We start from the raw sequence: 72,089 nt of genomic DNA on the forward strand, positions 1-72,089 counted from the left end.
TGGGAATCCAAAATGGGGTGACTTGTGGGGCTCTCACCAGGTTCTGTTAATCAGAATCCTTTGCAAACCTCAAAATGTGGCTAAAAATACACTTTTTCCTCAGATTTCGGTGACATAAGATTCTGGAATCTGAGAGGAGCCACAAATTTCCTTACACCCATCATTCCATCAAGTCTCCCGATAAAAATGGTACCTCACTTGTGTGGATAGGCCTAGTGGCCGTGACAGCAAATGCCCCAAAACTCAAAGTGAACACATCACATTTTCTCAAAGAAAACAGAGGTGTTTCTTGCAAAGTACCTACCTGTGGATTTTGGCCTCTAGCTCAGCCGCCACCTAGAGAAACCTACCATACCTGTGCATTTTTTAAAACTAGAGACCTAGGGGAATCCAAGATGGGGTGACTTGTGGGGCTCCCACCATGTTCTGTTACCCAGAATCCTTTGCAAACCTCAAAATGTGGATTAAAAAAACACTTTTTCCTCACATTTCGGTGACAGAAAGTTCTGGAATCTGAGAGGAGCCACAAATTTCCTACCACCCAGCGTTCCCCCAAGTGTCCCGATAAAAATGGTACCTCACTTGTGTGAGTAGGCCTAGTGCCCGCAACAGGAAATGCCCCAAAACACAAAGTGGATACATCACATTTTCTCAAAGAAAACAGAGGTGTTTTTTGCAAAGTGCCTACTTGTGGATTTTGGCCTCTAGCTCAGCCGCCACCTAGGGAAACCTACTAAACCTGTGCATTTTTTAAAAACTAGAGACCTAGGGGAATCCAAAATGGGGTGACTTGTGGGGCTCTCACCAGGTTCTGTTAATCAGAATCCTTTGCAAACCTCAAAATGTGGCTAAAAATACACTTTTTCCTCAGATTTTGGTGACATAAGATTCTGGAATCTGAGAGGAGCCACAAATTTCCTACCACCCAGCGTTCCCCCAAGTGTCCCGATAAAAATGGTACCTCACTTGTGTGAGTAGGCCTAGTGCCCGCAACAGGAAATGCCCCAAAACACAAAGTGGATACATCACATTTTCTCAAAGAAAACAGAGGTGTTTTTTGCAAAGTGCCTACCTGTGGATTTTGGCCTCTAGCTCAGCCGCCACCTAGGGAAACCTACCAAACCTGTACATTTTTTAAAACTAGAGACCTAGGGGAATCCAAAATGGGGTGACTTGTGGGACTCTCACCAGGTTCTGTTACCCAGAATCCTTTGCAAACCTCAAAATGTGGCTAAAAATACACTTTTTCCTCAGATTTCAGTGACAGAAAATTCTGGAATCTGAGAGGAGCCACAAATTTCCTTACACCCAGCATTCCCCCAAGTCTCCCGATAAAAATGGTACCTCACTTGTGTGGATAGGCCTAGTGGCCGTGACAGCAAATGCCCCAAAACACAAAGTGGACACATCACATTTTCTCAAAGAAAACAGAGGTGTTTTTTGCAAAGTGCCAACCTGTAGATTTTGGCCTCTAGCTCAGCCGTCACCTAGGGAAACCTACCAAACCTGTGCATTTTTGAAAAACTAGAGACCTAGGGGAATCCAAAATGGGGTGACTTGTGGGGCTCTCACCAGGTTCTGTTACCCAGAATCCTTTGCAAACCTCAAAATGTGGCTAAAAATACACTTTTTCCTCACATTTCGGTGACAGAAAGTTCTGGAATCTGAGAGGAGCCACAAATTTCCTACCACCCAGTGTTCCCCCAAGTGTCCCGATAAAAATGGTACCTCACTTGTGTGAGTAGGCCTAGTGCCCGCAACAGGAAATGCCCCAAAACACAAAGTGGATAAATCACATTTTCTCAAAGAAAACAGAGGTGTTTTTTGCAAAGTGCCTACCTGTGGATTTTGGCCTCTAGCTCAGCCGCCACCTAGGGAAACCTACCAAACCTGTACATTTTTTATAACTAGAGACCTAGGGGAATCCAAAATGGGGTGACTTGTGGGACTCTCACCAGGTTCTGTTACCCAGAATCCTTTGCAAACCTCAAAATGCGGCTAAAAATACACTTTTTCATCAGATTTCAGTGACAGAAAATTCTGGAGTCTGAGAGGAGCCACAAATTTCCTTACACCCAGCATTCCCCCAAGTCTCCCGATAAAAATGGTACCTCACTTGTGTGAGTAGACCTAGTGCCCGCAACAGGAAATGCCCCAAAAAACAAAGTGGATACATCACATTTTCTCAAAGAAAACAGAGATGTTTTTTGCAAAGTGCCTACCAGTGGATTTTGGCCTCTAGCACAGCCGCTGCCTAGGGAAACCTACCAAACCTGTGCATTTTTTAAAACTAGAGACCTAGGGGAATCCAAGATGGGGTGACTTGTGGGGCTCCCACCATGTTCTGTTACCCAGAATCCTTTGCAAACCTCAAAATGTGGATTAAAAAAACCCTTTTTCCTCACATGTCGGTGACAGAAAGTTCTGGAATCTGAGAGGAGCCACAAATTTCCTACCACCCAGCGTTCCCCCAAGTCTCCCGATAAAAATGGTACCTCACTTGTGTGAGTAGGTCTAGTGCCCGCAACAGGAAATGCCCCAAAACACAAAGTGGATACAACACATTTTCTCAAAGAAAAGAGAGGTGTTTTTTGCAAAGTGCCTACCTGTGGATTTTGGCCTCTAGCTCAGCCGCCACCTAGGGAAACCTACCAAACCTGTGCACTTTTTAAAACTAGAGACCTAGGGGAATCCAAAATGGGGTGACTTGTGGGGCTCTCTCACCAGGTTCTGTTACCCAGAATCCTTTGCAAACCTCAAAATGTGGCTAAAAATACACTTTTTCCTCAGATTTCAGTGACAGAAAATTCTGGAATCTGAGAGGAGCCACAAATTTCGTTACACCCAGCGTTCCACCAAGTCTCCTGATATAAATGGTACCTCACTTGTGTGGGTAGGCCTAGTGCCCGCGACAGGAAATACCCCAAAACACAAAGTAGACACATCACAATTTCTCAAAGAAAACAGAGGTGTTTTTTGCAAAGTGCCAACCTGTAGATTTTGGCCTCTAGCTCAGCCGTCACCTAGGGAAACCTACCAAACCTGTGCATTTTTGAAAAACTAGAGACCTAGGGGAATCCAAAATGGGGTGACTTGTGGGGCTCTCACCAGGTTCTGTTACCCAGAATCCTTTGCAAACCTCAAAATGTGGCTAAAAATACACTTTTCCTCACATTTCGGTGACAGAAAGTTCTGGAATCTGAGAGGAGCCACAAATTTCCTACCACCGAGTGTTCCCCCAAGTGTCCCGATAAAAATGGTACCTCACTTGTGTGAGTAGGCCTAGTGCCCGCAACAGGAAATGCCCCAAAACACAAAGTGGATACATCACATTTTCTCAAAGAAAACAGAGGTGTTTTTTGCAAAGTGCCTACCTGTGGATTTTGGCCTCTAGCTCAGCCGCCACCTAGGGAAACCTACCAAACCTGAGCATTTTTTAAAACTAGACACCTAGGGGAATCCAAAATGGGGTGACTTGTGGGGCTCTCACCAGGTTCTGTTACCCAGAATCCTTTGCAAACCTCAAAATGTGGCTAAAAATACACTTTTTCCTCAGATTTCGGTGACATAAAATTGTGGAATCGGAGAGGAGCCACAAATGTCCTTACACCCAGCATTCCCCCAAGTCTCCCGATAAAAATGGTACCTCACTTGTGTGGATAGGCCTAGTGGCCGTGACAGCAAATGCCCCAAAACACAAAGTGGACACATCACATTTTCTCAAAGAAAACAGAGGTGTTTCTTGCAAAGTACCTACCTGTGGATTTTGGCCTCTAGCTCAGCCGCCACCTAGAGAAACCTACCATACCTGTGCATTTTTTAAAACTAGAGAACTAGGGGAATCCAAGATGGGGTGACTTGTGGGGCTCTCACCATGTTCTGTTACTCAGAATCCTTTGCAAACCTCAAAATGTGGATTAAAAAAACACTTTTTCCTCACATTTCGGTGACAGAAAGTTCTGGAATCTGAGAGGAGCCACAAATTTCCTACCACCCAGCGTTCCCCCAAGTCTCCCGATAAAAATGGTACCTCACTTGTGTGAGTAGGCCTAGTGCCCGCAACAGGAAATGCCCCAAAACACAAAGTGGATACATCACATTTTCTCAAAGAAAACAGAGGTGTTTTTTGCAAAGTGCCTACCTGTGGATTTTGGCCTCTACCTCAGCCGCCACCTAGGGAAACCTACCAAACCTGTGCATTTTTTAAAACTAGAGACCTAGGGGAATCCAAAATGGGGTGACTTGTGGGGCTCTCACCAGGTTCTGTTACCCAGAATCCTTTGCAAACCTCAAAATGTGGATAAAAATACACCTTTTCCTCAGATTTCAGTGACAGAAAATTCTGGAATCTGAGAGGAGCCACAAATTTTGTTACACCTAGCATTCCACCAAGTCTCCCGATAAAAATGGTACCTCACTTGTGTGGGTAGGCCTAGTGCCCGCGATAGGAAATGCCCCAAAACACAAAGTGGACACATCACAATTTCTCAAAGAAAACAGAGGTGTTTTTTGCAAAGTGCCAACCTGTAGATTTTGGCCTCTAGCTCAGCCGCCACCTAGGGAAACCTACCAAACCTGTGCACTTTTTAAAACTAGAGACCTAGGGGAATCCAAAATTGGGTGACTTGTGGGGCTCTCACAAGGTTCTGTTACACAGAATCCTTTGCAAACCTCAAAATGAGGATAAAAATACACTTTTTCCTCAGATTTCAGTGACAGAAAATTCTGGAAACTGAGAGGAGCCACAAATTTCGTTACACCCAGCGTTCCACCAAGTCTCCCGATATAAATGGTACCTCACTTGTGTGGGTAGGCCTAGTGCCCGCAACAGGAAATGCCCCAAAACACAAAGTGGACACATCACAATTTCTCAAAGAAAACAGAGGTGTTTTTTGCAAAGTGCCAACCTGTAGATTTTGGCCTCTAGCTCAGCCGCCACCTAGGGAAACCTACCAAACCTGTGCATTTTTGAAAAACTAGAGACCTAGGGGAATCCAAAATGGGGTGACTTGTGGGGCTCTCACCAGGTTCTGTTATCCAGAATCCTTTGCAAACCTCAAAATGTGGCTAAAAATACACTTTTTCCTCAGATTTCGGTGACATAAAATTCTGGAATCTGTGAGGAGCCACAAATTTCCTTACCCCCAGCATTCCCTCAAGTCTCCCGATAAAAAGGGTACCTCACTTGTGTGGATAGGCCTAGTGGCCATGACAGCAAATGACCCAAAACACAAAGTGGACACATCACATTTTCTCAAAGAAAACAGAGGTGTTTCTTGCAAAGTACCTACCTGTGAATTTTGGCCTCTAGCTCAGCCGCCACCTAGAGAAACCTACCAAACCTGTGCATTTTTTAAAACTAGAGACCTAGGGGAATCCAAGATGGGGTGACTTGTGGGGCTCTCACCATGTTCTGTTACCCAGAATCCTTTGCAAACCTCAAAATGTGGATTAAAAAAACACTTTTTCCTCACATTTCGGTGACAGAAAGTTCTGGAATCTGAGAGGAGCCACAAATTTCCTACCACCCAGCGTTGACCCAAGTCTCCCGATAAAAATTGTACCTCACTTGTGTGAGTAGGCCTAGTGCCTGCAAAAGGAAATGCCCCAAAACACAAAGTGGATACATCACATTTTCTCAAAGAAAACAGAGGTGTTTTTTGCAAAGTGCCTACTTGTGGATTTTGGCCTCTAGCTCAGCCGCCACCTAGGGAAACCTACTAAACCTGTGCATTTTTTAAAAACTAGAGACCTATGGGAATCCAAAATGGGGTGACTTGTGGGGCTCTCACCAGGTTCTGTTAATCAGAATCCTTTGCAAACCTCAAAATGTGGCTAAAAATACACTTTTTCCTCAGATTTCGGTGACATAAGATTCTGGAATCTGAGAGGAGCCACAAATTTCCTTACACCCATCATTCCATCAAGTCTCCCGATAAAAATGGTACCTCACTTGTGTGGATAGGCCTAGTGGCCGTGACAGCAAATGCCCCAAAACACAAAGTGGACACATCACATTTTCTCAAAGAAAACAGAGGTGTTTCTTGCAAAGTACCTACCTGTGGATTTTGGCCTCTAGCTCAGCCGCCACCTAGAGAAACCTACCATACCTGTGCATTTTTTAAAACTAGAGACCTAGGGGAATCCAAGATGGGGTGACTTGTGGGGCTACCACCATGTTCTGTTACCCAGAATCCTTTGCAAACCTCAAAATGTGGATTAAAAAAACACTTTTTCCTCACATTTCGGTGACAGAAAGTTCTGGAATCTGAGAGGAGCCACAAATTTCCTACCACCCAGCGTTCCCCCAAGTGTCCCGATAAAAATGGTACCTCACTTGTGTGAGTAGGCCTAGTGCCCGCAACAGGAAATGCCCCAAAACACAAAGTGGATACATCACATTTTCTCAAAGAAAACAGAGGTGTTTTTTGCAAAGTGCCTACCTGTGGATTTTGGCCTCTAGCTCAGCCGCCACCTAGGGAAACCTACCAAACCTGTACATTTTTTAAAACTAGAGACCTAGGGGAATCCAAAATGGGGTGACTTGTGGGACTCTCACCAGGTTCTGTTACCCAGAATCCTTTGCAAACCTCAAAATGTGGCTAAAAATACACTTTTTCCTCAGATTTCAGTGACAGAAAATTCTGGAATCTGAGAGGAGCCACAAATTTCCTTACACCCAGCATTCCCCCAAGTCTCCCGATAAAAATGGTACCTCACTTGTGTGGATAGGCCTAGTGGCCGTGACAGCAAATGCCCCAAAACACAAAGTGGACACATCACATTTTCTCAAAGAAAACAGAGGTGTTTTTTGCAAAGTGCCAACCTGTAGATTTTGGCCTCTAGCTCAGCCGTCACCTAGGGAAACCTACCAAACCTGTGCATTTTTGAAAAACTAGAGACCTAGGGGAATCCAAAATGGGGTGACTTGTGGGGCTCTCACCAGGTTCTGTTACCCAGAATCCTTTGCAAACCTCAAAATGTGGCTAAAAATACACTTTTTCCTCACATTTCGGTGACAGAAAGTTCTGGAATCTGAGAGGAGCCACAAATTTCCTACCACCCAGTGTTCCCCCAAGTGTCCCGATAAAAATGGTACCTCACTTGTGTGAGTAGGCCTAGTGCCCGCAACAGGAAATGCCCCAAAACACAAAGTGGATAAATCACATTTTCTCAAAGAAAACAGAGGTGTTTTTTGCAAAGTGCCTACCTGTGGATTTTGGCCTCTAGCTCAGCCGCCACCTAGGGAAACCTACCAAACCTGTAAATTTTTTATAACTAGAGACCTAGGGGAATCCAAAATGGGGTGACTTGTGGGACTCTCACCAGGTTCTGTTACCCAGAATCCTTTGCAAACCTCAAAATGCGGCTAAAAATACACTTTTTCATCAGATTTCAGTGACAGAAAATTCTGGAGTCTGAGAGGAGCCACAAATTTCCTTACACCCAGCATTCCCCCAAGTCTCCCGATAAAAATGGTACCTCACTTGTGTGAGTAGACCTAGTGCCCGCAACAGGAAATGCCCCAAAACACAAAGTGGATACATCACATTTTCTCAAAGAAAACAGAGATGTTTTTTGCAAAGTGCCTACCAGTGGATTTTGGCCTCTAGCACAGCCGCTGCCTAGGGAAACCTACCAAACCTGTGCATTTTTTAAAACTAGAGACCTAGGGGAATCCAAGATGGGGTGACTTGTGGGGCTCCCACCATGTTCTGTTACCCAGAATCCTTTGCAAACCTCAAAATGTGGATTAAAAAAACCCTTTTTCCTCACATGTCGGTGACAGAAAGTTCTGGAATCTGAGCGGAGCCACAAATTTCCTACCACCCAGCGTTCCCCCAAGTCTCCCGATAAAAATGGTACCTCACTTGTGTGAGTAGGTCTAGTGCCCGCAACAGGAAATGCCCCAAAACACAAAGTGGATACAACACATTTTCTCAAAGAAAAGAGAGGTGTTTTTTGCAAAGTGCCTACCTGTGGATTTTGGCCTCTAGCTCAGCCGCCACCTAGGGAAACCTACCAAACCTGTGCACTTTTTAAAACTAGAGACCTAGGGGAATCCAAAATGGGGTGACTTGTGGGGCTCTCACCAGGTTCTGTTACCCAGAATCCTTTGCAAACCTCAAAATGTGGCTAAAAATACACTTTTTCCTCAGATTTCAGTGACAGAAAATTCTGGAATCTGAGAGGAGCCACAAATTTCGTTACACCCAGCGTTCCACCAAGTCTCCTGATATAAATGGTACCTCACTTGTGTGGGTAGGCCTAGTGCCCGCGACAGGAAATACCCCAAAACACAAAGTAGACACATCACAATTTCTCAAAGAAAACAGAGGTGTTTTTTGCAAAGTGCCAACCTGTAGATTTTGGCCTCTAGCTCAGCCGTCACCTAGGGAAACCTACCAAACCTGTGCATTTTTGAAAAACTAGAGACCTAGGGGAATCCAAAATGGGGTGAATTGTGGGGCTCTCACCAGGTTCTGTTACCCAGAATCCTTTGCAAACCTCAAAATGTGGCTAAAAATACACTTTTTCCTCACATTTCGGTGACAGAAAGTTTTGGAATCTGAGAGGAGCCACAAATTTCCTACCACCCAGTGTTCCCCCAAGTGTCCCGATAAAAATGGCACCTCACTTGTGTGAGTAGGCCTATTGCCCGCAACAGGAAATGCCCCAAAACACAAAGTGGATACATCACATTTTCTCAAAAAAAACAGAGGTGTTTTTTGCAAAGTGCCTACCTGTGGATTTTGGCCTCTAGCTCAGCCGCCACCTAGGGAAACCTACCAAACCTGTAAATTTTTTTAAACTAGAGACCTAGGGGAATCCAAAATGGGGTGACTTGTGGGACTCTCACCAGGTTCTGTTACCCAGAATCCTTTGCAAACCTCAAAATGTGGCTAAAAATACACTTTTTCATCAGATTTCAGTGACAGAAAATTCTGGAATCTGAGAGGAGCCACAAATTTCCTTACACCCAGCATTCCCCCAAGTCTCCCGATAAAAATGGTACCTCACTTGTGTGAGTAGACCTAGTGCCCGCAACAGGAAATGCCCCAAAACACAAAGTGGATACATCACATTTTCTCAAAGAAAACAGAGATGTTTTTTGCAAAGTGCCTACCAGTGGATTTTGGCCTCTAGCACAGCCGCTGCCTAGGGAAACCTACCAAACCTGTGCATTTTTTAAAACTAGAGACCTAGGGGAATCCAAGATGGGGTGACTTGTGGGGCTCCCACCATGTTCTGTTACCCAGAATCCTTTGCAAACCTCAAAATGTGGATTAAAAAAACCCTTTTTCCTCACATGTCGGTGACAGAAAGTTCTGGAATCTGAGAGGAGCCACAAATTTCCTACCACCCAGCGTTCCCCCAAGTCTCCCGATAAAAATGGTACCTCACTTGTGTGAGTAGGTCTAGTGCCCGCAACAGGAAATGCCCCAAAACACAAAGTGGATACAACACATTTTCTCAAAGAAAAGAGAGGTGTTTTTTGCAAAGTGCCTACCTGTGGATTTTGGCCTCTAGCTCAGCCGCCACCTAGGGAAACCTACCAAACCTGTGCACTTTTTAAAACTAGAGACCTAGGGGAATCCAAAATGGGGTGACTTGTGGGGCTCTCACCAGGTTCTGTTACCCAGAATCCTTTGCAAACCTCAAAATGTGGCTAAAAATACACTTTTTCCTCAGATTTCAGTGACAGAAAATTCTGGAATCTGAGAGGAGCCACAAATTTCGTTACACCCAGCGTTCCACCAAGTCTCCTGATATAAATGGTACCTCACTTGTGTGGGTAGGCCTAGTGCCCGCGACAGGAAATACCCCAAAACACAAAGTAGACACATCACAATTTCTCAAAGAAAACAGAGGTGTTTTTTGCAAAGTGCCAACCTGTAGATTTTGGCCTCTAGCTCAGCCGTCACCTAGGGAAACCTACCAAACCTGTGCATTTTTGAAAAACTAGAGACCTAGGGGAATCCAAAATGGGGTGACTTGTGGGGCTCTCACCAGGTTCTGTTACCCAGAATCCTTTGCAAACCTCAAAATGTGGCTAAAAATACACTTTTCCTCACATTTCGGTTACAGAAAGTTCTGGAATCTGAGAGGAGCCACAAATTTCCTACCACCGAGTGTTCCCCCAAGTGTCCCGATAAAAATGGTACCTCACTTGTGTGAGTAGGCCTAGTGCCCGCAACAGGAAATGCCCCAAAACACAAAGTGGATACATCACATTTTCTCAAAGAAAACAGAGGTGTTTTTTGCAAAGTGCCTACCTGTGGATTTTGGCCTCTAGCTCAGCCGCCACCTAGGGAAACCTACCAAACCTGTGCATTTTTTAAAACTAGACACCTAGGGGAATCCAAAATGGGGTGACTTGTGGGGCTCTCACCAGGTTCTGTTACCCAGAATCCTTTGCAAACCTCAAAATGTGGCTAAAAATACACTTTTTCCTCAGTTTTCGGTGACATAAAATTGTGGAATCGGAGAGGAGCCACAAATGTCCTTACACCCAGCATTCCCCCAAGTCTCCCGATAAAAATGGTACCTCACTTGTGTGGATAGGCCTAGTGGCCGTGACAGCAAATGCCCCAAAACACAAAGTGGACACATCACATTTTCTCAAAGAAAACAGAGGTGTTTCTTGCAAAGTACCTACCTGTGGATTTTGGCCTCTAGCTCAGCCGCCACCTAGAGAAACCTACCATACCTGTGCATTTTTTAAAACTAGAGAACTAGGGGAATCCAAGATGGGGTGACTTGTGGGGCTCTCACCATGTTCTGTTACTCAGAATCCTTTGCAAACCTCAAAATGTGGATTAAAAAAACACTTTTTCCTCACATTTCGGTGACAGAAAGTTCTGGAATCTGAGAGGAGCCACAAATTTCCTACCACCCAGCGTTCCCCCAAGTCTCCCGATAAAAATGGTACCTCACTTGTGTGAGTAGGCCTAGTGCCCGCAATAGGAAATGCCCCAAAACACAAAGTGGATACATCACATTTTCTCAAAGAAAACAGAGGTGTTTTTTGCAAAGTGCCTACCTGTGGATTTTGGCCTCTACCTCAGCCGCCACCTAGGGAAACCTACCAAACCTGTGCATTTTTTAAAACTAGAGACCTAGGGGAATCCAAAATGGGGTGACTTGTGGGGCTCTCACCAGGTTCTGTTACCCAGAATCCTTTGCAAACCTCAAAATGTGGATAAAAATACACCTTTTCCTCAGATTTCAGTGACAGAAAATTCTGGAATCTGAGAGGAGCCACAAATTTTGTTACACCTAGCATTCCACCAAGTCTCCCGATAAAAATGGTACCTCACTTGTGTGGGTAGGCCTAGTGCCCGCGATAGGAAATGCCCCAAAACACAAAGTAGACACATCACAATTTCTCAAAGAAAACAGAGGTGTTTTTTGCAAAGTGCCAACCTGTAGATTTTGGCCTCTAGCTCAGCCGTCACCTAGGGAAACCTACCAAACCTGTGCATTTTTGAAAAACTAGAGACCTAGGGGAATCCAAAATGGGGTGACTTGTGGGGCTCTCACCAGGTTCTGTTACCCAGAATCCTTTGCAAACCTCAAAATGTGGCTAAAAATACACTTTTTCCTCACATTTCGGTGACAGAAAGTTCTGGAATCTGAGAGGAGCCACAAATTTCCTACCACCGAGTGTTCCCCCAAGTGTCCCGATAAAAATGGTACCTCACTTGTGTGAGTAGGCCTAGTGCCCGCAACAGGAAATGCCCCAAAACACAAAGTGGATACATCACATTTTCTCAAAGAAAACAGAGGTGTTTTTTGCAAAGTGCCTACCTGTGGATTTTGGCCTCTAGCTCAGCCGCCACCTAGGGAAACCTACCAAACCTGTGCATTTTTTAAAACTAGACACCTAGGGGAATCCAAAATGGGGTGACTTGTGGGGCTCTCACCAGGTTCTGTTACCCAGAATCCTTTGCAAACCTCAAAATGTGGCTAAAAATACACTTTTTCCTCAGATTTCGGTGACATAAAATTGTGGAATCGGAGAGGAGCCACAAATGTCCTTACACCCAGCATTCCCCCAAGTCTCCCGATAAAAATGGTACCTCACTTGTGTGGATAGGCCTAGTGGCCGTGACAGCAAATGCCCCAAAACACAAAGTGGACACATCACATTTTCTCAAAGAAAACAGAGGTGTTTCTTGCAAAGTACCTACCTGTGGATTTTGGCCTCTAGCTCAGCCGCCACCTAGAGAAACCTACCATACCTGTGCATTTTTTAAAACTAGAGAACTAGGGGAATCCAAGATGGGGTGACTTGTGGGGCTCTCACCATGTTCTGTTACTCAGAATCCTTTGCAAACCTCAAAATGTGGATTAAAAAAACACTTTTTCCTCACATTTCGGTGACAGAAAGTTCTGGAATCTGAGAGGAGCCACAAATTTCCTACCACCCAGCGTTCCCCCAAGTCTCCCGATAAAAATGGTACCTCACTTGTGTGAGTAGGCCTAGTGCCCGCAACAGGAAATGCCCCAAAACACAAAGTGGATACATCACATTTTCTCAAAGAAAACAGAGGTGTTTTTTGCATAGTGCCTACTTGTGGATTTTGGCCTCTAGCTCAGCCGCCACCTAGGGAAACCTACTAAACCTGTGCATTTTTTAAAAACTAGAGACCTAGGGGAATCCAAAATGGGGTGACTTGTGGGGCTCTCACCAGGTTCTCTTCCCAGAATCCTTTGCAAACCTCAAAATGTGCCTAAAAATACACTTTTTCCTCAGATTTCGGTGACATAAAATTGTGGAATCTGAGAGGAGCCACAAATGTCCTTACACCCAGCATTCCCCCAAGTTTCCCGATAAAAATGGTACCTCACTTGTGTGGATAGGCCTAGTGGCCGTGACAGCAAATGCCCCAAAACACAAAGTGGACACATCACATTTTCTCAAAGAAAACAGAGGTGTTTCTTGCAAAGTACCTACCTGTGGATTTTGGCCTCTAGCTCAGCCGCCACCTAGAGAAACCTACCATACCTGTGCATTTTTTAAAACTAGAGACCTAGGGAATCCAAGATGGGGTGACTTGTGGGGCTCTCACCATGTTCTGTTACTCAGAATCCTTTGCAAACCTCAAAATGTGGATTAAAAAAACACTTTTTCCTCACATTTCAGTGACAGAAAGTTCTGGAATCTGAGAGGAGCCACAAATTTCCTACCACCCAGCGTTCCCCCAAGTCTCCCGATAAAAATGGTACCTCACTTGTGTGAGTAGGCCTAGTGCCCGCAACAGGAAATGCCCCAAAACACAAAGTGGATACATCACATTTTCTCAAAGAAAACAGAGGTGTTTTTTGCAAAGTGCCTACCTGTGGATTTTGGCCTCTAGCTCAGCCGCCACCTAGGGAAACCTACCAAACCTGTGCATTTTTTAAAACTAGAGACCTAGGGGAATCCAAAATGGGGTGACTTATGGGGCTCTCACCAGGTTCTGTTACCCAGAATCCTTTGCAAACCTCAAAATGTGGATTAAAAAAACACTTTTTCCTCAGATTTCAGTGACAGAAAATTCTGGAATCTGAGAGGAGCCACAAATTTTGTTACACCCAGCATTCCACCAAGTCTCCCGATAAAAATGGTACCTCACTTGTGTGGGTAGGCCTAGTGCCCGCGACAGGAAATGCCCCAAAACACAAAGTGGACACATCACATTTTCTCAAAGAAAACAGAGGTGTTTCTTGCAAAGTACCTACCTGTGGATTTTGGCCTCTAGCTCAGCCGCCACCTATAGAAACCTACCAAACCTGTGCATTTTTTTAAACTAGAGACCTAGGGGAATCCAGGATGGGGTGACTTGTGGGGCTCTCACCATGTTCTGTTACCCAGAATCCTTTGCAAACCTCTAAATGTGGATTAAAAAAACACTTTTTCCTCAAATTTCCGTGACTGAAAGTTCTGGAATCTGAGAGGAGCCACAAATTTCCTACCACCCAGCGTTCCCCCAAGTCTCCCGATAACAATGGTACCTCACTTGTGTGAGTAGGCCTAGTGCCCGCAACGGGAAATGCCCCAAAACACAAAGTGGATACATCACATTTTCTCAAAGAAAACAGAGGTGTTTTTTGCAAAGTGCCTACCTGTGGATTTTGGCCTCTAGCTCAGCCGCCACCTAGGGAAACCTACCAAACCTGTGCATTTTTTAAAAACTAGAGACCTAGGGGAATCCAAAATGGGGTGACTTGTGGGGCTCTCACAAGGTTCTGTTACACAGAATCCTTTGCAAACCTCAAAATGAGGATAAAAATACACTTTTTTCTCAGATTTCAGTGACAGAAAATTCTGGAATCTGAGAGGAGCCACAAATTTTGTTACACCCAGCATTCCACCAAGTCTCCCGATAAAAATGGTACCTCACTTGTGTGGGTAGGCCTAGTGCCCGCGACAGGAAATGCCCCAAAACACAAAGTGGACACATCACATTTTCTCAAAGAAAACAGAGGTGTTTCTTGCAAAGTACCTACCTGTGGATTTTGGCCTCTAGCTCAGCCGCCACCTATAGAAACCTACCAAACCTGTGCATTTTTTAAAACTAGAGACCTAGGGGAATCCAGGATGGGGTGACTTGTGGGGCTCTCACCATGTTCTGTTACCCAGAATCCTTTGCAAACCTCTAAATGTGGATTAAAAAAACACTTTTTCCTCATATTTCGGTGACTGAAAGTTCTGGAATCTGAGAGGAGCCACAAATTTCCTACCACCCAGCGTTCCCCCAAGTCTCCCGATAACAATGGTACCTCACTTGTGTGAGTAGGCCTAGTGCCCGCAACAGGAAATGCCCCAAAACACAAAGTGGATACATCACATTTTCTCAAAGAAAACAGAGGTGTTTTTTGCAAAGTGCCTACCTGTGGATTTTGGCCTCTAGCTCAGCCGCCACCTAGGGAAACCTACCAAACCTGTGCATTTTTTAAAAACTAGGGACCTAGGGGAATCCAAAATGGGGTGACTTGTGGGGCTCTCACAAGGTTCTGTTACACAGAATCCTTTGCAAACCTCAAAATGAGGATAAAAATACACTTTTTCCTCAGATTTCAGTGACAGAAAATTCTGGAATCTGAGAGGAGCCACAAATTTCGTTACACCCAGCGTTCCACCAAGTCTCCCGATATAAATGGTACCTCACTTGTGTGGGTAGGCCTAGTACCCGCGACATGAAATGCCCCAAAACACAAAGTGGACACATCACAATTTCTCAAAGAAAACAGAGGTGTTTTTTGCAAAGTGCCAACCTGTAGATTTTGGCCTCTAGCTCAGCTGCCACCTAGGGAAACATTCCAAACCTGTGCATTTTAGAAAAACTAGAGACCTAGGGAATCCAAAATGGGGTGACTTGTGGGGCTCTCACCAGGTTCTGTTACCCAGAATCCTTTGCAAACCTCAAAATGTGGCTAAAAATACACTTTTTCCTCAGATTTCGGTGACATAAAATTCTGGAATCTGTGAGGAGCCACAAATTTCCTTACACCCAGCATTCCCCCAAGTCTCCCGATAAAAATGGTACCTCACTTGTGTGGATAGGCCTAGTGGCCATGACAGCAAATGACCCAAATCACAAAGTGGACACATCACATTTTCTCAAAGAAAACAGAGGTGTTTCTTGCAAAGTGCCTACCTGTGGATTTTGGCCTCTAGCTCAGCCGCCACCTAGGGAAACCTACCAAACCTGTGCATTTTTTAAAAACTAGAGACCTAGGGGAATCCAAAATGGGGTGACTTGTGGGGCTCTCACAAGGTTCTGTTACACAGAATCCTTTGCAAACCTCAAAATGAGGATAAAAATACACTTTTTTCTCAGATTTCAGTGACAGAAAATTCTGGAATCTGAGAGGAGCCACAAATTTTGTTACACCCAGCATTCCACCAAGTCTCCCGATAAAAATGGTACCTCACTTGTGTGGGTAGGCCTAGTGCCCGCAACAGGAAATGCCCCAAAACACAAAGTGGATAGAACACATTTTCTCAAAGAAAAGAGAGGTGTTTTTTGCAAAGTGCCTACCTGTGGATTTTGGCCTCTAGCTCAGCCGCCACCTAGGGAAACCTACCAAACCTGTGCACTTTTTAAAACTAGAGACCTAGGGGAATCCAAAATTGGGTGACTTGTGGGGCTCTCACAAGGTTCTGTTACACAGAATCCTTTGCAAACCTCAAAATGAGGATAAAAATACACTTTTTCCTCAGATTTCAGTGACAGAAAATTCTGGAAACTGAGAGGAGCCACAAATTTCGTTACACCCAGCGTTCCACCAAGTCTCCCGATATAAATGGTACCTCACTTGTGTGGGTAGGCCTAGTGCCCGCAACAGGAAATGCCCCAAAACACAAAGTGGACACATCACAATTTCTCAAAGAAAACAGAGGTGTTTTTTGCAAAGTGCCAACCTGTAGATTTTGGCCTCTAGCTCAGCCGCCACCTAGGGAAACCTACCAAACCTGTGCATTTTTGAAAAACTAGAGACCTAGGGGAATCCAAAATGGGGTGACTTGTGGGGCTCTCACCAGGTTCTGTTATCCAGAATCCTTTGCAAACCTCAAAATGTGGCTAAAAATACACTTTTTCCTCAGATTTCGGTGACATAAAATTCTGGAATCTGTGAGGAGCCACAGATTTCCTTACCCCCAGCATTCCCTCAAGTCTCCCGATAAAAAGGGTACCTCACTTGTGTGGATAGGCCTAGTGGCCATGACAGCAAATGACCCAAAACACAAAGTGGACACATCACATTTTCTCAAAGAAAACAGAGGTGTTTCTTGCAAAGTACCTACCTGTGGATTTTGGCCTCTAGCTCAGCCGCCACCTAGAGAAACCTACCATACCTGTGCATTTTTTAAAACTAGAGACCTAGGGGAATCCAAGATGGGGTGACTTGTGGGGCTCTCACCATGTTCTGTTACCCAGAATCCTTTGCAAACCTCAAAATGTGGATTAAAAAAACACTTTTTCCTCACAGGTCGGTGACAGAAAGTTCTGGAATCTGAGAGGAGCCACAAATTTCGTTACACCCAGCGTTCCACCAAGTCTCCCGATATAAATGGTACCTTACTTGTGTGAGTAGGCCTAGTGCCCGCAACAGGAAATGCCCCAAAACACAAAGTGGACACATCACAATTTCTCAAAGAAAACAGAGGTGTTTTTTGCAAAGTGCCAACCTGTAGATTTTGGCCTCTAGCTCAGCCGCCACCTAGGGAAACCTACCAAACCTGTGCATTTTTGAAAAACTAGAGACCTAGGGGAATCCAAAATGGGGTGACTTGTGGGGCTCTCACCAGGTTCTGTTATCCAGAATCCTTTGCAAACCTCAAAATGTGGCTAAAAATACACTTTTTCCTCAGATTTCGGTGACATAAAATTCTGGAATCTGTGAGGAGCCACAAATTTCCTTACCCCCAGCATTCCCTCAAGTCTCCCGATAAAAAGGGTACCTCACTTGTGTGGATAGGCCTAGTGGCCCTGACAGCAAATGACCCAAAACACAAAGTGGACACATCACATTTTCTCAAAGAAAACAGAGGTGTTTCTTGCAAAGTACCTACCTGTGAATTTTGGCCTCTAGCTCAGCCGCCACCTAGAGAAACCTACCAAACCTGTGCATTTTTTAAAACTAGAGACCTAGGGGAATCCAAGATGGGGTGACTTGTGGGGCTCTCACCATGTTCTGTTACCCAGAATCCTTTGCAAACCTCAAAATGTGGATTAAAAAAACACTTTTTCCTCACATTTCGGTGACAGAAAGTTCTGGAATCTGAGAGGAGCCACAAATTTCCTACCACCCAGCGTTGACCCAAGTCTCCCGATAAAAATTGTACCTCACTTGTGTGAGTAGGCCTAGTGCCTGCAACAGGAAATGCCCCAAAACACAAAGTGGATACATCACATTTTCTCAAAGAAAACAGAGGTGTTTTTTGCAAAGTGCCTACTTGTGGATTTTGGCCTCTAGCTCAGCCGCCACCTAGGGAAACCTACTAAACCTGTGCATTTTTTAAAAACTAGAGACCTATGGGAATCCAAAATGGGGTGACTTGTGGGGCTCTCACCAGGTTCTGTTAATCAGAATCCTTTGCAAACCTCAAAATGTGGCTAAAAATACACTTTTTCCTCAGATTTCGGTGACATAAGATTCTGGAATCTGAGAGGAGCCACAAATTTCCTTACACCCATCATTCCATCAAGTCTCCCGATAAAAATGGTACCTCACTTGTGTGGATAGGCCTAGTGGCCGTGACAGCAAATGCCCCAAAACTCAAAGTGAACACATCACATTTTCTCAAAGAAAACAGAGGTGTTTCTTGCAAAGTACCTACCTGTGGATTTTGGCCTCTAGCTCAGCCGCCACCTAGAGAAACCTACCATACCTGTGCATTTTTTAAAACTAGAGACCTAGGGGAATCCAAGATGGGGTGACTTGTGGGGCTCCCACCATGTTCTGTTACCCAGAATCCTTTGCAAACCTCAAAATGTGGATTAAAAAAACACTTTTTCCTCACATTTCGGTGACAGAAAGTTCTGGAATCTGAGAGGAGCCACAAATTTCCTACCACCCAGCGTTCCCCCAAGTGTCCCGATAAAAATGGTACCTCACTTGTGTGAGTAGGCCTAGTGCCCGCAACAGGAAATGCCCCAAAACACAAAGTGGATACATCACATTTTCTCAAAGAAAACAGAGGTGTTTTTTGCAAAGTGCCTACTTGTGGATTTTGGCCTCTAGCTCAGCCGCCACCTAGGGAAACCTACTAAACCTGTGCATTTTTTAAAAACTAGAGACCTAGGGGAATCCAAAATGGGGTGACTTGTGGGGCTCTCACCAGGTTCTGTTAATCAGAATCCTTTGCAAACCTCAAAATGTGGCTAAAAATACACTTTTTCCTCAGATTTTGGTGACATAAGATTCTGGAATCTGAGAGGAGCCACAAATTTCCTACCACCCAGCGTTCCCCCAAGTGTCCCGATAAAAATGGTACCTCACTTGTGTGAGTAGGCCTAGTGCCCGCAACAGGAAATGCCCCAAAACACAAAGTGGATACATCACATTTTCTCAAAGAAAACAGAGGTGTTTTTTGCAAAGTGCCTACCTGTGGATTTTGGCCTCTAGCTCAGCCGCCACCTAGGGAAACCTACCAAACCTGTACATTTTTTAAAACTAGAGACCTAGGGGAATCCAAAATGGGGTGACTTGTGGGACTCTCACCAGGTTCTGTTACCCAGAATCCTTTGCAAACCTCAAAATGTGGCTAAAAATACACTTTTTCCTCAGATTTCAGTGACAGAAAATTCTGGAATCTGAGAGGAGCCACAAATTTCCTTACACCCAGCATTCCCCCAAGTCTCCCGATAAAAATGGTACCTCACTTGTGTGGATAGGCCTAGTGGCCGTGACAGCAAATGCCCCAAAACACAAAGTGGACACATCACATTTTCTCAAAGAAAACAGAGGTGTTTTTTGCAAAGTGCCAACCTGTAGATTTTGGCCTCTAGCTCAGCCGTCACCTAGGGAAACCTACCAAACCTGTGCATTTTTGAAAAACTAGAGACCTAGGGGAATCCAAAATGGGGTGACTTGTGGGGCTCTCACCAGGTTCTGTTACCCAGAATCCTTTGCAAACCTCAAAATGTGGCTAAAAATACACTTTTTCCTCACATTTCGGTGACAGAAAGTTCTGGAATCTGAGAGGAGCCACAAATTTCCTACCACCCAGTGTTCCCCCAAGTGTCCCGATAAAAATGGTACCTCACTTGTGTGAGTAGGCCTAGTGCCCGCAACAGGAAATGCCCCAAAACACAAAGTGGATAAATCACATTTTCTCAAAGAAAACAGAGGTGTTTTTTGCAAAGTGCCTACCTGTGGATTTTGGCCTCTAGCTCAGCCGCCACCTAGGGAAACCTACCAAACCTGTACATTTTTTATAACTAGAGACCTAGGGGAATCCAAAATGGGGTGACTTGTGGGACTCTCACCAGGTTCTGTTACCCAGAATCCTTTGCAAACCTCAAAATGCGGCTAAAAATACACTTTTTCATCAGATTTCAGTGACAGAAAATTCTGGAGTCTGAGAGGAGCCACAAATTTCCTTACACCCAGCATTCCCCCAAGTCTCCCGATAAAAATGGTACCTCACTTGTGTGAGTAGACCTAGTGCCCGCAACAGGAAATGCCCCAAAAAACAAAGTGGATACATCACATTTTCTCAAAGAAAACAGAGATGTTTTTTGCAAAGTGCCTACCAGTGGATTTTGGCCTCTAGCACAGCCGCTGCCTAGGGAAACCTACCAAACCTGTGCATTTTTTAAAACTAGAGACCTAGGGGAATCCAAGATGGGGTGACTTGTGGGGCTCCCACCATGTTCTGTTACCCAGAATCCTTTGCAAACCTCAAAATGTGGATTAAAAAAACCCTTTTTCCTCACATGTCGGTGACAGAAAGTTCTGGAATCTGAGAGGAGCCACAAATTTCCTACCACCCAGCGTTCCCCCAAGTCTCCCGATAAAAATGGTACCTCACTTGTGTGAGTAGGTCTAGTGCCCGCAACAGGAAATGCCCCAAAACACAAAGTGGATACAACACATTTTCTCAAAGAAAAGAGAGGTGTTTTTTGCAAAGTGCCTACCTGTGGATTTTGGCCTCTAGCTCAGCCGCCACCTAGGGAAACCTACCAAACCTGTGCACTTTTTAAAACTAGAGACCTAGGGGAATCCAAAATGGGGTGACTTGTGGGGCTCTCTCACCAGGTTCTGTTACCCAGAATCCTTTGCAAACCTCAAAATGTGGCTAAAAATACACTTTTTCCTCAGATTTCAGTGACAGAAAATTCTGGAATCTGAGAGGAGCCACAAATTTCGTTACACCCAGCGTTCCACCAAGTCTCCTGATATAAATGGTACCTCACTTGTGTGGGTAGGCCTAGTGCCCGCGACAGGAAATACCCCAAAACACAAAGTAGACACATCACAATTTCTCAAAGAAAACAGAGGTGTTTTTTGCAAAGTGCCAACCTGTAGATTTTGGCCTCTAGCTCAGCCGTCACCTAGGGAAACCTACCAAACCTGTGCATTTTTGAAAAACTAGAGACCTAGGGGAATCCAAAATGGGGTGACTTGTGGGGCTCTCACCAGGTTCTGTTACCCAGAATCCTTTGCAAACCTCAAAATGTGGCTAAAAATACACTTTTCCTCACATTTCGGTGACAGAAAGTTCTGGAATCTGAGAGGAGCCACAAATTTCCTACCACCGAGTGTTCCCCCAAGTGTCCCGATAAAAATGGTACCTCACTTGTGTGAGTAGGCCTAGTGCCCGCAACAGGAAATGCCCCAAAACACAAAGTGGATACATCACATTTTCTCAAAGAAAACAGAGGTGTTTTTTGCAAAGTGCCTACCTGTGGATTTTGGCCTCTAGCTCAGCCGCCACCTAGGGAAACCTACCAAACCTGAGCATTTTTTAAAACTAGACACCTAGGGGAATCCAAAATGGGGTGACTTGTGGGGCTCTCACCAGGTTCTGTTACCCAGAATCCTTTGCAAACCTCAAAATGTGGCTAAAAATACACTTTTTCCTCAGATTTCGGTGACATAAAATTGTGGAATCGGAGAGGAGCCACAAATGTCCTTACACCCAGCATTCCCCCAAGTCTCCCGATAAAAATGGTACCTCACTTGTGTGGATAGGCCTAGTGGCCGTGACAGCAAATGCCCCAAAACACAAAGTGGACACATCACATTTTCTCAAAGAAAACAGAGGTGTTTCTTGCAAAGTACCTACCTGTGGATTTTGGCCTCTAGCTCAGCCGCCACCTAGAGAAACCTACCATACCTATGCATTTTTTAAAACTAGAGAACTAGGGGAATCCAAGATGGGGTGACTTGTGGGGCTCTCACCATGTTCTGTTACTCAGAATCCTTTGCAAACCTCAAAATGTGGATTAAAAAAACACTTTTTCCTCACATTTCGGTGACAGAAAGTTCTGGAATCTGAGAGGAGCCACAAATTTCCTACCACCCAGCGTTCCCCCAAGTCTCCCGATAAAAATGGTACCTCACTTGTGTGAGTAGGCCTAGTGCCCGCAACAGGAAATGCCCCAAAACACAAAGTGGATACATCACATTTTCTCAAAGAAAACAGAGGTGTTTTTTGCAAAGTGCCTACCTGTGGATTTTGGCCTCTACCTCAGCCGCCACCTAGGGAAACCTACCAAACCTGTGCATTTTTTAAAACTAGAGACCTAGGGGAATCCAAAATGGGGTGACTTGTGGGGCTCTCACCAGGTTCTGTTACCCAGAATCCTTTGCAAACCTCAAAATGTGGATAAAAATACACCTTTTCCTCAGATTTCAGTGACAGAAAATTCTGGAATCTGAGAGGAGCCACAAATTTTGTTACACCTAGCATTCCACCAAGTCTCCCGATAAAAATGGTACCTCACTTGTGTGGGTAGGCCTAGTGCCCGCGATAGGAAATGCCCCAAAACACAAAGTGGACACATCACAATTTCTCAAAGAAAACAGAGGTGTTTTTTGCAAAGTGCCAACCTGTAGATTTTGGCCTCTAGCTCAGCCGCCACCTAGGGAAACCTACCAAACCTGTGCACTTTTTAAAACTAGAGACCTAGGGGAATCCAAAATTGGGTGACTTGTGGGGCTCTCACAAGGTTCTGTTACACAGAATCCTTTGCAAACCTCAAAATGAGGATAAAAATACACTTTTTCCTCAGATTTCAGTGACAGAAAATTCTGGAAACTGAGAGGAGCCACAAATTTCGTTACACCCAGCGTTCCACCAAGTCTCCCGATATAAATGGTACCTCACTTGTGTGGGTAGGCCTAGTGCCCGCAACAGGAAATGCCCCAAAACACAAAGTGGACACATCACAATTTCTCAAAGAAAACAGAGGTGTTTTTTGCAAAGTGCCAACCTGTAGATTTTGGCCTCTAGCTCAGCCGCCACCTAGGGAAACCTACCAAACCTGTGCATTTTTGAAAAACTAGAGACCTAGGGGAATCCAAAATGGGGTGACTTGTGGGGCTCTCACCAGGTTCTGTTATCCAGAATCCTTTGCAAACCTCAAAATGTGGCTAAAAATACACTTTTTCCTCAGATTTCGGTGACATAAAATTCTGGAATCTGTGAGGAGCCACAAATTTCCTTACCCCCAGCATTCCCTCAAGTCTCCCGATAAAAAGGGTACCTCACTTGTGTGGATAGGCCTAGTGGCCATGACAGCAAATGACCCAAAACACAAAGTGGACACATCACATTTTCTCAAAGAAAACAGAGGTGTTTCTTGCAAAGTACCTACCTGTGAATTTTGGCCTCTAGCTCAGCCGCCACCTAGAGAAACCTACCAAACCTGTGCATTTTTTAAAACTAGAGACCTAGGGGAATCCAAGATGGGGTGACTTGTGGGGCTCTCACCATGTTCTGTTACCCAGAATCCTTTGCAAACCTCAAAATGTGGATTAAAAAAACACTTTTTCCTCACATTTCGGTGACAGAAAGTTCTGGAATCTGAGAGGAGCCACAAATTTCCTACCACCCAGCGTTGACCCAAGTCTCCCGATAAAAATTGTACCTCACTTGTGTGAGTAGGCCTAGTGCCTGCAAAAGGAAATGCCCCAAAACACAAAGTGGATACATCACATTTTCTCAAAGAAAACAGAGGTGTTTTTTGCAAAGTGCCTACTTGTGGATTTTGGCCTCTAGCTCAGCCGCCACCTAGGGAAACCTACTAAACCTGTGCATTTTTTAAAAACTAGAGACCTATGGGAATCCAAAATGGGGTGACTTGTGGGGCTCTCACCAGGTTCTGTTAATCAGAATCCTTTGCAAACCTCAAAATGTGGCTAAAAATACACTTTTTCCTCAGATTTCGGTGACATAAGATTCTGGAATCTGAGAGGAGCCACAAATTTCCTTACACCCATCATTCCATCAAGTCTCCCGATAAAAATGGTACCTCACTTGTGTGGATAGGCCTAGTGGCCGTGACAGCAAATGCCCCAAAACACAAAGTGGACACATCACATTTTCTCAAAGAAAACAGAGGTGTTTCTTGCAAAGTACCTACCTGTGGATTTTGGCCTCTAGCTCAGCCGCCACCTAGAGAAACCTACCATACCTGTGCATTTTTTAAAACTAGAGACCTAGGGGAATCCAAGATGGGGTGACTTGTGGGGCTACCACCATGTTCTGTTACCCAGAATCCTTTGCAAACCTCAAAATGTGGATTAAAAAAACACTTTTTCCTCACATTTCGGTGACAGAAAGTTCTGGAATCTGAGAGGAGCCACAAATTTCCTACCACCCAGCGTTCCCCCAAGTGTCCCGATAAAAATGGTACCTCACTTGTGTGAGTAGGCCTAGTGCCCGCAACAGGAAATGCCCCAAAACACAAAGTGGATACATCACATTTTCTCAAAGAAAACAGAGGTGTTTTTTGCAAAGTGCCTACCTGTGGATTTTGGCCTCTAGCTCAGCCGCCACCTAGGGAAACCTACCAAACCTGTACATTTTTTAAAACTAGAGACCTAGGGGAATCCAAAATGGGGTGACTTGTGGGACTCTCACCAGGTTCTGTTACCCAGAATCCTTTGCAAACCTCAAAATGTGGCTAAAAATACACTTTTTCCTCAGATTTCAGTGACAGAAAATTCTGGAATCTGAGAGGAGCCACAAATTTCCTTACACCCAGCATTCCCCCAAGTCTCCCGATAAAAATGGTACCTCACTTGTGTGGATAGGCCTAGTGGCCGTGACAGCAAATGCCCCAAAACACAAAGTGGACACATCACATTTTCTCAAAGAAAACAGAGGTGTTTTTTGCAAAGTGCCAACCTGTAGATTTTGGCCTCTAGCTCAGCCGTCACCTAGGGAAACCTACCAAACCTGTGCATTTTTGAAAAACTAGAGACCTAGGGGAATCCAAAATGGGGTGACTTGTGGGGCTCTCACCAGGTTCTGTTACCCAGAATCCTTTGCAAACCTCAAAATGTGGCTAAAAATACACTTTTTCCTCACATTTCGGTGACAGAAAGTTCTGGAATCTGAGAGGAGCCACAAATTTCCTACCACCCAGTGTTCCCCCAAGTGTCCCGATAAAAATGGTACCTCACTTGTGTGAGTAGGCCTAGTGCCCGCAACAGGAAATGCCCCAAAACACAAAGTGGATAAATCACATTTTCTCAAAGAAAACAGAGGTGTTTTTTGCAAAGTGCCTACCTGTGGATTTTGGCCTCTAGCTCAGCCGCCACCTAGGGAAACCTACCAAACCTGTACATTTTTTATAACTAGAGACCTAGGGGAATCCAAAATGGGGTGACTTGTGGGACTCTCACCAGGTTCTGTTACCCAGAATCCTTTGCAAACCTCAAAATGCGGCTAAAAATACACTTTTTCATCAGATTTCAGTGACAGAAAATTCTGGAGTCTGAGAGGAGCCACAAATTTCCTTACACCCAGCATTCCCCCAAGTCTCCCGATAAAAATGGTACCTCACTTGTGTGAGTAGACCTAGTGCCCGCAACAGGAAATGCCCCAAAACACAAAGTGGATACATCACATTTTCTCAAAGAAAACAGAGATGTTTTTTGCAAAGTGCCTACCAGTGGATTTTGGCCTCTAGCACAGCCGCTGCCTAGGGAAACCTACCAAACCTGTGCATTTTTTAAAACTAGAGACCTAGGGGAATCCAAGATGGGGTGACTTGTGGGGCTCCCACCATGTTCTGTTACCCAGAATCCTTTGCAAACCTCAAAATGTGGATTAAAAAAACCCTTTTTCCTCACATGTCGGTGACAGAAAGTTCTGGAATCTGAGAGGAGCCACAAATTTCCTACCACCCAGCGTTCCCCCAAGTCTCCCGATAAAAATGGTACCTCACTTGTGTGAGTAGGTCTAGTGCCCGCAACAGGAAATGCCCCAAAACACAAAGTGGATACAACACATTTTCTCAAAGAAAAGAGAGGTGTTTTTTGCAAAGTGCCTACCTGTGGATTTTGGCCTCTAGCTCAGCCGCCACCTAGGGAAACCTACCAAACCTGTGCACTTTTTAAAACTAGAGACCTAGGGGAATCCAAAATGGGGTGACTTGTGGGGCTCTCACCAGGTTCTGTTACCCAGAATCCTTTGCAAACCTCAAAATGCGGCTAAAAATACACTTTTTCCTCAGATTTCAGTGACAGAAAATTCTGGAATCTGAGAGGAGCCACAAATTTCGTTACACCCAGCGTTCCACCAAGTCTCCTGATATAAATGGTACCTCACTTGTGTGGGTAGGCCTAGTGCCCGCGACAGGAAATACCCCAAAACACAAAGTAGACACATCACAATTTCTCAAAGAAAACAGAGGTGTTTTTTGCAAAGTGCCAACCTGTAGATTTTGGCCTCTAGCTCAGCCGTCACCTAGGGAAACCTACCAAACCTGTGCATTTTTGAAAAACTAGAGACCTAGGGGAATCCAAAATGGGGTGAATTGTGGGGCTCTCACCAGGTTCTGTTACCCAGAATCCTTTGCAAACCTCAAAATGTGGCTAAAAATACACTTTTTCCTCACATTTCGGTGACAGAAAGTTTTGGAATCTGAGAGGAGCCACAAATTTCCTACCACCCAGTGTTCCCCCAAGTGTCCCGATAAAAATGGCACCTCACTTGTGTGAGTAGGCCTATTGCCCGCAACAGGAAATGCCCCAAAACACAAAGTGGATACATCACATTTTCTCAAAAAAAACAGAGGTGTTTTTTGCAAAGTGCCTACCTGTGGATTTTGGCCTCTAGCTCAGCCGCCACCTAGGGAAACCTACCAAACCTGTAAATTTTTTTAAACTAGAGACCTAGGGGAATCCAAAATGGGGTGACTTGTGGGACTCTCACCAGGTTCTGTTACCCAGAATCCTTTGCAAACCTCAAAATGTGGCTAAAAATACACTTTTTCATCAGATTTCAGTGACAGAAAATTCTGGAATCTGAGAGGAGCCACAAATTTCCTTACACCCAGCATTCCCCCAAGTCTCCCGATAAAAATGGTACCTCACTTGTGTGAGTAGACCTAGTGCCCGCAACAGGAAATGCCCCAAAACACAAAGTGGATACATCACATTTTCTCAAAGAAAACAGAGATGTTTTTTGCAAAGTGCCTACCAGTGGATTTTGGCCTCTAGCACAGCCGCTGCCTAGGGAAACCTACCAAACCTGTGCATTTTTTAAAACTAGAGACCTAGGGGAATCCAAGATGGGGTGACTTGTGGGGCTCCCACCATGTTCTGTTACCCAGAATCCTTTGCAAACCTCAAAATGTGGATTAAAAAAACCCTTTTTCCTCACATGTCGGTGACAGAAAGTTCTGGAATCTGAGAGGAGCCACAAATTTCCTACCACCCAGCGTTCCCCCAAGTCTCCCGATAAAAATGGTACCTCACTTGTGTGAGTAGGTCTAGTGCCCGCAACAGGAAATGCCCCAAAACACAAAGTGGATACAACACATTTTCTCAAAGAAAAGAGAGGTGTTTTTTGCAAAGTGCCTACCTGTGGATTTTGGCCTCTAGCTCAGCCGCCACCTAGGGAAACCTACCAAACCTGTGCACTTTTTAAAACTAGAGACCTAGGGGAATCCAAAATGGGGTGACTTGTGGGGCTCTCACCAGGTTCTGTTACCCAGAATCCTTTGCAAACCTCAAAATGTGGCTAAAAATACACTTTTTCCTCAGATTTCAGTGACAGAAAATTCTGGAATCTGAGAGGAGCCACAAATTTCGTTACACCCAGCGTTCCACCAAGTCTCCTGATATAAATGGTACCTCACTTGTGTGGGTAGGCCTAGTGCCCGCGACAGGAAATACCCCAAAACACAAAGTAGACACATCACAATTTCTCAAAGAAAACAGAGGTGTTTTTTGCAAAGTGCCAACCTGTAGATTTTGGCCTCTAGCTCAGCCGTCACCTAGGGAAACCTACCAAACCTGTGCATTTTTGAAAAACTAGAGACCTAGGGGAATCCAAAATGGGGTGACTTGTGGGGCTCTCACCAGGTTCTGTTACCCAGAATCCTTTGCAAACCTCAAAATGTGGCTAAAAATACACTTTTCCTCACATTTCGGTTACAGAAAGTTCTGGAATCTGAGAGGAGCCACAAATTTCCTACCACCGAGTGTTCCCCCAAGTGTCCCGATAAAAATGGTACCTCACTTGTGTGAGTAGGCCTAGTGCCCGCAACAGGAAATGCCCCAAAACACAAAGTGGATACATCACATTTTCTCAAAGAAAACAGAGGTGTTTTTTGCAAAGTGCCTACCTGTGGATTTTGGCCTCTAGCTCAGCCGCCACCTAGGGAAACCTACCAAACCTGTGCATTTTTTAAAACTAGACACCTAGGGGAATCCAAAATGGGGTGACTTGTGGGGCTCTCACCAGGTTCTGTTACCCAGAATCCTTTGCAAACCTCAAAATGTGGCTAAAAATACACTTTTTCCTCAGTTTTCGGTGACATAAAATTGTGGAATCGGAGAGGAGCCACAAATGTCCTTACACCCAGCATTCCCCCAAGTCTCCCGATAAAAATGGTACCTCACTTGTGTGGATAGGCCTAGTGGCCGTGACAGCAAATGCCCCAAAACACAAAGTGGACACATCACATTTTCTCAAAGAAAACAGAGGTGTTTCTTGCAAAGTACCTACCTGTGGATTTTGGCCTCTAGCTCAGCCGCCACCTAGAGAAACCTACCATACCTGTGCATTTTTTAAAACTAGAGAACTAGGGGAATCCAAGATGGGGTGACTTGTGGGGCTCTCACCATGTTCTGTTACTCAGAATCCTTTGCAAACCTCAAAATGTGGATTAAAAAAACACTTTTTCCTCACATTTCGGTGACAGAAAGTTCTGGAATCTGAGAGGAGCCACAAATTTCCTACCACCCAGCGTTCCCCCAAGTCTCCCGATAAAAATGGTACCTCACTTGTGTGAGTAGGCCTAGTGCCCGCAATAGGAAATGCCCCAAAACACAAAGTGGATACATCACATTTTCTCAAAGAAAACAGAGGTGTTTTTTGCAAAGTGCCTACCTGTGGATTTTGGCCTCTACCTCAGCCGCCACCTAGGGAAACCTACCAAACCTGTGCATTTTTTAAAAACTAGAGACCTAGGGGAATCCAAAATGGGGTGACTTGTGGGGCTCTCACAAGGTTCTGTTACACAGAATCCTTTGCAAACCTCAAAATGAGGATAAAAATACACTTTTTTCTCAGATTTCAGTGACAGAAAATTCTGGAATCTGAGAGGAGCCACAAATTTTGTTACACCCAGCATTCCACCAAGTCTCCCGATAAAAATGGTACCTCACTTGTGTGGGTAGGCCTAGTGCCCGCGATAGGAAATGCCCCAAAACACAAAGTAGACACATCACAATTTCTCAAAGAAAACAGAGGTGTTTTTTGCAAAGTGCCAACCTGTAGATTTTGGCCTCTAGCTCAGCCGTCACCTAGGGAAACCTACCAAACCTGTGCATTTTTGAAAAACTAGAGACCTAGGGGAATCCAAAATGGGGTGACTTGTGGGGCTCTCACCAGGTTCTGTTACCCAGAATCCTTTGCAAACCTCAAAATGTGGCTAAAAATACACTTTTTCCTCACATTTCGGTGACAGAAAGTTCTGGAATCTGAGAGGAGCCACAAATTTCCTACCACCGAGTGTTCCCCCAAGTGTCCCGATAAAAATGGTACCTCACTTGTGTGAGTAGGCCTAGTGCCCGCAACAGGAAATGCCCCAAAACACAAAGTGGATACATCACATTTTCTCAAAGAAAACAGAGGTGTTTTTTGCAAAGTGCCTACCTGTGGATTTTGGCCTCTAGCTCAGCCGCCACCTAGGGAAACCTACCAAACCTGTGCATTTTTTAAAACTAGACACCTAGGGGAATCCAAAATGGGGTGACTTGTGGGGCTCTCACCAGGTTCTGTTACCCAGAATCCTTTGCAAACCTCAAAATGTGGCTAAAAATACACTTTTTCCTCAGATTTCGGTGACATAAAATTGTGGAATCGGAGAGGAGCCACAAATGTCCTTACACCCAGCATTCCCCCAAGTCTCCCGATAAAAATGGTACCTCACTTGTGTGGATAGGCCTAGTGGCCGTGACAGCAAATGCCCCAAAACACAAAGTGGACACATCACATTTTCTCAAAGAAAACAGAGGTGTTTCTTGCAAAGTACCTACCTGTGGATTTTGGCCTCTAGCTCAGCCGCCACCTAGAGAAACCTACCATACCTGTGCATTTTTTAAAACTAGAGAACTAGGGGAATCCAACATGGGGTGACTTGTGGGGCTCTCACCATGTTCTGTTACTCAGAATCCTTTGCAAACCTCAAAATGTGGATTAAAAAAACACTTTTTCCTCACATTTCGGTGACAGAAAGTTCTGGAATCTGAGAGGAGCCACAAATTTCCTACCACCCAGCGTTCCCCCAAGTCTCCCGATAAAAATGGTACCTCACTTGTGTGAGTAGGCCTAGTGCCCGCAACAGGAAATGCCCCAAAACACAAAGTGGATACATCACATTTTCTCAAAGAAAACAGAGGTGTTTTTTGCATAGTGCCTACTTGTGGATTTTGGCCTCTAGCTCAGCCGCCACCTAGGGAAACCTACTAAACCTGTGCATTTTTTAAAAACTAGAGACCTAGGGGAATCCAAAATGGGGTGACTTGTGGGGCTCTCACCAGGTTCTCTTCCCAGAATCCTTTGCAAACCTCAAAATGTGCCTAAAAATACACTTTTTCCTCAGATTTCGGTGACATAAAATTGTGGAATCTGAGAGGAGCCACAAATGTCCTTACACCCAGCATTCCCCCAAGTTTCCCGATAAAAATGGTACCTCACTTGTGTGGATAGGCCTAGTGGCCGTGACAGCAAATGCCCCAAAACACAAAGTGGACACATCACATTTTCTCAAAGAAAACAGAGGTGTTTCTTGCAAAGTACCTACCTGTGGATTTTGGCCTCTAGCTCAGCCGCCACCTAGAGAAACCTACCATACCTGTGCATTTTTTAAAACTAGAGACCTAGGGAATCCAAGATGGGGTGACTTGTGGGGCTCTCACCATGTTCTGTTACTCAGAATCCTTTGCAAACCTCAAAATGTGGATTAAAAAAACACTTTTTCCTCACATTTCAGTGACAGAAAGTTCTGGAATCTGAGAGGAGCCACAAATTTCCTACCACCCAGCGTTCCCCCAAGTCTCCCGATAAAAATGGTACCTCACTTGTGTGAGTAGGCCTAGTGCCCGCAACAGGAAATGCCCCAAAACACAAAGTGGATACATCACATTTTCTCAAAGAAAACAGAGGTGTTTTTTGCAAAGTGCCTACCTGTGGATTTTGGCCTCTAGCTCAGCCGCCACCTAGGGAAACCTACCAAACCTGTGCATTTTTTAAAACTAGAGACCTAGGGGAATCCAAAATGGGGTGACTTATGGGGCTCTCACCAGGTTCTGTTACCCAGAATCCTTTGCAAACCTCAAAATGTGGATTAAAAAAACACTTTTTCCTCAGATTTCAGTGACAGAAAATTCTGGAATCTGAGAGGAGCCACAAATTTTGTTACACCCAGCATTCCACCAAGTCTCCCGATAAAAATGGTACCTCACTTGTGTGGGTAGGCCTAGTGCCCGCGACAGGAAATGCCCCAAAACACAAAGTGGACACATCACATTTTCTCAAAGAAAACAGAGGTGTTTCTTGCAAAGTACCTACCTGTGGATTTTGGCCTCTAGCTCAGCCGCCACCTATAGAAACCTACCAAACCTGTGCATTTTTTTAAACTAGAGACCTAGGGGAATCCAGGATGGGGTGACTTGTGGGGCTCTCACCATGTTCTGTTACCCAGAATCCTTTGCAAACCTCTAAATGTGGATTAAAAAAACACTTTTTCCTCAAATTTCCGTGACTGAAAGTTCTGGAATCTGAGAGGAGCCACAAATTTCCTACCACCCAGCGTTCCCCCAAGTCTCCCGATAACAATGGTACCTCACTTGTGTGAGTAGGCCTAGTGCCCGCAACGGGAAATGCCCCAAAACACAAAGTGGATACATCACATTTTCTCAAAGAAAACAGAGGTGTTTTTTGCAAAGTGCCTACCTGTGGATTTTGGCCTCTAGCTCAGCCGCCACCTAGGGAAACCTACCAAACCTGTGCATTTTTTAAAAACTAGAGACCTAGGGGAATCCAAAATGGGGTGACTTGTGGGGCTCTCACAAGGTTCTGTTACACAGAATCCTTTGCAAACCTCAAAATGAGGATAAAAATACACTTTTTTCTCAGATTTCAGTGACAGAAAATTCTGGAATCTGAGAGGAGCCACAAATTTTGTTACACCCAGCATTCCACCAAGTCTCCCGATAAAAATGGTACCTCACTTGTGTGGGTAGGCCTAGTGCCCGCGACAGGAAATGCCCCAAAACACAAAGTGGACACATCACATTTTCTCAAAGAAAACAGAGGTGTTTCTTGCAAAGTACCTACCTGTGGATTTTGGCCTCTAGCTCAGCCGCCACCTATAGAAACCTACCAAACCTGTGCATTTTTTAAAACTAGAGACCTAGGGGAATCCAGGATGGGGTGACTTGTGGGGCTCTCACCATGTTCTGTTACCCAGAATCCTTTGCAAACCTCTAAATGTGGATTAAAAAAACACTTTTTCCTCATATTTCGGTGACTGAAAGTTCTGGAATCTGAGAGGAGCCACAAATTTCCTACCACCCAGCGTTCCCCCAAGTCTCCCGATAACAATGGTACCTCACTTGTGTGAGTAGGCCTAGTGCCCGCAACAGGAAATGCCCCAAAACACAAAGTGGATACATCACATTTTCTCAAAGAAAACAGAGGTGTTTTTTGCAAAGTGCCTACCTGTGGATTTTGGCCTCTAGCTCAGCCGCCACCTAGGGAAACCTACCAAACCTGTGCATTTTTTAAAAACTAGGGACCTAGGGGAATCCAAAATGGGGTCACTTGTGGGGCTCTCACAAGGTTCTGTTACACAGAATCCTTTGCAAACCTCAAAATGAGGATAAAAATACACTTTTTCCTCAGATTTCAGTGACAGAAAATTCTGGAATCTGAGAGGAGCCACAAATTTCGTTACACCCAGCGTTCCACCAAGTCTCCCGATATAAATGGTACCTCACTTGTGTGGGTAGGCCTAGTACCCGCGACATGAAATGCCCCAAAACACAAAGTGGACACATCACAATTTCTCAAAGAAAACAGAGGTGTTTTTTGCAAAGTGCCAACCTGTAGATTTTGGCCTCTAGCTCAGCTGCCACCTAGGGAAACATTCCAAACCTGTGCATTTTAGAAAAACTAGAGACCTAGGGAATCCAAAATGGGGTGACTTGTGGGGCTCTCACCAGGTTCTGTTACCCAGAATCCTTTGCAAACCTCAAAATGTGGCTAAAAATACACTTTTTCCTCAGATTTCGGTGACATAAAATTCTGGAATCTGTGAGGAGCCACAAATTTCCTTACACCCAGCATTCCCCCAAGTCTCCCGATAAAAATGGTACCTCACTTGTGTGGATAGGCCTAGTGGCCATGACAGCAAATGACCCAAATCACAAAGTGGACACATCACATTTTCTCAAAGAAAACAGAGGTGTTTCTTGCAAAGTGCCTACCTGTGGATTTTGGCCTCTAGCTCAGCCGCCACCTAGGGAAACCTACCAAACCTGTGCATTTTTTAAAAACTAGAGACCTAGGGGAATCCAAAATGGGGTGACTTGTGGGGCTCTCACAAGGTTCTGTTACACAGAATCCTTTGCAAACCTCAAAATGAGGATAAAAATAAACTTTTTTCTCAGATTTCAGTGACAGAAAATTCTGGAATCTGAGAGGAGCCACAAATTTTGTTACACCCAGCATTCCACCAAGTCTCCCGATAAAAATGGTACCTCACTTGTGTGGGTAGGCCTAGTGCCCGCGACAGGAAATGCCCCAAAACACAAAGTGGACACATCACATTTTCTCAAAGAAAACAGAGGTGTTTCTTGCAAAGTACCTACCTGTGGATTTTGGCCTCTAGCTCAGCCGCCACCTATAGAAACCTACCAAACCTGTGCATTTTTTTAAACTAGAGACCTAGGGGAATCCAAGATGGGGTGACTTGTGGGGCTCTCACCATGTTCTGTTACCCAGAATCCTTTGCAAACCTCAAAATGTGGATTAAAAAAAACACTTTTTCCTCATATTTCGGTGACTGAAAGTTCTGGAATCTGAGAGGAGCCACAAATTTCCTACCACCCAGCGTTCCCCCAAGTCTCCCGATAAAAATGGTACCTCACTTGTGTGAGTAGGCCTAGTGCCCGCAACAGGAAATGCCCCAAAACACAAAGTGGATACATCACATTTTCTCAAAGAAAACAGAGGTGTTTTTTGCAAAGTGCCTACCTGTGGATTTTGGCCTCTAGCTCAGCCGCCACCTAGGGAAACCTACCAAACCTGTGCATTTTTTAAAAACTAGAGACCTAGGGGAATCCAAAATGGGGTGACTTGTGGGGCTCTCACCAGGTTCTGTTACCCAGAATCCTTTGCAAACCTCTAAATGTGGATTAAAAAAACACTTTTTCCTCATATTTCGGTGACTGAAAGTTCTGGAATCTGAGAGGAGCCACAAATTTCCTACCACCCAGCGTTCCCCCAAGTCTCCCGATAACAATGGTACCTCACTTGTGTGAGTAGGCCTAGTGCCCGCAACAGGAAATGCCCCAAAACACAAAGTGGATACATCACATTTTCTCAAAGAAAACAGAGGTGTTTTTTGCAAAGTGCCTACCTGTGGATTTTGGCCTCTAGCTCAGCCGCCACCTAGGGAAACCTACCAAACCTGTGCATTTTTTAAAAACTAGAGACCTAGGGGAATCCAAAATGGGGTGACTTGTGGGGCTCTCACAAGGTTCTGTTACACAGAATCCTTTGCAAACCTCAAAATGAGGATAAAAATACACTTTTTCCTCAGATTTCAGTGACAGAAAATTCTGGAATCTGAGAGGAGCCACAAATTTCGTTACACCCAGCGTTCCACCAAGTCTCCCGATATAAATGGTACCTCACTTGTGTGGGTAGGCCTAGTACCCGCGACATGAAATGCCCCAAAACACAAAGTGGACACATCACAATTTCTCAAAGAAAACAGAGGTGTTTTTTGCAAAGTGCCAACCTGTAGATTTTGGCCTCTAGCTCAGCTGCCACCTAGGGAAACATTCCAAACCTGTGCATTTTAGAAAAACTAGAGACCTAGGGAATCCAAAATGGGGTGACTTGTGGGGCTCTCACCAGGTTCTGTTACCCAGAATCCTTTGCAAACCTCAAAATGTGGCTAAAAATACACTTTTTCCTCAGATTTCGGTGACATAAAATTCTGGAATCTGTGAGGAGCCACAAATTTCCTTACACCCAGCATTCCCCCAAGTCTCCCGATAAAAATGGTACCTCACTTGTGTGGATAGGCCTAGTGGCCATGACAGCAAATGACCCAAATCACAAAGTGGACACATCACATTTTCTCAAAGAAAACAGAGGTGTTTCTTGCAAAGTACCTACCTGTGGATTTTGGCTTCTAGCTCAGGCGCCACCTAGAGAAACCTACCAAACCTGTGCATTTTTTAAAACTAGAGACCTAGGGGAATCCAAGATGGGGTGACTTGTGGGGCTCTCACCATGTTCTGTTACCCAGAATCCTTTGCAAACCTCAAAATGTGGATTAAAAAAACACTTTTTCCTCACATTTCGGTGACAGAAAGTTCTGGAATCTGAGAGGAGCCACAAATTTCCTACCACCCAGTGTTCCCCCAGGTGTCCCGATAAAAATGGTACCTCACTTGTGTGAGTAGGCCTAGTGCCCGCAACAGGAAATGCCCCAAAACACAAAGTGGATACATCACATTTTCTCAAAGAAAACAGAGGTGTTTTTTGCAAAGTGCCTACCTGTGGATTTTGGCCTCTAGCTCAGCCGCCACCTAGGGAAACCTACCAAACCAGTACATTTTTTAAAACTAGAGACCTAGGGGAATCCAAAATGGGATGATTTGTGGGACTCTCACCAGGTTCTGTTACCCAGAATCCTTTGCAAACCTCAAAATGTGGCTAAAAATGCACTTTTTCCCCAGATTTCAGTGACAGAAAATTCTGGAATCTGAGAGGAGCCACAAATTTCCTTACACCCAGCATTCCCCCAAGTCTCCCGATAAAAATGGTACCTCACTTGTGTGGATAGGCCTAGTGGCCGTGACAGCAAATGCCCCAAAACACAAAGTGGACACATCACATTTTCTCAAAGAAAACAGAGGTGTTTTTTGCAAAGTACCTACCTGTGGATTTTGGCCTCTAGCTCAGCCGCCTCCTAGAGAAACCTACCATACCTGTGCATTTTTTAAAACTAGAGACCTAGGGGAATCCAAGATGGGGTGACTTGTGGGGCTCTCACCATGTTCTGTTACCCAGAATCCTTTGCAAACCTCAAAATGTGGATTAAAAAAACACTTTTTCCTCACAGGTCGGTGACAGAAAGTTCTGGAATCTGAGAGGAGCCACAAATTTCCTATCACCCAGCGTTCCCCCAAGTCTCTCGATAAAAATGGTACCTCACTTGTGTGAGTAGGCCTAGTGCCCGCAACAGGAAATGCCCCAAAACACAAAGTGGATACATCACATTTTCTCAAAGAAAACAGAGATGTTTCCTGAAAAGTACCTACCTGTGGATTTTGGCCTCTAGCTCAGCCGCCACCTAGAGACACCTACCAAACCTGTGCATTTTTTAAAACTAGAGACCTAGGGGAATCCAAGATGGGGTGACTTGTGGGGCTCCCATCATGTTCTGTTACCCAGAATCCTTTGCAAACCTCAAAATGTGGATTAAAAAAACACTTTTTCCTCATATTTCGGTGACAGAAAGTTCTGGAATCTGAGAGGAGCCACAAATTTCCTACCACCCAGAGTTCCCCCAAGTCTCCCGATAAAAATGGTACCTCACTTGTGTGAGTAGGTCTAGTGCCCGCAACAGGAAATGCCCCAAAACACAAAGTGGATACAACACATTTTCTCAAAGAAAAGAGAGGTGTTTTTTGCAAAGTGCCTACCTGTGGATTTTGGCCTCTAGCTCAGCCGCCACCTAGGGAAACCTACCAAACCTGTGCACTTTTTCAAACTAGAGACCTAGGGGAATCCAAAATTGGGTGACTTGTGGGGCTCTCACAAGGTTCTGTTACACAGAATCCTTTGCAAACCTCAAAATGAGGATAAAAATACACTTTTTCCTCAGATTTCAGTGACAGAAAATTCTGGAAACTGAGAGGAGCCACAAATTTCGTTACACCCAGCGTTCCACCAAGTCTCCCGATATAAATGGTACCTCACTTGTGTGGGTAGGCCTAGTGCCCGCGACAGGAAATGCCCCAAAACACAAAGTGGACACATCACAATTTCTCAAAGAAAACAGAGGTGTTTTTTGCAAAGTGCCAACCTGTAGATTTTGGCCTCTAGCTCAGCCGCCACCTAGGGAAACCTACCAAACCTGTGCATTTTTGAAAAACTAGAGACCTAGGGGAATCCAAAATGGGGTGACTTGTGGGGCTCTCACCAGGTTCTGTTATCCAGAATCCTTTGCAAACCTCAAAATGTGGCTAAAAATACACTTTTTCCTCAGATTTCGGTGACATAAAATTCTGGAATCTGTGAGGAGCCACAAATTTCCTTACACCCAGCATTCCCTCAAGTCTCCCGATAAAAAGGGTACCTCACTTGTGTGGATAGGCCTAGTGGCCATGACAGCAAATGACCCAAAACACAAAGTGGACACATCACATTTTCTCAAAGAAAACAGAGGTGTTTCTTGCAAAGTACCTACCTGTGGATTTTGGCCTCTAGCTCAGCCGCCACCTAGAGAAACCTACCAAAGCTGTGCATTTTTTAAAACTAGAGACCTAGGGGAATCCAAGATGGGGTGACTTGTGGGGCTCTCACCATGTTCTGTTACCCAGAATCCTTTGCAAACCTCAAAATGTGGATTAAAAAAACACTTTTTCCTCACATTTCGGTGACAGAAAGTTCTGGAATCTGAGAGGAGCCACAAATTTCCTACCACCCAGCGTTGACCCAAGTCTCCCGATAAAAATTGTACCTCACTTGTGTGAGTAGGCCTAGTGCCTGCAACAGGAAATGCCCCAAAACACAAAGTGGATACATCACATTTTCTCAAAGAAAACAGAGGTGTTTTTTGCAAAGTGCCTACTTGTGGATTTTGGCCTCTAGCTCAGCCGCCACCTAGGGAAACCTACTAAACCTGTGCATTTTTTAAAAACTAGAGACCTAGGGGAATCCAAAATGGGGTGACTTGTGGGGCTCTCACCAGGTTCTGTTAATCAGAATCCTTTGCAAACCTTAAAATGTGGCTAAAAATACACTTTTTCCTCAGATTTCGGTGACATAAAATTCTGGAATCTGAGAGGAGCCACAAATTTCCTTACACCCATCATTCCCCCAAGCCTCCCGATAAAAATGGTACCTCACTTGTGTGGATAGGCCTAGTGGCCGTGACAGCAAATGCCCCAAAACACAAAGTGGACACATCACATTTTCTCAAAGAAAACAGAGGTGTTTCTTGCAAAGTACCTACCTGTGGATTTTGGCCTCTAGCTCAGCCGCCACCTAGAGGAACCTACCATACCTGTGCATTTTTTAAAACTAGAGACCTAGGGGAATCCAAGATGGGGTGACGTGTGGGGCTCCCACCATGTTCTGTTACCCAGAATCCTTTGCAAACCTCAAAATGTGGATTAAAAAAACACTTTTTCCTCACATTTCGGTGACAGAAAGTTCTGGAATCTGAGAGGAGCCACAAATTTCCTACCACCCAGCGTTCCCCCAAGTGTCCCGATAAAAATGGTACCTCACTTGTGTGAGTAGGCCTAGTGCCCGCAACAGGAAATGCCCCAAAACAGAAAGTGGATACATCACATTTTCCTAAAGAAAACAGAGGTTTTTTTTGCAAAGTGCCAACCTGTAGATTTTGGCCTCTAGCTCAGCCGTCACCTAGGGAAACCTACCAAACCTGTGCATTTTTGAAAAACTAGAGACCTAGGGGAATCCAAAATGGGGTGACTTGTGGGGCTCTCACCAGGTTCTGTTACCCAGAATCCTTTGCAAACCTCAAAATGTGGCTAAAAAAACACTTTTTCCTCACATTTCGGTGACAGAAAGTTCTGGAATCTGAGAGGAGCCACAAATTTCCTACCACCCAGTGTTCCCCCAAGTGTCCCGATAAAAATGGTACCTCACTTCTGTGAGTAGGCCTAGTGCCCGCAACAGGAAATGCCCCAAAACACAAAGTGGATAAATCACATTTTCTCAAAGAAAACAGAGGTGTTTTTTGCAAAGTGCCTACCTGTGGATTTTGGCCTCTAGCTCAGCCGCCACCTAGGGAAACCTACCAAACCTGTACATTTTTTATAACTAGAGACCTAGGGGAATCCAAAATGGGGTGACTTGTGGGACTCTCACCAGGTTCTGTTACCCAGAATCCTTTGCAAACCTCAAAATGTGGCTAAAAATACACTTTTTCATCAGATTTCAGTGACAGAAAATTCGGGAATCTGAGAGGAGCCACAAATTTCCTTACACCCAGCATTCCCCCAAGTCTCCCGATAAAAATGGTACCTCACTTGTGTGAGTAGACCTAGTGCCCGCAACAGGAAATGCCCCAAAACACAAAGTGGATACATCACATTTTCTCAAAGAAAACAGAGATGTTTTTTGCAAAGTGCCTACCAGTGGATTTTGGCCTCTAGCACAGCCGCCGCCTAGGGAAACCTACCAAACCTGTGCATTTTTTAAAACTAGAGACCTAGGGGAATCCAAGATGGGGTGACTTGTGGGGCTCCCACCATGTTCTGTTACCCAGAATCATTTGCAAACCTCAAAATGTGGATTAAAAAAACCCTTTTTCCTCACATTTCGGTGACAGAAAGTTCTGGAATCTGAGAGGAGCCACAAATTTCCTACCACCCAGCGTTCCCCCAAGTCTCCCGATAAAAATGGTACCTCACTTGTGTGAGTAGGTCTAGTGCCCGCAACAGGAAATGCCCCAAAACACAAAGTGGATACAACACATTTTCTCAAAGAAAAGAGAGGTGTTTTTTGCAAAGTGCCTACCTGTGGATTTTGGCCTCTAGCTCAGCCGCCACCTAGGGAAACCTACCAAACCTGTGCACTTTTTAAAACTAGAGACCTAGGGGAATCCAAAATGGGGTGACTTGTGGGGCTCTCACCAGGTTCTGTTACCCAGAATCCTTTGCAAACCTCAAAATGTGGCTAAAAATACACTTTTTCCTCAGATTTCAGTGACAGAAAATTCTGGAATCTGAGAGGAGCCACAAATTTCGTTACACCCAGCGTTCCACCAAGTCTCCTGATATAAATGGTACCTCACTTGTGTGGGTAGGCCTAGTGCCCGAGTCAGGAAATACCCCAAAACACAAAGTAGACACATCACAATTTCTCAAAGAAAACAGAGGTGTTTTTTGCAAAGTGCCAACCTGTAGATTTTGGCCTCTAGCTCAGCCGTCACCTAGGGAAACCTACCAAACCTGTGCATTTTTGAAAAACTAGAGACCTAGGGGAATCCAAAATGGGGTGACTTGTGGGGCTCTCACCAGGTTCTGTTACCCAGAATCCTTTGCAAACCTCAAAATGTGGCTAAAAATACACTTTTTCCTCACATTTTGGTGACAGAAAGTTCTGGAATCTGAGAGGAGCCACAAATTTCCTACCACCCAGTGTTCCCCCAAGTGTCCCGATAAAAATGGTACCTCACTTGTGTGAGTAGGCCTAGTGCCCGCAACAGGAAATGCCCCAAAACACAAAGTGGATACATCACATTTTCTCAAAGAAAACAGAGGTGTTTTTTGCAAAGTGCCTACCTGTGGATTTTGGCCTCTAGCTCAGCCGCCACCTAGGGAAACCTACCAAACCTGTACATTTTTTTAAACTAGAGACCTAGGGGAATCCAAAATGGGGTGACGTGTGGGACTCTCACCAGGTTCTGTTACCCAGAATCCTTTGCAAACCTCAAAATGTGGCTAAATATACACTTTTTCATCAGATTTCAGTGACAGAAAATTCTGGAATCTGAGAGGAGCCACAAATTTCCTTACACCCAGCATTCCCCCAAGTCTCCTGATAAAAATGGTACCTCACTTGTGTGAGTAGACCTAGTGCCCGCAACAGGAAATGCCCCAAAACACAAAGTGGATACATCACATTTTCTCAAAGAAAACAGAGATGTTTTTTGCAAAGTGCCTACCAGTGGATTTTGGCCTCTAGCTCAGCCGTCGCCTAGGGAAACCTACCAAACCTGTTCATTTTTTAAAACTAAAGACCTAGGGGAATCCAAAATGGGGTGACTTGTGGGGCTCTCACCAGGTTTTGTTACCCAGAATCCTTTGCAAACCTCAAAATGTGGCAAAAAATACACTTTTTCCTCAGATTTCGGTGACAGAATATACTGGAATCTGAGAGGAGCCACAAATTTCGTTACACCCAGCATTCCACCAAGTCTCCCGATAAAAATGGTACCTCACTTGTGTGAGTAGGCCTAGTGCCCGCGACAGGAAATGCCCCAAAACACAAAGTGGACACATCACATTTTCTCAAAGAAAACAGAGGTGTTTCTTGCAAAGTACCTACCTGTGGATTTTGGCCTCTAGCTCAGCCGCCACCTAGAGAAACCTACCAAACCTGTGCATTTTTTAAAACTAGAGACCTAGGGGAATCCAAGATAGGGTGACTTGTGGGGCTCTCACCATGTTCTGTTACCCAGAATCCTTTGCAAACCTCAAAATGTGGATTAAAAAAACACTTTTTCCTCACATTTCGGTGACAGAAAGTTCTGGAATCTGAGAGGAGCCACAAATTTCCTACCACCCATCGTTCCCCCAAGTCTCCCGATGAAAATGGTACCTCACTTGTGTGAGTAGGCCTAGTGCCCGCAACAGGAAATGCCCCAAAACACAAAGTGGACACATCACATTTTCTCAAAGAAAACAGAGGTGTTTTTTGCAAAGTGCCTACCTGTGGATTTTGGCCTCTAGCTCAGCCGCCACCTAGAGAAACCTACCATACCTGTGCATTTTTTTAAACTATAGACCTAGGGGAATCCAAGATGGGGTGACTTGTGGGGCTCTCACCATGTTCTGTTACCCAGAATCCTTTGCAAACCTCAAAATGTGGATTAAAAAAACACTTTTTCCTCACATTTCGGTGACAGAAAGTTCTGGAATCTGAGAGGAGCCACAAATTTCCTACCACCCAGCGTTTCCCCCAAGTCTCCCGATAAAAATGGTACCTCACTTGTGTGAGTAGGCCTAGTGCCCGCAACAGGAAATGCCCCAAAACACAAAGTGGATACATCACATTTTCTCAAAGAAAACAGAGGTGTTTTTTGCAAAGTGCCTACCTGTGGATTTTGGCCTCTAGCTCAGTCGCCACCTAGGGAAACCTATCAAACCTGTGCATTTTTTAAAACTAGACACCTAGGGGAATCCAAAATGGGGTGACTTGTGGGGCTCTCACCAGGTTCTGTTACCCAGAATCCTTTGCAAACCTTAAAATGTGGCTAAAAATACACTTTTTCCTCAGATTTCAGTGACAGAAAATACTGGAATCTGAGAGGAGCCACAAATTTCGTTACACCCAGCATTCCACCAAGTCTCCCGATAAAAATGGTACCTCACTTGTGTGAGTAGGCCTAGTGCCCGCGACAGGAAATGCCCCAAAACACAAAGTGGACACATCACATTTTCTCAAAGAAAACAGAGGTGTTTCTTGCAAAGTACCTACCTGTGGATTTTGGCCTCTAGCTCAGCCGCCACCTAGAGAAACCTACCAAACCTGTGCATTTTTTAAATCTAGAGACCTAGGGGAATCCAAGATGGGGTGACTTGTGGGGCTCTCACCATGTTCTGTTACCCAGAATCCTTTGCAAACCTCAAAATGTGGATTAAAAAAACACTTTTTCCTCACATTTCGGTGACAGAAAGTTCTGGAATCTGAGAGGAGCCACAAATTTCCTACCACCCAGCGTTTCCCCCAAGTCTCCCGATAAAAATGGTACCTCACTTGTGTGAGTAGGCCTAGTGCCCGCAACAGGAAATGCCCCAAAACACAAAGTGGATACATCACATTTTCTCAAAGAAAACAGAGGTGTTTTTTGCAAAGTGCCTACCTGTGGATTTCGGCATCTTGCTCAGCCGCCACCTAGGGAAACCTACCAAACCTGTGCATGTTTTAAAACTAGAGATCTAGGGGAATCCAAAATGGGGTGACTTGTGGGGCTCTCACCAGGTTCTGTTACCCAGAATCCTTTGCAAACCTCAAAATGTGGAAAAAATACACTTTTTCCTCAGATTTCAGTGACAGAAAATACTGGAATCTGAGAGGAGCCACAAATTTCGTTACACCCAGCATTCCACCAAGTCTCCCGATAAAAATGGTACCTCACTTGTGTGAGTAGGCCTAGTGCCCGCGACAGGAAAAGCCCCAAAACACAAAGTGGACACATCACATTTTCTCGAAGAAAACAGAGGTGTTTCTTGCAAAGTGCCTACCTGTGGATTTTGGCCTCTAGCTCAGCCGCCACCTAGGGAAACCTACCAAACCTGTACATTTTTTTAAACTAGAGACCTAGGGGAATCCAAAATGGGGTGACGTGTGGGACTCTCACCAGGTTCTGTTACCCAGAATCCTTTGCAAACCTCAAAATGTGGCTAAAAATACACTTTTTCATCAGATTTCAGTGACAGAAAATTCTGGAATCTGAGAGGAGCCACAAATTTCCTTACACCCAGCATTCCCCCAAGTCTCCTGATAAAAATGGTACCTCACTTGTGTGAGTAGACCTAGTGCCCGCAACAGGAAATGCCCCAAAACACAAAGTGGATACATCACATTTTCTCAAAGAAAACAGAGATGTTTTTTGCAAAGTGCCTACCAGTGGATTTTGGCCTCTAGCTCAGCCGCCGCCTAGGGAAACCTACCAAACCTGTTCATTTTTTAAAACTAAAGACCTAGGGGAATCCAAAATGGGGTGACTTGTGGGGCTCTCACCAGGTTTTGTTACCCAGAATCCTTTGCAAACCTCAAAATGTGGCAAAAAATACACTTTTTCCTCAGATTTCGGTGACAGAATATACTGGAATCTGAGAGGAGCCACAAATTTCGTTACACCCAGCATTCCACCAAGTCTCCCGATAAAAATGGTACCTCACTTGTGTGAGTAGGCCTAGTGCCCGCGACAGGAAATGCCCCAAAACACAAAGTGGACACATCACATTTTATCAAAGAAAACAGAGGTGTTTCTTGCAAAGTACCTACCTGTGGATTTTGGCCTCTAGCTCAGCCGCCACCTGGAGAAACCTACCAAACCTGTGCATTTTTTAAAACTAGAGACCTAGGGGAATCCAAGATAGGGTGACTTGTGGGGCTCTCACCATGTTCTGTTACCCAGAATCCTTTGCAAACCTCAAAATGTGGATTAAAAAAACACTTTTTCCTCACATTTCGGTGACAGAAAGTTCTGGAATCTGAGAGGAGCCACAAATTTCCTACCACCCATCGTTCCCCCAAGTCTCCCGATGAAAATGGTACCTCACTTGTGTGAGTAGGCCTAGTGCCCGCAACAGGAAATGCCCCAAAACACAAAGTGGACACATCACATTTTCTCAAAGAAAACAGAGGTGTTTTTTGCAAAGTGCCTACCTGTGGATTTTGGCCTCTAGCTCAGCCGCCACCTAGAGAAACCTACCATACCTGTGCATTTTTTAAAACTATAGACCTAGGAGAATCCAAGATGGGGTGACTTGTGGGGCTCTCACCATGTTCTGTTACCCAGAATCCTTTGCAAACCTCAAAATGTGGATTAAAAAAACACTTTTTCCTCACATTTCGGTGACAGAAAGTTCTGGAATCTGAGAGGAGCCACAAATTTCCTACCACCCAGCGTTTCCCCCAAGTCTCCCGATAAAAATGGTACCTCACTTGTGTGAGTAGGCCTAGTGCCCGCAACAGGAAATGCCCCAAAACACAAAGTGGATACATCACATTTTCTCAAAGAAAACAGAGGTGTTTTTTGCAAAGTGCCTACCTGTGGATTTTGGCCTCTAGCTCAGCCGCCACCTAGGGAAACCTATCAAACCTGTGCATTTTTTAAAACTAGACACCTAGGGGAATCCAAAATGGGGTGACTTGTGGGGCTCTCACCAGGTTCTGTTACCCAGAATCCTTTGCAAACCTTAAAATGTGGCTAAAAATACACTTTTTCCTCAGATTTCAGTGACAGAAAATACTGGAATCTGAGAGGAGCCACAAATTTCGTTACACCCAGCATTCCACCAAGTCTCCCGATAAAAATGGTACCTCACTTGTGTGAGTAGGCCTAGTGCCCGCAACAGGAAATGCCCCAAAACACAAAGTGGATACATCACATTTTCTCAAAGAAAACAGAGGTGTTTTTTGCAAAGTGCCTACCTGTGGATTTTGGCCTCTAGCTCAGCCGCCACCTAGGGAAACCTACCAAACCTGTACATTTTTTTAAACTAGAGACCTAGGGGAATCCAAAATGGGGTGACGTGTGGGACTCTCACCAGGTTCTGTTACCCAGAATCCTTTGCAAACCTCAAAATGTGGCTAAAAATACACTTTTTCATCAGATTTCAGTGACAGAAAATTCTGGAATCTGAGAGGAGCCACAAATTTCCTTACACCCAGCATTCCCCCAAGTCTCCTGATAAAAATGGTACCTCACTTGTGTGAGTAGACCTAGTGCCCGCAACAGGAAATGCCCCAAAACACAAAGTGGATACATCACATTTTCTCAAAGAAAACAGAGATGTTTTTTGCAAAGTGCCTACCAGTGGATTTTGGCCTCTAGCTCAGCCGCCGCCTAGGGAAACCTACCAAACCTGTTCATTTTTTAAAACTAAAGACCTAGGGGAATCCAAAATGGGGTGACTTGTGGGGCTCTCACCAGGTTTTGTTACCCAGAATCCTTTGCAAACCTCAAAATGTGGCAAAAAATACACTTTTTCCTCAGATTTCGGTGACAGAATATACTGGAATCTGAGAGGAGCCACAAATTTCGTTACACCCAGCATTCCACCAAGTCTCCCGATAAAAATGGTACCTCACTTGTGTGAGTAGGCCTAGTGCCCGCGACAGGAAATGCCCCAAAACACAAAGTGGACACATCACATTTTATCAAAGAAAACAGAGGTGTTTCTTGCAAAGTACCTACCTGTGGATTTTGGCCTCTAGCTCAGCCGCCACCTGGAGAAACCTACCAAACCTGTGCATTTTTTAAAACTAGAGACCTAGGGGAATCCAAGATAGGGTGATTTGTGGGGCTCTCACCATGTTCTGTTACCCAGAATCCTTTGCAAACCTCAAAATGTGGATTAAAAAAACACTTTTTCCTCACATTTCGGTGACAGAAAGTTCTGGAATCTGAGAGGAGCCACAAATTTCCTACCACCCATCGTTCCCCCAAGTCTCCCGATGAAAATGGTACCTCACTTGTGTGAGTAGGCCTAGTGCCCGCAACAGGAAATGCCCCAAAACACAAAGTGGACACATCACATTTTCTCAAAGAAAACAGAGGTGTTTTTTGCAAAGTGCCTACCTGTGGATTTTGGCCTCTAGCTCAGCCGCCACCTAGAGAAACCTACCATACCTGTGCATTTTTTAAAACTATAGACCTAGGAGAATCCAAGATGGGGTGACTTGTGGGGCTCTCACCATGTTCTGTTACCCAGAATCCTTTGCAAACCTCAAAATGTGGATTAAAAAAACACTTTTTCCTCACATTTCGGTGACAGAAAGTTCTGGAATCTGAGAGGAGCCACAAATTTCCTACCACCCAGCGTTTCCCCCAAGTCTCCCGATAAAAATGGTACCTCACTTGTGTGAGTAGGCCTAGTGCCCGCAACAGGAAATGCCCCAAAACACAAAGTGGATACATCACATTTTCTCAAAGAAAACAGAGGTGTTTTTTGCAAAGTGCCTACCTGTGGATTTTGGCCTCTAGCTCAGCCGCCACCTAGGGAAACCTATCAAACCTGTGCATTTTTTAAAACTAGACACCTAGGGGAATCCAAAATGGGGTGACTTGTGGGGCTCTCACCAGGTTCTGTTACCCAGAATCCTTTGCAAACCTTAAAATGTGGCTAAAAATACACTTTTTCCTCAGATTTCAGTGACAGAAAATACTGGAATCTGAGAGGAGCCACAAATTTCGTTACACCCAGCATTCCACCAAGTCTCCCGATAAAAATGGTACCTCACTTGTGTGAGTAGGCCTAGTACCCGCGACAGGAAATGCCCCAAAACACAAAGTGGACACATCACATTTTCTCAAAGAAAACAGAGGTGTTTCTTGCAAAGTACCTACCTGTGGATTTTGGCCTCTAGCTCAGCCGCCACCTAGAGAAACCTACCAAACCTGTGCATTTTTTAAATCTAGAGACCTAGGGGAATCCAAGATGGGGTGACTTGTGGGGCTCTCACCATGTTCTGTTACCCAGAATCCTTTGCAAACCTCAAAATGTGGATTAAAAAAACACTTTTTCCTCACATTTCGGTGACAGAAAGTTCTGGAATCTGAGAGGAGCCACAAATTTCCTACCACCCAGCGTTTCCCCCAAGTCTCCCGATAAAAATGGTACCTCACTTGTGTGAGTAGGCCTAGTGCCCGCAACAGGAAATGCCCCAAAACACAAAGTGGATACATCACATTTTCTCAAAGAAAACAGAGGTGTTTTTTGCAAAGTGCCTACCTGTGGATTTCGGCATCTTGCTCAGCCGCCACCTAGGGAAACCTACCAAACCTGTGCATGTTTTAAAACTAGAGATCTAGGGGAATCCAAAATGGGGTGACTTGTGGGGCTCTCACCAGGTTCTGTTACCCAGAATCCTTTGCAAACCTCAAAATGTGGAAAAAATACACTTTTTCCTCACATTTCGGTGACAGAAAGTTCTGGAATCTGAGAGGAGCCACAAATTTCCTACCACCCATCGTTCCCCCAAGTCTCCCGATGAAAATGGTACCTCACTTGTGTGAGTAGGCCTAGTGCCCGCAACAGGAAATGCCCCAAAACACAAAGTGGACACATCACATTTTCTCAAAGAAAACAGAGGTGTTTTTTGCAAAGTGCCTACCTGTGGATTTTGGCCTCTAGCTCAGCCGCCACCTAGGGAAACCTACCAAACCTGTGCATTTTTTAAAAACTAGAGACCTAGGGGAATCCAAAATGGGGTGACTTGTGGGGCTCTCACAAGGTTCTGTTACACAGAATCCTTTGCAAACCTCAAAATGAGGATAAAAATACACTTTTTCCTCAGATTTCAGTGACAGAAAATTCTGGAATCTGAGAGGAGCCACAAATTTCGAAACACCCAGCGTTCCACCAAGTCTCCCGATATAAATGGTACCTCACTTGTGTGGGTAGGCCTAGTGCCCGCGACAGGAAATGCCCCAAAACACAAAGTGGACACATCACAATTTCTCAAAGAAAACAGAGGTGTTTTTTGCAAAGTGCCAACCTGTAGATTTTGGCCTCTAGCTCAGCCGCCACCTAGGGAAACCTACCAAACCTGTGCATTTTTGAAAAACTAGAGACCTAGGGGAATCCAAAATGGGGTGACTTGTGGGGCTCTCACCAGGTTCTGTTACCCAGAATCCTTTGCAAACCTCAAAATGTGGCTAAAAATACACTTTTTCCTCAGATTTCGGTGACATAAAATTCTGGAATCTGTGAGGAGCCACAAATTTCCTTACACCCAGCATTCCCCCAAGTCTCCCGAAAAAAATGGTACCTCACTTGTGTGGCTAGGCCTAGTGGCCATGACAGCAAATGACCCAAAACACAAAGCGGACACATCACATTTTCTCAAAGAAAACAGAGGTGTTTCTTGCAAAGTACCTACCTGTGGATTTTGGCCTCTAGCTCAGCCGCCACGTAGAGAAACCTACCAAACCTGTGCATTTTTTAAAACTAGAGACCTAGGGGAATCCAAGATGGGGTGACTTGTGGGGCTCTCACCATGTTCTGTTACCCAGAATCCTTTGCAAACCTCAAAATGTGGATTAAAAAAACACTTTTTCCTCACATTTCGGTGACAGAAAGTTCTGGAATCTGAGAGGAGCCACAAATTTCCTACCACCCATCGTTCCCCCAAGTCTCCCGATAAAAATGGTACCTCACTTGTGTGAGTAGGCGTAGTGCCCGCAACAGGAAATGCCCCAAAACACAAAGTGGATACATCACATTTTCTCAAAGAAAACAGAGGTGTTTTTTGCAAAGTGCCTACCTGTGCATTTTGGCCTCTACCTCAGCTGCCACCAGGGAAACCTACCAAACCTGTGCATTTTTTAAAAACTAGAGACGTAGGGGAATCCAAAATGGGGTGATTTGTGGGGTTTTCACCAGGTTCTGTTACCCAGAATCCTTTGCAAACCTCAAAATGTGGCTAAAAATACACTTTTTCCTCAGATTTCGGTGACATAAAATTCTGGAATCTGAGAGGAGCCAAAAGTTTCCTTACACCCAGCATTCCCCCAAGTCTCCCGATAAAAATGGTACCTCACTTGTGTGGATAGGCCTAGTGGCCGTGACAGCAAATGCCCCAAAACACAAAGTGGACACATCACATTTTCTCAAAGAAAACAGAAGTGTTTCTTGCAAAGTACCTACCTGTGGATTTTGGCCTCTAGCTCAGCCGCCACCTAGAGAAACCTACCATACCTGTGCATTTTTTAAAACTAGAGACCTAGGGGAATCCAAGATGGGGTGACTTGTGGGGCTCCCACCATGTTCTGTTACCCAGAATCCTTTGCAAACCTCAAAATGTGGATTAAAAAAACATTTTTTCCTCACATTTCGGTGATAGAAAGTTCTGGAATCTGAGAGGAGCCACACATTTCCTACCACCCAGCGTTCCCCCAAGTCTCCCCATAAAAATGGTACCTCACTTGTGTGAGTAGGCCTAGTGCCCGCAACAGGAAATGCCCCAAAACACAAAGTGGATACATCACATTTTCTCAAAGAAAACAGAGGTGTTTTTTGCAAAGTGCCTACCTGTGGATTTTGGCCTCTAGCTCAGCCGCCACCTAGGGAAACCTACCAAACCTGTGCATTTTTTAAAAACTAGAGACGTAGGGGAATCCAAAATGGGGTGACTTGTGGGGCTCTCACCAGGTTCTGTTACCCAGAATCCTTTGCAAACCTCAAAATGTGGCTAAAAATACACTTTTTCCTCAGATTTCGGTGACATAAAATTCTGGAATCTGAGAGGAGCCAAAAATTTCCTTACACCCAGCATTCCCCCAAGTCTCCCGATAAAAATGGTACCTCACTTGTGTGGATAGGCCTAGTGGCCGTGACAGCAAATGCCCCAAAACACAAAGTGGACACATCACATTTTCTCAAAGAAAACAGAGGTGTTTCTTGCAAAGTACCTACCTGTGGATTTTGGCCTCTAGCTCAGCCGCCACCTAGAGAAACCTACCATACCTGTGCATTTTTTAAAACTAGAGACCTAGGGGAATCCAAGATGGGGTGACTTGTGGGGCTCCCACCATGTTCTGTTACCCAGAATCCTTTGCAAACCTCAAAATGTGGATTAAAAAAACACTTTTTCCTCACATTTCGGTGACAGAAAGTTCTGGAATCTGAGAGGAGCCACAAATTTCCTATCACCCAGCGTTCCCCCAAGTCTCCCGATAAAAATGGTACCTCACTTGTGTGATTAGGCCTAGTGCCCGCAACAGGAAATGCCCCAAAACACAAAGTGGATACATCACATTTTCTCAAAGAAAACAGAGATGTTTTTTGCAAAGTGCCTACCAGTGGATTTTGGCCTCTAGCTCAGCCGCCACCTAGGGAAACCTACCAAACCTGTGCATTTTTTTAAAACTAGAGACCTAGGGGAATCCAAAATGGGGTGACTTGTGGGGCTCTCACCAGGTTCTGTTACTCAGAATCCTTTGCAAACTTCAAAATGTGGCTAAAAATACACTTTTTCCTCCGATTTCGGAGACATAAAATTCTGGAATCTGAGAGGAGCCACAAATTTCCTCACACCCAGCATTCCCCCAAGTCTCCCAATAAAAATGGTACCTCACTTGTGTGGATAGGCCTAGTGGCCGTGACAGCAAATGCCCCAAAACACAAAGTGGACACATCACATTTTCTCAAAGAAAACAGAGATGTTTTTTGCAAAGTGCCTACCTGTGGATTTTGGCCTCTAGCTCAGCCGCCACCTAGGGAAACCTACCAAACCTTTACATTTTTTAAAACTAGAGACCTAGGGGAATCCAAAATGGGGTGACTTGTGGGGTTCTCACCAGGTTCTGTTACCCAGAATCCTTTGCAAACCTCAAAATGTGGCTAAAAATACACTTTTTCCTCAGATTTCAGTGACAGAAAATTCTGGAATCTGAGAGGAGCCACAAATTTCCTTACACCCAGCATTCCCCCAAGTCTCCCGATAAAAATGGTACCTCACTTGTGTGGATCGGCCTAGTGGCCGTGACAGCAAATGCCCCAAAACACAAAGTGGACACATCACATTTTCTCAAAGAAAACAGAGGTGTTTCTTGCAAAGTGCCAACCTGTGGATTTTGGCCTCTAGCTCAGCCGCCACCTAGAGAAACCTACCATACCTGTGCATTTTTTAAAACTAGAGACCTAGGGGAATCCAAGATGGGGTGACTTGTGGGGCTCTCATCATGTTCTGTTACCCAGAATCCTTTGCAAACCTCAAAATGTAGATTAAAAAAACACTTTTTCCTCACATTTCGGTGACAGAAAGTTCTGGAATCTGAGAGGAGCCACAAATTTCCTATCAGCCAGCGTTCCCCCAAGTCTCCCGATAAAAATGGTACCTCACTTGTGTGAGTAGGCCTAGTGCCCGCAACAGGAAATGCCCCAAAACACGAAGTGGATACATCACATTTTCTCAAAGAAAACAGAGATGTTTTTTGCAAAGTGCCTACCAGTGGATTTTGGCCTCTCGCTCAGCCGCCGCCTAGGGAAACCTACCAAACCTGTGCATTTTTTAAAACTAGAGATCTAGGGGAATCCAAAATGGGGTGACTTGTGGGGCTCTCACCAGGTTCTGTTACCCAGAATCCTTTGCAAACCTCAAAATGTGGCAAAAAATACACTTTTTCCTCAGATTTCAGTGACAGAAAATACTGGAATCTGAGAGGAGCCACAAATTTCGTAACACCCAGCATTCCAACAAGTCTCCCGATAAAAATGGAACCTCACTTGTGTGGATAGGCCTATTGGCCGTGACAGCAAATGCCCCAAAACACAAAGTGGACACATCACATTTTCTCAAAGAAAACAGAGGTGTTTCTTGCAAAGTACCTACCTGTGGATTTTGGCCTCTAGCTCAGCCGCCACCTAGAGAAACCTACCAAACCTGTGCATTTTTTAAAACTAGAGACCTAGGGGAATCCAAGATGGGGTGACTTGTGGGGCTCTCATCATGTTCTGTTACCCAGAATCCTTTGCAAACCTCAAAATGTGGATTAAAAAAACATTTTTTCCTCACATTTCGGTGATAGAAAGTTCTGGAATCTGAGAGGAGCCACACATTTCCTACCACCCAGCGTTCCCCCAAGTCTCCCGATAAAAATGGTACCTCACTTGTGTGAGTAGGCCTAGTGCCCGCAACAGGAAATGCCCCAAAACACAAAGTGGATACATCACATTTTCTCAAAGAAAACAGAGGTGTTTTTTGCAAAGTGCCTACCTGTGGATTTTGGCCTCTAGCTCAGCCGCCACCTAGGGAAACCTACCAAACCTGTGCATTTTTTAAAAACTAGAGACGTAGGGGAATCCAAAATGGGGTGACTTGTGGGGCTCTCACCAGGTTCTGTTACCCAGAATCCTTTGCAAACCTCAAAATGTGGCTAAAAATACACTTTTTCCTCAGATTTCGGTGACAGAAAATACTGGAATCTGAGAGGAGCCACAAATTTAGTTACACCCAGCATTCCACCAACTCTCCCGATAAAAATGGTAACTCACTTTTGTGAGTAGGCCTAGTGCCCGCAACAGGAAATGCCCCAAAACACAAAGTGGACACATCACATTTTCTCAAAGAAAACAGAGGTGTTTTTTGCAAAGTGCCTACCTGTGGATTTTGGCCTCTAGCTCAGCCGCCACCTAGGGAAACCTACCAAACCTGTGCATTTTTTTTAAACTAGAGACCTAGGGGAAGCCAAAATGAGGTGACCTGTGGGGCTCTCACCAGGTTCTGTTACCCAGAAACCTTTGCAAACCTCAAAATGTGGCTAAAAATACACTTTTTCCTCAGATTTCGGTGACATAAAATTCTGGAATCTGAGAGGAGCCACAAATTTCATTACACCCAGCATTACCCCAAGTCTCCAGATAAAAATGGTACCTCACTTGTGTGGATAGGCCTAGTGGCCGTGACAGCAAATGCCCCAAAACACAAAGTGGACACATCACATTTTCTCAAAGAAAACAGAGGTGTTTCTTGCAAAGTACCTACCTGTGGATTTTGGCCTCTAGCTCAGCCGCCACCTAGAGAAACCTACCAAACCTGTGCATTTTTTAAAACTAGAGACCTAGGGGAATCCAAGATGGGGTGACTTGTGGGGCTCTCACCATGTTCTGTTACCCAGAATCCTTTGCAAACCTCAAAATGTGGATTAAAAAAACACTTTTTCCTCACATTTCGGTGACAGAAAGATCTGGAATCTGAGAGGAGCCACAAATTTCCTACCACCCATCGTTCCCCCAAGTCTCCCGATAAAAATGGTACCTGACTTGTGTGAGTAGGCCTAGTGCCCGCAACAGGAAATGCCCAAAACACAAAGTGGATACATCACATTTTCTCAAAGAAAACAGAGGTGTTTTTTGCAAAGTGCCTACCTGTGGATTTCGGCATCTTGCTCAGCCGCCACCTAGGGAAACCTACCAAACCTGTGCATGTTTTAAAACTAGAGATCTAGGGGAATCCAAAATGGGGTGACTTGTGGGGCTCTCACCAGGTTCTGTTACCCAGAATCCTTTGCAAACCTCAAAATGTGGCAAAAAATAAACTTTTTCCTCAGATTTCAGTGACAGAAAATACTGGAATCTGAGAGGAGCCACAAATTTCGTTACACCCAGCATTCCAACAAGTCTCCCGATAAAAATGGTACCTCACTTGTGTGGATAGGCCTATTGGTCGTGACAGCAAATGCCCCAAAACACAAAGTGGACACATCACATTTTCTCAAAGAAAACAGAGGTGTTTCTTGCAAAGTACCTACCTGTGGATTTTGGCCTCTAGCTCAGCCGCCACCTAGAGAAACCTACCAAACCTGTACATTTTTTAAAACTAGAGACCTAGGGGAATCCAAGATGGGGTGACTTGTGGGGCTCTCACCATGTTCTGTTACCCAGAATCCTTTGCAAACCTCAAAATGTGGATTAAAAAAACACTTTTTCCTCACATTTCGGTGACAGAAAGTTCTGGAATCTGAGAGGAGCCACAAATTTCCTACCACCCATCGTTCCCCCAAGTCTCCCGATAAAAATGGTACCTGACTTGTGTGAGTAGGCCTAGTGCAAGCAACAGGAAATGCCCCAAAACACAAAGTGGATACATCACATTTTCTCAAAGAAAACAGAGGTGTTTTTTGCAAAGTGCCTACCTGTGGATTTCGGCATCTTGCTCAGCCGCCACCTAGGGAAACCTACCAAACCTGTGCATTTTTTAAAACTAGAGATCTAGGGGAATCCAAAATGGGGTGACTTGTGGGGCTCTCACCAGGTTCTGTTACCCAGAATCCTTTGCAAACCTCAAAATGTGGCAAAAAATACACTTTTTCCTCAGATTTCAGTGACAGAAAATACTGGAATCTGAGAGGAGCCACAAATTTCGTTACACCCAGCATTCCAACAAGTCTCCCGATAAAAATGGTACCTCACTTGTGTGATTAGGCCTAGTGCCCGCGACAGGAAATACCCCAAAACACAAAGTGGACACATCACATTTTCTCAAAGAAAACAGAGGTGTTTCTTGCAAAGTACCTACCTGTGGATTTTGGCCTCTAGCTCAGCCGCCACCTAGAGAAACCTACCAAACCTGTGCATTTTTTAAAACTAGAGACCAGGGGAATCCAAGATGGGGTGACTTGTGGGGCTCTCACCATGTTCTGTTACCCAGAATCCTTTGCAAACCTCAAAATGTGGATTAAAAAACACTTTTTCCTCACATTTCGGTGACAGAAAGTTCTGGAATCTGAGAGGAGCCACAAATTTCCTACAACCCATCGTTCCCCCAAGTCTCCCGACAAAAATGGTACCTCACTTGTGTGAGTAGGCGTAGTGCCCGCAACAGGAAATGCCCCAAAACACAAAGTGGATACATCACATTTTCTGAAAGAAAACAGAGGTGTTTTTTGCAAAGTGCCTACCTGTGGATTTTGGCCTCTACCTCAGCCGCCACCAGGGAAACCTACCAAACCTGTGCATTTTTTAAAAACTAGAGACGTAGGGGAATCCAAAATGGGGTGACTTGTGGGGCTCTCACCAGGTTTTGTTACCCAGAATCCTTTGCAAATCTCAAAATGTGGCTAAAAATACACTTTCTCCTCAGATTTCGGTGACATAAAATTCTGGAATCTGAGAGGAGCCAAAAATTTCCTTACACCCAGCATTCCCCCAAGTCTCCCGATAAAAATGGTACCTCACTTGTGTGGATAGGCCTAGTGGCCGTGACAGCAAATGCCCCAAAACACAAAGTGGACACATCACATTTTCTCAAAGAAAACAGAGGTGTTTCTTGCAAAGTACCTACCTGTGGATTTTGGCCTCTAGCTCAGCCGCCACCTAGAGAAACCTACCATACTTGTGCATTTTTTTAAACTAGAGACCTAGGGGAATCCAAGATGGGGTGACTTGTGGGGCTCCCACCATGTTCTGTTACCCAGAATTCTTTGCAAACCTCAAAATGTGGATTAAAAAAACATTTTTTCCTCACATTTCGGTGATAGAAAGTTCTGGAATCTGAGAGGAGCCACAAATTTCCTACCACCCAGCATTCCCCCAAGTCTCCCGATAAAAATGGTACCTCACTTGTGTGAGTAGGTCTAGTGCCCGCAACAGGAAATGCCCCAAAACACAAAGTGGATACAACACATTTTCTCAAAGAAAACAGAGGTGTTTTTTGCAAAGTGCCTACCTGTGGATTTTGGCCCCTAGTTCACCCGCCACCTAGGGAAACCTACCAAACCTGGGCACTTTTTAAAACTAGAGACCTAGGGGAATCCAAAATGGGGTGACTTGTGGGGCTCTCACCAGGTTCTGTTACCCAGAATCCTTTACAAACCTCAAAATGTGGATTAAAAAAACACTTTTTCCTCACATTTCGGTGACAGAAAGTTCTGGAATCTGAGAGGAGCCACAAATTTCCTACCACCCAGCGTTCCCCCAAGTCTCCCGATAAAAATGGTACCTCACTTGTGTGAGTAGGCCTAGTGCCCGCAACAGGAAATGCCCCAAAACACAAAGTGGATACATCACATTTTCTCAAAGAAAACAGAGGTGTTTTTTGCAAAGTGCCTACCTGTGGATTTTGGCCTCTACCTCAGCCGCCACCTAGGGAAACCTACCAATCCTGTGCATTTTTTAAAACTAGAGACCTAGGGGAATCCAAAATGGGGTGACATGTGGGGCTCTCACCAGGTTCTGTTACCCAGAATCCTTTGCAAACCTCAAAATGTGGATAAAAATACACTTTTTCCTCAGATTTCAGAGACATAAAATTCTGGAATCTGAGAGGAGCCACAAATTTTGTTACACCCAGCATTCCACCAAGTCTCCCGATAAAAATGGTACCTCACTTGTGTGGGTAGGCCTAGTGCCCGCGACAGGAAATGCCCCAAAACACAAAGTGGACACATCACATTTTCTCAAAGAAAACAGAGGTGTTTCTTGCAAAGTACCTACCTGTGGATTTTGGCCTCTAGCTCAGCCGCCACCTAGAGAAACCTACCATACCTGTGCATTTTTTAAAACTAGAGACCTAGGGGAATCCAAGATGGGGTGACTTGTGGGGCTCTCACCATGTTCTGTTACCCAGAATCCTTTGCAAACCTCAAAATGTGGATTAAAAAAACACTTTTTCCTCACATTTCAGTGACAGAAAGTTCTGGAATCTGAGAGGAGCCACAAATTTCCTATCACCCAGCGTTCCCCCAAGTCTCCCGATAAAAATGGTACCTCACTTGTGTGAGTAGGCCTAGTGCCCGCAACAGGAAATGCCCCAAAACACAAAGTGGATACATCACATTTTCTCAAAGAAAACAGAGATGTTTTTTGCAAAGTGCCTACCAGTGGATTTTGGCCTCTCGCTCAGCCGCCGCCTAGGGAAACCTGCCAAACCGGTGCATTTTTTAAAACTAGAGACCTAGGGGAATCCAAAATGGGGTGACTTGTGGGGCTCTCACCAGGTTCGGTTACCCAGAATCTTTGCAAACCTCAAAATGTGGCAAAAAATACACTTTTTCCTCAGATTTCGGTGACAGAAAATACTGGAATCTGAGAGGAGCCACAAATTTCGTTACACCCAGCATTCCACCAAGTCTCCCGATAAAAATGGTACCTCACTTGTGTGAGTAGGCATAGTGCCCGCGACAGGAAATGCCCCAAAACACAAAGTGGACACATCACATTTTCTCAAAGAAAACAGAGGTGGTTTTTGCAAAGTGCCTACCTGTGGATTTTGGCCTCTAGCTCAGCCGCCACCTAGGGAAACCTACCAAACCTGTGCATTTTTTTAAAACTAGAGACCTAGGGGAATCCAAAATGGGGTGACTTGTGGGGCTCTCACCAGGTTCTGATACCCAGAATCCTTTGCAAACCTCAAAATGTGGCTAAAAATAAACTTTTTCCTCAGATTTCGGTGACATAAAATTCTGGAATCTGAGAGGAGCCACAAATTTCCTTACACCCAGCATTCCCCCAAGTCTCCCGATAAAAATGGTACCTCACTTGTGTGGATAGGCCTAGTGGCCGTGACAGCAAATGCCCCAAAACACAAAGTGGACACATCACATTTTCTCAAAGAAAACAGAGGTGTTTCTTGTAAAGTACCTACCTGTGGATTTTGGCCTCTAGCTCAGCCGCCACCTAGAGAAACCTACCAAACCTGTGCATTTTTTTAAACTAGAGACCTAGGGGAATCCAAGATGGGGTGACTTGTGGGGCTCTCACCATGTTCTGTTACCCAGAATCCTTTGCAAACCTCAAAATGTGGATTAAAAAAACACTTTTTCCTCACATTTCGGTGACAGAAAGTTCTGGAATCTGAGAGGAGCCACAAATTTCCTACCAGCCATCGTTCCCCCAAGTCTCCCGATAAAAATGTTACCTGACTTGTGTGAGTAGGCCTAGTGCCCGCAACAGGAAATGCCCCAAAACACAAAGTGGATACATCACATTTTCTAAAAGAAAACAGAGGTGTTTTTTGCAAAGTGCCTACCTGTGGATTTCGGCATCTTGCTCAGCCGCCACCTAGGGAAACCTACCAAACCTGTGCATTTTTTAAAACTAGAGATCTAGGGGAATCCAAAATGGGGTGACTTGTGGGGCTCTCACCAGGTTCTGTTACCCAGAATCCTTTGCAAACCTCAAAATGTGGCAAAAAATACACTTTTTCCTCAGATTTCAGTGACAGAAAATACTGGAATCTGAGAGGAGCCACAAATTTCGTTACACCCAGCATTCCACCAAGTCTCCCGATAAAAATGGTACCTCACTTGTGTGAGTAGGCCTAGTGCCCGCGACAGGAAATGCCCCAAAACACAAAGTGGACACATCACATTTTCTCAAAGAAAACAGAGGTGTTTCTTGCAAAGTACCTACCTGTGGATTTTGGCCTCTAGCTCAGCCGCCACCTAGAGAAACCTACCAAACCTGTGCATTTTTTAAAACTAGAGACCTAGGGGAATCCAAGATGGGGTGACTTGTGGGGCTCTCACCAGGTTCTGTTACCCAGAATCCTTTGCAAACCTCAAAATGTGGCAACAAATACACTTTTTCCTCAGATTTCAGTGACAGAAAATACTGGAATCTGAGAGGAGCCACAAATTTCGTTACACCCAGCATTCCACCAAGTCTCCCGATAAAAATGGTACCTCACTTGTGTGAGTAGGCCTAGTGCCCGCGACAGGAAATGCCCCAAAACACAAAGTGGACACATCACATTTTCTCAAAGAAAACAGAGGTGTTTCTTGCAAAGTACCTACCTTTGGATTTTGGCCTCTAGCTCAGCCGCCACCTAGAGAAACCTACCAAACCTGTGCATTTTTTAAAACTAGAGACCTAGGGGAATCCAAGATGGGGTGACTTGTGGGGCTCTCACCATGTTCTGTTACCCAGAATCCTTTGCAAACCTCAAAATGTGGATTAAAAAACACTTTTTCCTCACATTTCGGTGACAGAAAGTTCTGGAATCTGAGAGGAGCCACAAATTTCCTACCACCCATCGTTCCACCAAGTCTCCCGATAAAAATGGTACCTCACTTGTGTGAGTAGGCCTAGTGCCCGCGACAGGAAATGCCCCAAAACACAAAGTGGATACATCACATTTTCTCAAAGAAAACAGAGGTGTTTCTTGCAAAGTACCTACCTGTGGATTTTGGCCTCTAGCTCAGCCGCCACCTAGAGAAACCTACCAAACCTGTGCATTTTTTAAAACTAGAGACCTAGGGGAATCCAAAATGGGGTGACTTGTGGGGCTCTCACAAGGTTCTGTTACACAGAATCCTTTGCAAACCTCAAAATGTGGATAAAAATACACTTTTTCCTCAGATTTCAGTGACAGAAAATTCTGGAATCTGAGAGGAGCCACAAATTTCGTTACACCCAGCGTTCCACCAAGTCTCCCGATATAAATGGTACCTCACTTGTGTGAGTAGGCCTAGTGCCCGCAACAGGAAATGCCCCAAAACACAAAGTGGATACATCACATTTTGTCAAAGAAAACAGAGGTGTTTTTTGCAAAGTGCCTACCTGTGGATTTTGGCCTCTAGCTCAGCCGCCACCTAGGGAAACCTATCAAACCTGTGCATTTTTTAAAACTAGAGACCTAGGGGAATCCAAAATGGGGTGACTTGTGGGGCTCTCACCAGGTTCTGTTACCCAGAGTCCTTTGCAAACCTCAAAATGTGGCTAAAAATACACTTTTTCCTCAGATTTCAGTGACAGAAAATACTGGAATCTGAGAGGAGCCACAAATTTCGTTACACCCAGCATTACACCAAGTCTCCTGATAAAAATGGTACCTCACTTGTGTGAGTAGGCCTAGTGCCCGCGACAGGAAATGCCCCAAAACACAAAGTGGATACATCACATTTTGTCAAAGAAAACAGAGGTGTTTTTTGCAAAGTACCTACCTGTGGATTTTGGCCTCTAGCTCAGCCGCCACCTAGAGAAACCTACCAAACCTGTGCATTTTTTAAAACTAGAGACCTAGGGGAATCCAAAATGGGGTGACTTGTGGGGCTCTCACCATGTTCTGTTACCCAGAATCCTTTGCAAACCTCAAAATGTGGATTAAAAAAACACTTTTTCCTCACATTTCGGTGACAGAAAGTTCTGGAATCTGAGAGGAGCCACAAATTTCCTACCACCCATCGTTCCCCCAAGTCTCCCGATAAAAATGGTACCTGACTTGTGTGAGTAGGCCTAGTGCCCGCAACAGGAAATACCCCAAAACACAAAGTGGATACATCACATTTTCTCAAAGAAAACAGAGGTGTTTTTTGCAAAGTGCCTACCTGTGGATTTCGGCATCTTGCTCAACCGCCACCTAGGGAAACCTACCAAACCTGTGCATTTTTTAAAACTAGAGACCTAGGGGAATCCAAAATTGGGTGATTTGTGGGGCTCTCACCATGTTCTGTTACCCAGAATCCTTTGCAAACCTCAAAATGTGGATTAAAAAAACACTTTTTCCTCACATTTCGGTGACAGAAAGTTCTAGAATCTGAGAGGAGCCACAAATTTCCTACCACCCATCGTTCCCCCAAGTCTCCCGATAAAAATGGTACCTGACTTGTGTGAGTAGGCCTAGTGCCCGCAACAGGAAATACCCCAAAACACAAAGTGGATACATCACATTTTCTCAAAGAAAACAGAGGTGTTTTTTGCAAAGTGCCTACCTGTGGATTTCGGCATCTTGCTCAACCGCCACCTAGGGAAACCTACCAAACCTGTGCATTTTTTAAAACTAGAGATCTAGGGGAATCCAAAATGGGGTGACTTGTGGGGCTCTCACCAGGTTCTGTTACCCAGAATCCTTTGCAAACCTCAAAATGTGGATTAAAAAACACTTTTTCCTCACATTTCGGTGACAGAAAGTTCTGGAATCTGAGAGGAGCCACAAATTTCCTACAACCCATAGTTCCCCCAAGTCTCCCGATAAAAATGGTATCTCACTTGTGTGAGTAGGCGTAGTGCCCGCAACAGGAAATGCCCCAAAACACAAAGTGGATACATCACATTTTCTCAAAGAAAACAGAGGTGTTTTTTGCAAAGTGCCTACCTGTGGATTTTGGCCTCTACCTCAGCCGCCACCAGGGAAACCTACCAAACCTGTGCATTTTTTAAAAACTAGAGACGTAGGGGAATCCAAAATGGGGTGACTTGTGGGGCTCTCACCAGGTTTTGTTACCCAGAATCCTTTGCAAACCTCAAAATGTGGCTAAAAATACACTTTTTCCTCAGATTTCGGTGACATAAAATTCTGGAATCTGAGAGGAGCCAAATATTTCCTTACACCCAGCATTCCCCCAAGTCTCCCGATAAAAATGGTACCTCACTTGTGTGGATAGGCCTAGTGGCCGTGACAGCAAATGCCCCAAAACACAAAGTGGACACATCACATTTTCTCAAAGAAAACAGAGGTGTTTCTTGCAAAGTACCTACCTGTGGATTTTGGCCTCTAGCTCAGCCGCCACCTAGAGAAACCTACCATACCTGTGCATTTTTTTAAACTAGAGACCTAGGGGAATCCAAGATGGGGTGACTTGTGGGGCTCCCACCATGTTCTGTTACCCAGAATTCTTTGCAAACCTCAAAATGTGGATTAAAAAAACATTTTTTCCTCACATTTCGGTGATAGAAAGTTCTGGAATCTGAGAGGAGCCACAAATTTCCTACCACCCAGCATTCCCCCAAGTCTCCCGATAAAAATGGTACCTCACTTGTGTGAGTAGGTCTAGTGCCCGCAACAGGAAATGCCCCAAAACACAAAGTGGATACAACACATTTTCTCAAAGAAAACAGAGGTGTTTTTTGCAAAGTGCCTACCTGTGGATTTTGGCCCCTAGTTCACCCGCCACCTAGGGAAACCTACCAAACCTGGGCACTTTTTAAAACTAGAGACCTAGGGGAATCCAAAATGGGGTGACTTGTGGGGCTCTCACCAGGTTCTGTTACCCAGAATCCTTTACAAACCTCAAAATGTGGATTAAAAAAACACTTTTTCCTCACATTTCGGTGACAGAAAGTTCTGGAATCTGAGAGGAGCCACAAATTTCCTACCACCCAGCGTTCCCCCAAGTCTCCCGATAAAAATGGTACCTCACTTGTGTGAGTAGGCCTAGTGCCCGCAACAGGAAATGCCCCAAAACACAAAGTGGATACATCACATTTTCTCAAAGAAAACAGAGGTGTTTTTTGCAAAGTGCCTACCTGTGGATTTTGGCCTCTAGCTCAGCCGCCACCTAGAGAAACCTACCAAACCTGTGCATTTTTTAAAACTAGAGACCTAGGGGAATCCAAAATGGGATTACTTGTGGGGCTCTCACAAGGTTCTGTTACACAGAATCCTTTGCAAACCTCAAAATGTGGATAAAAATACACTTTTTCCTCAGATTTCAGTGACAGAAAATTCTGGAATCTGAGAGGAGCCACAAATTTCGTTACACCCAGCGTTCCACCAAGTCTCCCGATATAAATGGTACCTCACTTGTGTGAGTAGGCCTAGTGCCCGCAACAGGAAATGCCCCAAAACACAAAGTGGATACATCACATTTTGTCAAAGAAAACAGAGGTGTTTTTTGCAAAGTGCCTACCTGTGGATTTTGGCCTCTAGCTCAGCCGCCACCTAGGGAAACCTACCAAACCTGTGCATTTTTTAAAACTAGAGACCTAGGGGAATCCAAAATGGGGTGACTTGTGGGGCTCTCACCAGGTTCTGTTACCCAGAATCCTTTGCAAACCTCAAAATGTGGATTAAAAAATACTTTTTCCTCACATTTCGGTGACAGAAAGTTCTGGAATCTGAGAGGAGCCACAAATTTCCTACAACCCATCGTTCCCCCAAGTCTCCCGATAAAAATGGTACCTCACTTGTGTGAGTAGGCGTAGTGCCCGCAACAGGAAATGCCCCAAAACACAAAGTGGATACATCACATTTTCTCAAAGAAAACAGAGGTGTTTTTTGCAAAGTGCCTACCTGTGGATTTTGGCCTCTAGCTCAGCCGCCACCTAGGGAAACCTACCAAACCTGTGCATTTTTTAAAACTAGAGACCAAGGGGAATCCAAAATGGGGTGACTTGTGGGGCTCTCACCAGGTTCTGTTACCCAGAATCCTTTGCAAACCTCAAAATGTGGATTAAAAAACACTTTTTCCTCACATTTCGGTGACAGAAAGTTCTGGAATCTGAGAGGAGCCACAAATTTCCTACAACCCATCGTTCCCCCAAGTCTCCCGATAAAAATGGTACCTCACTTGTGTGAGTAGGCGTAGTGCCCGCAACAGGAAATGCCCCAAAACACAAAGTGGATACATCACATTTTCTCAAAGAAAACAGAGGTGTTTTTTGCAAAGTGCCTACCTGTGGATTTTGGCCTCTACCTCAGCCGCCACCAAGGAAACCTACCAAACCTGTGCATTTTTTAAAAACTAGAGACGTAGGGGAATCCAAAATGGGGTGACTTGTGGGGCTCTCACCAGGTTTTGTTACCCAGAATCCTTTGCAAACCTCAAAATGTGGCTAAAAATACACTTTTTCCTCAGATTTCGGTGACATAAAATTCTGGAATCTGAGAGGAGCCAAATATTTCCTTACACCCAGCATTCCCCCAAGTCTCCCGATAAAAATGGTACCTCACTTGTGTGGATAGGCCTAGTGGCCGTGACAGCAAATGCCCCAAAACACAAAGTGGACACATCACATTTTCTCAAAGAAAACAGAGGTGTTTCTTGCAAAGTACCTACCTGTGGATTTTGGCCTCTAGCTCAGCCGCCACATAGGGAAACCTACCATACCTGTGCATTTTTTTAAACTAGAGACCTAGGGGAATCCAAGATGGGGTGACTTGTGGGGCTCCCACCATGTTCTGTTACCCAGAATTCTTTGCAAACCTCAAAATGTGGATTAAAAAAACATTTTTTCCTCACATTTCGGTGATAGAAAGTTCTGGAATCTGAGAGGAGCCACAAATTTCCTACCACCCAGCATTCCCCCAAGTCTCCCGATAAAAATGGTACCTCACTTGTGTGAGTAGGTCTAGTGCCCACAACAGGAAATGCCCCAAAACACAAAGTGGATACAACACATTTTCTCAAAGAAAACAGAGGTGTTTTTTGCAAAGTGCCTACCTGTGGATTTTGGCCCCTAGTTCACCCGCCACCTAGGGAAACCTACCAAACCTGGGCACTTTTTAAAACTAGAGACCTAGGGGAATCCAAAATGGGGTGACTTGTGGGGCTCTCACCAGGTTCTGTTACCCAGAATCCTTTACAAACCTCAAAATGTGGATTAAAAAAACACTTTTTCCTCACATTTCGGTGACAGAAAGTTCTGGAATCTGAGAGGAGCCACAAATTTCCTACCACCCAGCGTTCCCCCAAGTCTCCCGATAAAAATGGTACCTCACTTGTGTGAGTAGGCCTAGTGCCTGCAACAGGAAATGCCCCAAAACACAAAGTGGATACATCACATTTTCTCAAAGAAAACAGAGGTGTTTTTTGCAAAGTGCCTACCTGTGGATTTTGGCCTCTACCTCAGCCGCCACCTAGGGAAACCTACCAATCCTGTGCATTTTTTAAAACTAGAGACCTAGGGGAATCCAAAATGGGGTGACATGTGGGGCTCTCACCAGGTTCTGTTACCCAGAATCCTTTGCAAACCTCAAAATGTGGATAAAAATACACTTTTTCCTCAGATTTCAGAGACAGAAAATTCTGGAATCTGAGAGGAGCCACAAATTTTGTTACACCCAGCATTCCACCAAGTCTCCCGATAAAAATGGTACCTCACTTGTGTGGGTAGGCCTAGTGCCCGCGACAGGAAATGCCCCAAAACACAAAGTGGACACATCACATTTTCTCAAAGAAAACAGAGGTGTTTCTTGCAAAGTACCTACCTGTGGATTTTGGCCTCTAGCTCAGCCGCCACCTAGAGAAACCTACCATACCTGTGCATTTTTTAAAACTAGAGACCTAGGGGAATCCAAGATGGGGTGACTTGTGGGGCTCTCACCATGTTCTGTTACCCAGAATCCTTTGCAAACCTCAAAATGTGGATTAAAAATACACTTTTTCCTCACATTTCGGTGACAGAAAGTTCTGGAATCTGAGAGGAGCCACAAATTTCCTATCACCCAGCGTTCCCCCAAGTCTCCCGATAAAAATGGTACCTCACTTGTGTGAGTAGGCCTAGTGCCCGCAACAGGAAATGCCCCAAAACACAAAGTGGATACATCACATTTTCTCAAAGAAAACAGAGATGTTTTTTGCAAAGTGCCTACCAGTGGATTTTGGCCTCTCGCTCAGCCGCCGCCTAGGGAAACCTGCCAAACCGGTGCATTTTTTAAAACTAGAGACCTAGGGGAATCCAAAATGGGGTGACTTGTGGGGCTCTCACCAGGTTCGGTTACCCAGAATCTTTGCAAACCTCAAAATGTGGCAAAAAATACACTTTTTCCTCAGATTTCGGTGACAGAAAATACTGGAATCTGAGAGGAGCCACAAATTTCGTTACACCCAGCATTCCACCAAGTCTCCCGATAAAAATGGTACCTCACTTGTGTGAGTAGGCCTAGTGCCCGCGACAGGAAATGCCCCAAAACACAAAGTGGACACATCACATTTTCTCAAAGAAAACAGAGGTGGTTTTTGCAAAGTGCCTACCTGTGGATTTTGGCCTCTAGCTCAGCCGCCACCTAGGGAAACCTACCAAACCTGTGCATTTTTTTAAAACTAGAGACCTAGGGGAATCCAAAATGGGGTGACTTGTGGGGCTCTCACCAGGTTCTGATACCCAGAATCCTTTGCAAACCTCAAAATGTGGCTAAAAATACACTTTTTCCTCAGATTTCGGTGACATAAAATTCTGGAATCTGAGAGGAGCCACAAATTTCCTTACACCCAGCATTCCCCCAAGTCTCCCGATAAAAATGGTACCTCACTTGTGTGGATAGGCCTAGTGGCCGTGACAGCAAATGCCCCAAAACACAAAGTGGACACATCACATTTTCTCAAAGAAAACAGAAATGTTTCTTGTAAAGTACCTACCTGTGGATTTTGGCCTCTAGCTCAGCCGCCACCTAGAGAAACCTACCAAACCTGTGCATTTTTTAAAACTAGAGACCTAGGGGAATCCAAGATGGGGTGACTTGTGGGGCTCTCACCATGTTCTGTTACCCAGAATCCTTTGCAAACCTCAAAATGTGGATTAAAAAAACACTTTTTCCTCACATTTCGGTGACAGAAAGTTCTGGAATCTGAGAGGAGCCACAAATTTCCTACCAGCCATCGTTCCCCCAAGTCTCCCGATAAAAATGGTACCTGACTTGTGTGAGTAGGCCTAGTGCCCGCAACAGGAAATGCCCCAAAACACAAAGTGGATACATCACATTTTCTCAAAGAAAACAGAGGTGTTTTTTGCAAAGTGCCTACCTGTGGATTTCGGCATCTTGCTCAGCCGCCACCTAGGGAAACCTACCAAACCTGTGCATTTTATAAAACTAGAGATCTAGGGGAATCCAAAATGGGGTGACTTGTGGGGCTCTCACCAGGTTCTGTTACCCAGAATCCTTTGCAAACCTCAAAATGTGGCAAAAAATACACTTTTTCCTCAGATTTCAGTGACAGAAAATACTGGAATCTGAGAGGAGCCACAAATTTCGTTACACCCAGCATTCCACCAAGTCTCCCGATAAAAATGGTACCTCACTTGTGTGAGTAGGCCTAGTGCCCGCGACAGGAAATGCCCCAAAACTCAAAGTGGACACATCACATTTTCTCAAAGAAAACAGAGGTGTTTCTTGCAAAGTACTTACCTGTGGATTTTGGCCTCTAGCTCAGCCGCCACCTAGAGAAACCTACCAAACCTGTGCATTTTTTAAAACTAGAGACCTAGGGGAATCCAAGATGGGGTGACTTGTGGGGCTCTCACCAGGTTCTGTTACCCAGAATCCTTTGCAAACCTCAAAATGTGGCAAAAAATACACTTTTTCCTCAGATTTCAGTGACAGAAAATACTGGAATCTGAGAGGAGCCACAAATTTCGTTACACCCTGCATTCCACCAAGTCTCCCGATAAAAATGGTACCTCACTTGTGTGAGTAGGCCTAGTGCCCGCGACAGGAAATGCCCCAAAACACAAAGTGGACACATCACATTTTCTCAAAGAAAACAGAGGTGTTTCTTGCAAAGTACCTACCTGTGGATTTTGGCCTCTAGCTCAGCCGCCACCTAGAGAAACCTACCAAACCTGTGCATTTTTTAAAACTAGAGACCTAGGGGAATCCAAGATGGGGTGACTTGTGGGGCTCTCACCATGTTCTGTTACCCAGAATCCTTTGCAAACCTCAAAATGTGGATTAAAAAACACTTTTTCCTCACATTTCGGTGACAGAAAGTTCTGGAATCTGAGAGGAGCCACAAATTTCCTACCACCCATCGTTCCCCCAAGTCTCCCGATAAAAATGGTACCTCACTTGTGTGAGTAGGCGTAGTGCCCGCAACAGGAAATGCCCCAAAACACAAAGTGGATACATCACATTTTCTCAAAGAAAACAGAGGTGTTTTTTGCAAAGTGCCTACCTGTGGATTTTGGCCTCTACCTCAGCCGCCACCAGGGAAACCTACCAAACCTGTGCATTTTTTAAAAACTAGAGACGTAGGGGAATCCAAAATGGGGTGACTTGTGGGGCTCTCAGCAGGTTCTGTTACCCAGAATCCTTTGCAAACCTCAAAATGTGGCTAAAAATACACTTTTTCCTCAGATTTCGGTGACATAAAATTCTGGAATCTGAGAGGAGCCAAAAATTTCCTTACACCCAGCATTCCCTCAAGTCTCCCGATAAAAATGGTACCTCACTTGTGTGGATAGGCCTAGTGGCCGTGACAGCAAATGCCCCAAAACACAAAGTGGACACATCACATTTTCTCAAAGAAAACAGAGGTGTTTCTTCCAAAGTACCTACCTGTGGATTTTGGCCTCTAGCTCAGCCGCCACCTAGAGAAACCTACCATACCTGTGCATTTTTTAAAACTAGAGACCTAGGGGAATCCAAGATGGGGTGACTTGTTGGGCTCCCACCATGTTCTGTTACCCAGAATCCTTTGCAAACCTCAAAATGTGGATTAAAAAAACATTTTTTCCTCACATTTCGGTGATAGAAAGTTCTGGAATCTGAGAGGAGCCACAAATTTCCTACCACCCAGCATTCCCCCAAGTCTCCCGATAAAAATGGTACCTCACTTGTGTGAGTAGGTCTAGTGCTCGCAACAGGAAATGCCCCAAAACACAAAGTGGATACAACACATTTTCTCAAAGAAAACCGAGGTGTTTTTTGCAAAGTGCCTACCTGTGGATTTTGGCCTCTAGTTCACCCGCCACCTAGGGAAACCTACCAAACCTGGGCACTTTTTAAAACTAGAGACCTAGGGGAATCCAAGATGGGGTGACTTGTGGGGCTCTCACCAGGTTCTGTTACCCAGAATCCTTTGCAAACCTCAAAATGTGGATTAAAAAAACACTTTTTCCTCATATTTCGGTGACAGAAAGTTCTGGAATCTGAGAGGAGCCACAAATTTCCTACCACCCAGCGTTCCCCCAAGTCTCCCGATAAAAATGGTACCTCACTTGTGTGAGTAGGCCTAGTGCCCGCAACAGGAAATGCCCCAAAACACAAAGTGGATACATCACATTTTCTCAAAGAAAACAGAGGTGTTTTTTGCAAAGTGCCTACCTGTGGATTTTGGCCTCTAGCTCAGCCGCCACCTAGGGAAACCTACCAAATCTGTGCATTTTTTTAAAACTAGAGACCTAGGGGAATCCAAAATGGGGTGACTTGTGGGGCTCTCACAAGGTTCTGTTACACAGAATCCTTTGCAAACCTCAAAATGTGGATAAAAATACACTTTTTCCTCAGATTTCAGTGACAGAAAATTCTGGAATCTGAGAGGAGCCACAAATTTCGTTACACCCAGCGTTCCACCAAGTCTCCCGATATAAATGGTACCTCACTTGTGTGAGTAGGCCTAGTGCCCGCAACAGGAAATGCCCCAAAACACAAAGTGGATACATCACATTTTGTCAAAGAAAACAGAGGTGTTTTTTGCAAAGTGCCTACCTGTGGATTTTGGCCTCTAGCTCAGCCGTCACCTAGGGAAACCTACCAAACCTGTGCATGTTTTAAAACTAGAGACCTAGGGGAATCCAAAATGGGGTGACTTGTGGGGCTCTCACCAGGTTCTGTTACCCAGAATCCTTTGCAAACCTCAAAATGTGGCTAAAAATACACTTTTTCCTCAGATTTCAGTGACAGAAAATACTGGAATCTGAGAGGAGCCACAAATTTCGTTACACCCAGCATTACACCAAGTCTCCTGATAAAAATGGTACCTCACTTGTGTGAGTAGGCCTAGTGCCCGCGACAGGAAATGCCCCAAAACACAAAGTGGACACATCACATTTTCTCAAAGAAAACAGAGGTGTTTCTTGCAAAGTACCTACCTGTGGATTTTGGCCTCTAGCTCAGCCGCCACCTAGAGAAACCTACCAAACCTGTGCATTTTTTAAAACTAGAGACCTAGGGGAATCCAAGATGGGGTGACTTGTGGGGCTCTCACCATGTTCTGTTACCCAGAATCCTTTGCAAACCTCAAAATGTGGATTAAAAAAACACTTTTTCCTCACATTTCGGTGACAGAAAGTTCTGGAATCTGAGAGGAGCCACAAATTTCCTACCACCCATCGTTCCCCCAAGTCTCCCGATAAAAATGGTACCTGACTTGTGTGAGTAGGCCTAGTGCCCGCAACAGGAAATACCCCAAAACACAAAGTGGATACATCACATTTTCTCAAAGAAAACAGAGGTGTTTTTTGCAAAGTGCCTACCTGTGGATTTCGGCATCTTGCTCAACCGCCACCTAGGGAAACCTACCAAACCTGTGCATTTTTTAAAACTAGAGATCTAGGGGAATCCAAAATGGGGTGACTTGTGGGGCTCTCACTAGGTTCTGTTACCCAGAATCCTTTGCAAACCTCAAAATGTGTCAAAAAATACACTTTTTCCTCAGATTTCAGTGACAGAAAATACTGGAATCTGAGAGGAGCCACAAATTTCGTTACACCCAGCATTCCACCAAGTCTCCCGATAAAAATGGTACCTCACTTGTGTGAGTAGGCCTAGTGCCCGCGACAGGAAATGCCCCAAAACACAAAGTGGACACATCACATTTTCTCAAAGAAAACAGAGGTGTTTCTTGCAAAGTACCTACCTGTGGATTTTGGCCTCTAGCTCAGCCGCCACCTAGAGAAACCTACCAAACCTGTGCATTTTTTAAAACTAGAGACCTAGGGGAATCCAAAATGGGGTGACTTTTGGGGCTCTCACAAGGTTCTGTTACACAGAATCCTTTGCAAACCTCAAAATGTGGATAAAAATACACTTTTTCCTCAGATTTCAGTGACAGAAAATTTTGGAATCTGAGAGGAGCCACAAATTTCGTTACACCCAGCGTTCCACCAAGTCTCCCGATATAAATGGTACCTCACTTGTGTGAGTAGGCCTAGTGCCCGCAACAGGAAATGCCCCAAAACACAAAGTGGATACATCACATTTTGTCAAAGAAAACAGAGGTGTTTTTTGCAAAGTGCCTACCTGTGGATTTTGGCCTCTAGCTCAGCCGCCACCTAGGGAAACCTACCAAACCTGTGCATTTTTTAAAACTAGAGACCTAGGGGAATCCAAAATGGGGTGACTTGTGGGGCTCTCACCAGGTTCTGTTACCCAGAGTCCTTTGCAAACCTCTAAATGTGGCTAAAAATACACTTTTTCCTCAGATTTCAGTGACAGAAAATACTGGAATCTGAGAGGAGCCACAAATTTCGTTACACCCAGCATTACACCAAGTCTCCTGATAAAAATGGTACCTCACTTGTGTGAGTAGGCCTAGTGCCCGCGACAGGAAATGCCCCAAAACACAAAGTGGACACATCACATTTTCTCAAAGAAAACAGAGGTGTTTCTTGCAAAGTACCTACCTGTGGATTTTGGCCTCTAGCTCAGCCGCCACCTAGAGAAACCTACCAAACCTGTGCATTTTTTAAAACTAGAGACCTAGGGGAATCCAAGATGGGGTGACTTGTGGGGCTCTCACCATGTTCTGTTACCCAGAATCCTTTGCAAACCTCAAAATGTGGATTAAAAAAACACTTTTTCCTCACATTTCGGTGACAGAAAGTTCTGGAATTTGAGAGGAGCCACAAATTTCCTACCACCCATCGTTCCCCCAAGTCTCCCGATAAAAATGGTACCTGACTTGTGTGAGTAGGCCTAGTGCCCGCAACAGGAAATACCCCAAAACACAAAGTGGATACATCACATTTTCTCAAAGAAAACAGAGGTGTTTTTTGCAAAGTGCCTACCTGTGGATTTCGGCATCTTGCTCAACCGCCACCTAGAGAAACCTACCAAACCTGTG

This window comes from Pleurodeles waltl, chromosome 3_1, assembly GCF_031143425.1.
Source record: "Pleurodeles waltl isolate 20211129_DDA chromosome 3_1, aPleWal1.hap1.20221129, whole genome shotgun sequence".
In the NCBI taxonomy this organism is placed as follows: Eukaryota; Metazoa; Chordata; class Amphibia; order Caudata; family Salamandridae; genus Pleurodeles; species Pleurodeles waltl.